Genomic DNA, 70,556 nt, shown 5'->3' with positions numbered 1-70,556 from the left:
AAAGTCTTTAGCCCAGTGCCTGGCAGGCAGCAAGAAGTCAATAAATGCTAAGCTCTCATTATGACACATTCTAAAATTCAATCAGAACCTGTGCTTAAAGCGGCTGTCTTGGAATACGTTGAAGAGGTCGGTGTCAGTCAGCTTGCCTCCTGGAAGTCACGTGTTCCGCTCATCTGACGGTGAATGTCATAGTAAACCCTTAGCGGAGGGTGTCGCGACCCCACCACCCGTCTCTTACATTCTGTCTTTTGGGGAGTGGTGCTTGGTCACCGAGGCAGCAGACCTTCTACTCCAGGATCATCTAGAACCCCACAGATGTCACTAAATAGACCTTTGTGGTCATCATAGATCCCCCTTCCGGGGACCACCTTTACAAGGTTTGTCATTCCGGCCTCTTGGTGGACTCCTGTCTGAGGCCATGGCTGCCCCTTATCATCATCACTTTGAAGTGAAGGACCCATTGGTCGTATTCTCTGGCAAAGAAGGTGTGGGTGTGAGGGTTAAGCAGGACTTATGGGCTAACACTGGCTGTGATCTTACCCCAGTGGGTGGCTAGGACCCTCTGGGTGTAGGGTGGGTGACAGCACCCTCCAACGTTAGCCAGGAAGAGTGACAGCATTCCTCCCCTCTGGAAATGGCAGTGAGGGAAAGACAGCTGGACCCACCTGTATAGAGAAACACTCATTTTCCAGGGGTTCCAGTTTGAACATAAAGGGAAATGATGGGGGGCGCCTGGGTGGCTCAGTGGGTTAAGCCGCTGCCTTCGGCTCAGGTCATGATCTCAGGGTCCTGGGATCGAGTCCCGCATCGGGCTCTCTGCTCAGCAGGGAGCCTGCTTCCCTCTCTCTCTCTCTCTGCCTGCCTCTCTGTCTACTTGTGATCTCTCTCTGTCAAATAAATAAATAAAATCTTTAAAAAAAAAAAAGGGAAATGATGGGTAGAGATAAGCACAAGCCAATGACGAGAACCGTGGGGGAAAAAAAAAGGCTATTCTCTACTGAGCCCTTTGTAAGCATTATAAGTACCCTATTCCATTCAGCTCTCACAACAACCCTTTGAGGTGAATACTGTTACTGTTTCCACTGCACAGATGAGAACCAGGATGCTCAGAAAGGTCAGGTAACTTGCCCAAGGACACAGAACAAGGATAGGACAGCGAGGCTATTTGTGGACTCAGGTGTGTCTGCCTCCAGACGTGGGGCTCCTAAACCCGGGCCCCTGCCTGAGCAACAACAGTGGAGGGCAGAGTTGTGGCTTGCCCAGTTTTCTTTCCCAGTGTAACCCTTTGGAACAACAACAAAAAATCTTCTGCAGCCTCCTAGTATCTAATCAGATCGGGGTGGGCCTGCTGTGGTCAAAGAGGATTAGTGGCTTAGGGCCTTGCTCCTCTTCTCAGGGTCCTTAAGGACCTTTGAGCCCCACAGGACACAGACCAAACACCTCTGCTGAGACTGGAGGACGATGGACCTCAGCACTTCTGTTCTTTCTTTGCAATGGGAAACCGTGGATATTGGCCTTACAGAGTCGGGAGGGTCGGACAAGCTGACACCTAGGAAGTACCTACGGTGCTCCTCAGCCGCCATTATTATTATCCTGATATGTTTTATGGGGAAAGGAACATTAATTCAGAGGGGGCTGTCATGGGTTGGATGGTGCCCCACTTCCTGGATCCTACGCCATCTTAATGGCCAAAGATATGATCAAATTAAAGACCTTGAGAAGAGCTTCTCCTGGATTATCTGGGTGAGCCCCAAATGCGGTCACGTACTTCCTTAAAAGAGAGGGGCAGAGGGTGTTTTGAGAGAGCAGGAGGCCGTGAGACTGTGGAGGCAGAGGCTGGAGTGAGGCGGCCACAGGTCAGGCGGCACCTGGAGCCACGGAAGCTAGAAGAGCCAGGGAGAGATTGTCTCCCAGAACCTCCAGAAGGAATGCGGCCCTGCCCAAACCTGGATTTCAGACTTCACTGGCCTCCAGGTCTAAGAGAGCAGACAGTTCTCTTTTAAACCCCGCAGCCTGAGGAAACTAACAGTGGAGCTTGTGGCCCCAGCACAGCCCGGCCAGTCCCCAGTACCCACTGTGTACGTGGGAATCGTTCCACACAAAGACAGAGGAGTAGGGCATGTTAGCAGAGCGACGTGCCTCCTCCTTGGAAGTGGGCAAGCAGGCTTCGTCAGGATCCCTCTTGGCTCTTGGAAGACCCTTCCAGCAGAACCTCCTGGTCACTGGAGGTTCCCGCTCAAATTTCCTTTCCCTCCTGAGCCTCAGCTCCGGCGATCACAACGATGAGTCAGTTATTAGTACTACCTGGATTGTCATTTCGACAACAGGCCTGCATTTATCCGTGGAGTCCAATGATGGCACGGACGGGAGCATTATTTCTGCTGTCACCATCGAGCGTCGTCACCATCCACATCCAGGCCTGGAGGGGGCTCTCAAGGCGAGCAGGAATGCCTCCTGGATCCTGTTCCCACTAGAGCAGCTCCCCAACCCCAACTTCCCTGCAGTGTTAACCGTCAACACGGGCTACCAAGGGGGGGCCTGTATGGTCCATGGCCCAGCATGGGCTTCCATGTTTTCCTGCTGCAAAAATGTCCCTCCCAGAGTGATTCCACAGCAGCCAGCCTGTGGAGACTTCTCCGTGAGCACCACCTGGCATTGCTTTTTCACCGACACCTCCGAGACTTGGCCAGACCCCCTCCCCCGCCCGAGTAGAGAAGCAGCCACTCTTTTTTGGCCACCATACCTGCTGAGGGCTTATCACGTGCTAGTTCTGCACTCACTGGTATAATCTGGGAGAGCTGTGCCAAAAGGAATCCCTGGTCTAGTTAAAATAATATGTTAGTTCGTGACTGGAATAAGGGATTATTGTTGGGTGAGAGGAAACTAGAATTTGAAATCAGAGGAAGCACATCCAAGGCTCAGCCCAACCCTTTCCATCTTTCCAGACATATGACAAAGCTGTGGCCTTCGTTTTGCATTTAAAGGGGGAGAGGAGAGGAGTAATGACCCCTACTAGATGGCTGAGAGGATTCAGTCATACCTATGGGTAAATCAGAAAGCATTTGGCAAGTGCCTGGTGTGTTTTGAGACACGGGGTTGGCCCAGCCTACACATTTTTCCACTACAGGACCACTGTGGAGGCTGGCTTCCTTGCCGTCTATTGAAGCTTCGAGTCCACAGAGACCTCCAGCCAGGCTCCTATCCCGTGTTGCCCCATCTCCCTTGTCATACATTGAATTTCAAAAGACGCTGGCTGGTTTTCTCTTATCTCTAAAAAAGAGCATTATGGTTTGAATCTCTCTTTCTGAAGGAACCAAATGCAGACATCAAAAGGAAAAGAAAAAAGCTAATGCCATCCCCAAGGACTGAGTGCTCACAGATGCCTAGGCTTGATCTGACCCTTTCCTGACCTGCGTGTTGGGAACAGCTGGGCGGAGCTGTACAGGGCCGAGACCTGCTCACCCTGGGAAGGGGTGGTGGGCACCAGGAGGAGAGGAGAAGGTTAAGAGGAAAAGGTTAATGAAATGGATCACTGGTTCCTTGTCTCTGCTCTGAGCAGGACACTCACGTGGCTGAACTGTGGGCTAGGCCCGACTTAGTAGCCCAAAAGAATGAATGGCCTCTTGGAATAGAGGTCCACTGGGCAACAAGAGGAGAGCTGGGAAGGATGACGACAATGTGTCCACTATTCTCCACCTTCAGAGAGGACGCATATCCACAAGTGTGGGAGAGTGCAATGCATTGTGAATATATACACTCAATGTATAATCCTTCCAGGTGTTTCTACCATAGCTTGCTCTCTACCTGTTCCGCTGTAGCAATGTCATTAGAAAAACCCCTAAATGGCAGAGACGATGCCCATCCGAATCCTTTCGTGCTGGACTCAGCATGCCATGTGTCAGCAGGGCCTTAGTGGACCTTGATGAGAATGGAAAGACTGAGTGGATCTCACAGTTTGGGGAACATAAAAACCTCCTGAGAGGTTGTTCATTTGAAATGCTGATTCCTAGACTCCTTTTCTGGACATCCTGACACAGCAGGTTTGGTTTGGGCTTAGGAATTTGTATTTTGGGTTCTTTTTTTAACTTAAATTCAATTAATTAACATATTATTAGTGTATGATTAGTTTCAGGGGTTATGAATCACTAAGTTCCTCAGTTGCATATCACACCCGGAGCTTATATCAAGTGCCCTCCTTAATGCCCATCACCCAGTTACCCCATCCCCTTCCCCCTCCCCTCCGGCAACTCTCAGTTTGTTTCCTATGATTTAGAGTCTCTTAGGGTTTCTCCCTCTCTGGTTTTGTCTTGTTTTATTTTTCCCAAGTTTCTTTCTCTTAGTAACCAGAATCATGTTGTATATATTGTTCTTTGATGTGCTTGCTGGAGATGTTCTCAGCCTAGCACACTCCTTTTATACATTATATACTCCACTAAATTAGTGTCAACTATTTGGGTTGCTTCCTTCTGCTGTTGTAATTATGCCTACTTCTGTGCACAAACTTGAACACGGGGTGGGAATTTAAGGGGAAGAGTGTCAGGTTGAGTCCTTGTTGATCTGAGCTGAAGGCATGTTGACTTGGCATTCAGCAAGTGGCTGGCTGTGCATGCTGACTTGGGAAGGAAGGTGGCTGGACTGTGGATTTGGGACCCACAGGCTGATGGCATCATGTGTGATGGGGATGTGGCTGGTTTTGCTCTTGGTCATGAATTCCTGTAACTTTTGTTTTTCGGGGAAACTCTCTCTCTCTCCTTCTATTCTGAATGAAAGCCTTGCTGGATAGAGTATTCTTGGCTGCAGATTTTTTGTCTTTTAGCACTTTGAATATATCATGCCACTTTCTTCTGGCCTGCAAAATTTCTGCTGAAAAACCCACTGATAACCTCATGGGGTTTCCTTTGTGTGTAACTGCTCTCCTTTCTCTTGCTGCTTTTAAAATTCTCTTTATCACTACTTTTGGCCATCTTATTTACTTTGTGTCTTCGTGCGGACTTTTTGGTTGGTTTTGTTGGGGGCTGTCTGTGCCTCCTTGATCTGGATTTCTCTTTCCTTCCCCAGATTCAGTAAGTTTTCAGCTGTTATTCCTTCAAATAAATCTTCTGCCTCCTTTTCTCTCTCTTCTCCTTCTGGGATCCCTATCATGCAACTCATGCTTGACAGCGTCGCTGAGTTCCCTGGGTCTGTTTTCATTTTGCGTTATATTTTTTCCCTCTCATCTGCTCAGCTTGATTACTTTCCATTACTCTGTCCTCCAGGTTGCTGCTACGTTTTTCTACTTCCTCTTGTTTGCTATTTATTCCACGTGGTCTAGTTTTAATTTCACTTAGTAAGTTCATTTTCTGTAACTGGCTCTTTTTTAGGTCTCCTATCTCTTCATGGAGGGTCTTGTGGAGGTCCTGCCTTCCTTTCTCAATTCTAGCAAGTATCTTTATGAGCATTACTTTAAATTAACTGTCAGACATATTACTCATCTCCATTTTGTTTAGGTCTCTTGCTCTGATTTTGTTCCGCCCTTTCATTTGGGACATATTCCTCTGGCTCCTCATTTTGTCTATTGCTGTGTCTGTTTCTGTGTGTTGGGAAATTCAGCTATGTATCCCACACTTGAAAGTAGTAACTTTGTGAAGAAGAGGTCGTATAGTACCCCACAGTGCAATGTCTCCTTTCATCAGAAAATGGTGCTTCAGGGATGTCTCCTATGTGTGTCGCTACAGGGGTGTCCTACTGTTGTGGCAGAGCTGTGTTTGCCTTTGGTCCAGCCTGCGATGGCTCTCTGCCTGCTGCAGGCAGCGTCTGGTGCCTGCGGTGTTGCGGCTGCCTTGGGCTTGAGCTGCCTTGAACCAGGTGTTTTCCAAAGATGAAGTAGCACCAAACTGCAGGCCACGTTCCCTGTGTTGTCTCCTGAGAAGCTTTTATTGATGGGTGGGGCCTGCAGTCAGACTGGTGTGCGGTTATGTTCCCCTTTCCCTGCAGCAGGACTCACTTGGGAGGGGTGTTGGTCCTATCTGGGCTGCGAGCACACTGCGCGGCCTGTGGCACTGCTTTGATGGGATCTTGCCAAGAACATATGGTTGGGGGTGGATCCACTTTGCTTCAGCCTCTTGTCTCCACCCAGCTGTGGAGAATCTGTGCTGCCAATCTTTGGGTCACTTGCTGGGTTACTATTCTGACGTGGGCTCTCTAGGCGGCCGCGCAAGGTGAGGCCAGGGCCCTCCTACTCTGCCGTCTTCCCAGCAGCCCCTAGGAATTTGTATTTTTAACAAGCTCCCAGGTGTTTCTGATCTAAATGGTTGCCAGGCTACCCTTCGAGGAACACTGATCCAGATCAGCCCTTCTCAAACTTGAACGTGCACATGAATCACCTGAGCATCTTGTTTAAATGCAGGTTCTGACTCAGAGATCTGGGGCCCAATATTTTGCATTTTTTGCATGCTCCCAAATGTTGCTGGTGCCACCTCTTCCCACCCACACTTTGAGTAGCAAGGATCTTCCTTCTGCAATTACTGTGTGCCAGCTCTAGTGGGGCTTTACTCTAGATGGACTGTTCAAACATAAAGTGTCTACATTACTTAATATCTTAGATTATAGTCATGTACCTTTTGTTTTTAATTAAAATAACTGTTTATTTTTAATTGCCATTCAGATAGGTAATTTTTATACTGCAAGCACTTTAAAGAATAACTATCTAGGTACATCTGGTACTTTCTTGCTAATACTTAACACACAACATTTTCTATCGCTAAACTTTAAATGCACATTTGCTCCAACAGCCAGATTCTGATTAGTGTTAATGCATGGCTAGGGGAATTCAAGCCAGCTTGGCAACAAAGACCCCTCTGAATGAAGGCCTTTCATTGTTGGCAGCTTTTTTTTTTTTTTTTTTAAAGCAAGAGTCTCTTCTAGGACTGTTTTCTTCAAATCAAAATGAAGAGTTTAATTCATCAGTTAACACTCCATAGCAACTAGAAGGCTTTTGCTGCCTCCTCCAACTATTATTTCTCAAGACACAGCCAGGCAAGCATCCATTAGCTGCAGCCTGAGAAACAACTACAAGGAACTTGGTTTTCCCACTGGGGTGATAGCAGGGTGAATAGGATGTAAAGTCCGGCAAGCAGAGCTCTATGGAGTCTGGAGAGAGTGTGTGGCGATCTAGGCAGGCAAAGGGGTAAGAGGCCAACATAGCATGGCCTGTGTATCCTGACAGGCATGGGGCAGGTAAGGAGATTCCAACAGTGACTTAAATTAGAAATTCCAAGCAGATAGTCAAGGGAGATGCACCCAGCTAGAGTCTGGCCAGGACTCCGGTTGGACAGAGCCCTGGGCTGGAAGGACTGGACTCTTCTAAGCTCAACGTGGCCATCTCCACCCTCGCAGGAGCTGTGACCAACAGGAGCCTGCCTGGTCCTTGTCTTCACACAAAACCCTGCCCTTGGCCAGCCAAGACCTGTCTGCTCTCTTTCCCTCATCAGGGCCTGTGACCCGTACCTAGTCATCTGTGTCTTTCCTTCCTCATCCAGTGCAGGCAGCAGGCCAGGTTACCTTAAAGCAGCTTCCTGCATACCTCATGTCCAATGAAGTGCTCAGCCCGAGCTTCCTCCTTGATGGAGAAAACCACAGCCACCGTGACCAGACCTCAATGAATTCCTGTCGCCTCCCCTTCACCGGGCATTCCTGCAGCTCGATGGGCCTATCATTCAGCTCCTGTCAAATAGGGTAGAAGAGCTAGAGCTCCCTGGGGGCTTAGGAGGTAGCCTGTGCTGCAGACAGCAGTCATATACTGTGTGTGTGCACGCACGTACACACGTACGCACGTGTATGTGTGCATGCCCGTGCAAAACCTATCGCTGGGTCACAGTTTATGGAGGTCGTCTTGTCTGACCTTGAGGTAGAGCCAATATCATGAACCCTGCTTTCTAGATGAGGAAACCGAATCCTAGAGAATGTAAGCAGCTTCCTTTATTAGACATTATATTAGGAACTAAGAGAATAAAATATAGCCCAGAACTCGGCGGACCTAAGTCTTCTGCACTCAAGGCTACACAGGTAATAATCATAATAATTCATTCTTTCAAAAATATTTATCGAGTTCCCATTGTACATCAGGCACTGAGTGTATATGGGAAAAGACAGACATGCTAATTATTGTTTTTTGAGCACTTGGCCCAGCACTGTATTAACAACTTGACGGGAATTCTCTTAATCCTCTGCACAACCCTGCGGCAGGCATGGCCAGGCTTCGTGACTTGCCCAAGGACACCCACACCACTAGACAATGGCAGAGCAGGGATATGTCCTCAGGTGGTCTGACTTCTGGGTCTTACTCCTCCCCACGGAGCTACACTGCCTCTCAGATGTTCTGTTCTAACCCAGGTCCAGTGCACCTTCTGCGGCCCCTGTGTTGCGGCCACAGAGCCCGCCACTCACTCCCTAGAGAAGATGCTCCCACCATCCTCCCCCAGCCACTCCCAAGGGCCAAGGGACAGGCAGCCCCCGTTCCAGGTCTATGACCCTGAATGCCTGCCCCCATCCTGAGCTCAGCTCCCTGAGACAGTGCTGCCTGCACCCCACCGCTGCCTGTGCCTTGCCCCCGACAGACTCCCTGACCCCTGTCCTGGCTGCCCTGCTGGGATGGCTCTACTCCAGGTGCAGAGTGTGCCTTCCCTGCCCCCTCAGCTAATCCTGTTCCGCCCCCTGCCCCAAGTTGTCCTGACTTCACCCCTGAGGTGGCTCACCCTGCTTGCCCCTTTTACCACAGAAAATGGCCATGGATTAGCTCCTCAGTTGTTATTTTGGCTTCTTCCTGCTTCCTCAAGCTATGACTTCCACACCCTCCTCTCAGCTACGAACCTCACTTCTTCACCTGGGAGCAGACCAAGGTCAAGGTCTCTGGGCACCAGCTGTCCAGTCATTCTCTTCCACCTCACCCTGTCTTCTTACCCACCCTGCCCTCCTCTCCTCTTCTCTTAATTACAGGTGATCTGAGCTTAGATTGCTTGTACTTCAACTCTGTCCTTCCCATCCCCTACACATCTTGCCCAGGTCCCTCCAAATCCATTGCCCTTCTGGGTCTTTTCCCCCTACCCACAGACATGCCCAGGCCCCATAGTGTGGTGAAACTGTCACTTCACTCTGTGTTCCCTGGCCAGGATTCTAGGCCTTTCTGAGCCCTTCTGGTCCCACAGAGCTGCCCATTCATGCTCTGCTGCCCTCAACCTAGCTCCTTTCTCCTAAGGAAACAGCTTCCTTGAAGGTCATGAGTGCCTTCCAAGTTACCAAATCCATTTGCTTGTTCCAGTCCTTGGTCTTTACTTTAAAAAAAAAAAATGTTATTTATTTATTTGAGAGAGAGAGAGAGCATGAGAGGGGAGAGGTCAGAGGGAGAAGAAGACTCCCCTCCAAGCAGGGAGCCCAACGTGGGACTCGATCCCGGGACTCCAGGATTATGACATGAGCTGAAGGCAGTCGCTTAGCCAACAGAGCCACCCAGGCTCCCCAAGCCTTTTGGACTTCTTGAGAGCATTTAGCACTCTTGGCCATGCCTCTCTCTTTAACCCTTTCTTTCTTGATTTCTGTGCCTTCTTGACTCTGCTCTATCTTAGGAGTCACTTGCTTGCAAGGAACAAAAATCTAGTCAAAGTAGTTCAGGGGTTTTTGGAATAATTCAGGGGGACTTCCCATTCTTCTGCACTGTCATTTCAGTCTCTCCTCTGGCCTGTCTTCATGCGCTCAACCACCAGACAATGCTCTTCAGAACGGTGCTATTGTAATGGCACATCCAGCCAGAATCCTCCAACAGCTCCCCATTTTCCACCAGATAAAATCCACAGTCTTAGCTTATGTGCCACATCTTCTGCGATCTTAGCTGCCATGTACTTTCCAGTTCGCCTTCTACTCTTTTCCCTGATTGTCCAGCGCACATCTCTGCGTCATCGAGTCAGTCTACCCTCTATTCTCTAAGCATATGTTTCTGCTTCATAGCTCACACTATTACTTTTGTAAATGCCCGATTCATATATCTTCTATAAAAATCCTGTCCAACGTGCCTTGTTAGCACAGTAGGTAGCACGTCAGTCTCATAAAAATCCTGTACTTCCTTCAGGTTCTGAATCAGGTTCTGTACCTCTCTATCAAGGCTGTACCCCAGGAGAAAGCTTGGGATTGAGGCCGCTCCTTATTTGCCATATTAGACTGGAATTGCAAATTATATCATGGGCCATGCAGAGTGCCCATCCTGGAAACAGAATCCCAGAAGGGTGGAATATAGTCCACCATTGGAGAATGACTGGCTTATCTTTTTCACTCTTGCATTCACAGGTTGCTGGCCTTGCTATTCTGCCTCTAAATTGGCCCACCTCTGTAACCAAAAGAGAGACAGAGACAAAGACTAACATCTTTTTATCTAAAACCTTCTAGGTAGTTATAGCATGAGGAAAGAAAGTTTAACTAGACATCTAAAGTATTTGGGGACCAAGCAGTTAAGTGATTTGCCTGAACCCATGGAAAGTTGATCACAGAGTTGGGCCAGAGCTCACCTTGTGTCCCCCCATCCCCCACACCAGGCTCCTCACTGCCAACCCTCTGTGCCCTCTCGCCTCCTTGCAGCTAGCAATGGAGGAGCGGGCAGGAGGCCAAGAACTGGACCCATTTCCAGAACATAGTGAGTCAGTCACTCTACTTTCTGTGTTTACCTCTTTCTGGGGCTTCTGTAGGGGATTGGAGAGACCTTGAGATAGATCTAGAGGTCACAGGGATTCGACGGTGCCAGAGAATCATTGCCTTTCATCAGTAGGCCCTGGCAAGTCTCTCTCTGGAATGTACAGACCCAGATGAGTGACTGTCTGTCTGGAGACACATCCCTCATCCTTCCTGGCACTCCTCTCCCTGAAAATATGTAGCTCCTGAGACGCTGCTCTCACTAGCTCTGGTGCTAGCTAAAGGCTGTCGACCACAGGCTCCCCGCTCCTGAGGATGGGCACGTGACTCAACCTGAACTAATCAGAGCCCTGTCCCGGGACCTCTCCCATGGGAACTGAGGGAAGAAAGCTTCTGCCATCTGTGCATAAGCTGAGGGGCCAGGCTGAGAATGTTGCCACAGGTCAAGCCTTGTGGAGGAGGATGGTGTGAGAGAAGGAGGCCAATAGAGGAAAAGGAGAGGAGAAATGAAGTCTAGACAGACTTCCGGTCAGAACCCTTGTTCCGGTCACCCTGAGGCCTGGCTGCACTCTTTCGGTTCTAGCAGTTTGACATCTGAGCACTAAACTCCTTAGTTCAGGTGGAGTGTTTGCCACTTGTAACCATAGAATCCTGATTAACGCAGCCTCCATCTGTCACCTGGATCCCTCTTTTAATTATTTATGGGATTCCTGCCTCCCTGTCTTCCTCTTTTCTTGAGATAAACATGCAGTGAGGAATAGAGTCATGGTCATCACAACCATCACCATCAATATCATCACCATCATCATCATCAACAACAACAACAATGGCTGAGCACCTGCCTCTTCCTGGCATTGTCCTAGGTACCGTGTGGGAAAGAACTGCACACCGTAGTCCTCTGCCTTCTGGGTGTTTCCATGCTCATCAAAATATAAGAAATTCCAAGGGCATATAAAGCACATGCTGAGCACAGATCTTTTTTAGAACAAGGTGTAAATCAATCAGTCGGCGTGGAGTTTTTACAGAACACAGACACTCATCATGACAGATTATCCTGACCTTTTGGTGCCAAACATCCCTTTCTTGAAAAACCATCCCCCACTTAGGACAAAAGGTTTTTGTCCTCTATCTTAGAGTTACCTTCTTCTTCTTTGCACTTATTTATGGGGTCTTCTCCGACCTGGATAGCTCCAAATTCAGGATCAAATTAATTTGTTTGTTTTCTGGGATGCCCTTTCCAGATGTACCCAACTTGCTCCTTATAAAATCCGCAATCCCAGAGTTCTTATCATGCCTAGAACCCTCCCACTACCAAAGTCTCCATTCCTTAAAGCTAATATCTGGCCTCTGGATATATCCTCTTCCAGGATACAATCTGTGCATCTCCTGTTTAAATAATTTCCCATATGTTTTCTGGTCCTATTTAACCTCAGTGGCTTTCAAACAATTAAATATGTAAAAAGGGGAAAAGAGCATTACATATTTTCAAAGAAATGATCTGTATTCAAGGTCATACATTCAAAATGGGAAACGGTTAGATTTGGCTAGAAATTAAAGAAGAATGAAAAGGAGAGGTAGAAAAGCAGGGGTGTCCAGAATCCTGTTCTTTCTTAGTACCCTTCCACCCTCAACCGTTGCATAGATCACTGGCTATTCTGAGATCCAAGTATCAGCCCAAGGAAGGCCTGGGGAGACCTGCCTACTGCAAACTGAAATGGCTGACCTAAAGAATCCCACTGATTTATAATACTGTTTCCTACTTGCCAGGGATAAGTTACTCTTCCCCACTTAGGTCTGAAATGATAGGTCATCATTATCTGCTTCCTCTTCCAAAAATTTAGTAGCTGAAAAACAATTTCTTATTTCTCACCATTCTGTGGGTCAGGAATTTGGAACCAGAACCCAGGGCTCTGCTGGGTCATTCTTCTGCCTGACAGGCCATCAGCTGCTGTTACTCACTTGGCTGTATTCAGCTGTAGGCTGGGCTGGGCTGGGCTGGGCTGGGCTGGGCTGGGCTGGACAACCCATGATGTCCCCATGCACGTATCTGGTGTCTAGGTGATCTTCCACATGGTCTCTCCATGGGGCTAGACTGGGCTTTCTCAGAGCATGGTTTTCTCAAGGTAGTCACATTTCTTACATAGTGACCAGCTTTCCCCAGAGACAGGAGGAGCTGGCAGACCTTGTAAAGGCTGGTCCCTGAACTGTCTCAACATCACTTCCATCTGTCATATTCTACAGTAGAGGCAAGTCACAAAGCCAGCCCAGATTCAAGGGGAAGAGAAAGGGATTCCACTTCTTGATGGGTGAAGTAACATGTGCTTACAAAGAAGAAAGAAAATGATGGCAGTCATCTTTGGAGGCTATCTACCACACCCCATTTAACCCTTTCACTCACTTAAAGGGCACATGCATTTGCTCATTTCTTAGCCGTAGGTAAACCCCCATACATGGGACCCTGTTCTCATCCTGGGCAACTCTTCTCAGTCTCTTTTATTCCCCCTGGCACATTATTTTGCCTCACGGTCTCCATCCTAAGAACTGACATCTTCCTTACATTCCACCTATACTCATCCTCAAGTACTGGTTTCAGAAAACTGTATACTCCCAAGTGCGGACCCCAAATTAATTTTTACTAAAACTTATTCTAATTTTGTGTTCTAATAATGATCACTTAGAACATGTAACATACCCACCATAGGAGGCTGATGATCCTTTATTAAAGATTTATTTATTTACTTTAGATAGCATGTGAGAGCATGGGGAGTGAGGGGCAGAGGGAGAGAGAATCCCAAGCAGACTCCATGCTGAGCACAGAGCCTGTCGCGGGGCTCAATCTCACAACCCTCAGGTCACAATCCTGAGATCACAACCTGAGCCAAAACCCAGTCAGACAGTTAACCAACTGCCACCCAGGTGCCCTGAGGCTGACAGATCTTTCAGTCCTTAGAAATCTTTTTCTGCAAAGAGCCAAATGGTAAGTATTATCAACTTTGGAGCCATACAGTCTGTTGTGTAGGAAAAGCAGCCGTAGATAATACATAAATGAATAAACATGTCTGTGTCTCAATAAAACTTTATTTACAAAAATAGGTAGCAGGCCATATTTGGCCCAAAGTCCATAGGTCTGCTGATCCCTGCTTTAGCTTAAGTGACAAGTACGTCTTTCAGTTTATTTTCTCTAATGATTAGCTGTTTGACTTTCAGAAAGTCACTTTTCTCTTAAAGTCACTTTTTTATCTATAAAATAAGGATACTGTGAAAAAAAAAGGGAGTATTGAACAAGAATAAAATAGTTCCTTATGCCCATAGTTGTGAAAATGCCATACATCTTGAAAACTCTTTTAAAGGAAATGCCCAAGATGGCCATAGGATGGGTTGTTTCTCTGTGATGATATCCCAGAGTCCTATTAGTACTTCTCTGACTTTGCCTCCTTCCAAGAGTCTCTCTGTTTGTCTTGGTATGTGTGCGTATCCCCTTTCCACATGCGTCTATCTGGCCATTCTCTTTACCTGTGTTTATGTGTGTGGTTTTCTTTCTGTGCTCGGGGTCCACTGTCCCTCAGTTTTCATTGGTGTGCATTCCTTTGTGTCTCTATCTTGTTTCTTTGTGTCTGGATACATCTGTCTCTTCTTTCTACCCTGCCTCTCTCCCTTGACTGTAATGTTGAATAGCCATCTATTTTTCATTCTTTCCCTTTTTGACTGGAAAAAAAAAAGTTTCCTAGTCTTAATTTTTAAAATAGATATAGCATATTTTATATATTCAAATTTTTAAAATTTCCATTTACCTATGATGAGTTACTTAGCACAATATCTAATATTCAATAGGTACCCAATAATTATGTCCTTTGATCTGGCTTCCCTTTGTGTAACTGCCTAAGTGACCTTTTTTTTCCACATGGGTCAATGATTCTCAGCAGGAAAAAAGGTAGATCCTCTGTATCTATCTATGACACTTTGTTGTTCTCTCTGATCCTCACCCAGGACACCAGCCCTCGGCCTCCTCTTTGTCATGACGCTGTCTGTGCCTGTCTTTCGGGAACTAATGAAGGTGCAGGATCAAAGTTAATTTTTTGCTCAGCCGCCCCGTGTGACCCTGTGCCTTCCACAGGCTCCTTCTCTTTTGTTCACCCTGCAAGTATTTAGTGAGCGCTTGCTATGTACTCAGTCATGGGGAGACAGGCGTGAACAATGCAGACAGTAGTCTGTGCCCTCATGGAGCTTATGATTTGCTGGGAGAAGTGAGCAGAAAATAGGTACCTGAACAAGAGAGGGACAGTGGAGGCAGTGATTGGGATACCAACCAGGGGACGATCTCTCTGAGATACTTTCAAGGCAGGACCTAGAGTGTAAGTAGGAGCCAACCTGGGACAAAGCAGGAGGGAGGTGGAGGGAGAGTGTCCTCATCAGACAGAGCAGCCCTGCAAGAGGGCACGGGGTTGGGGCTGCACCTGCTGGAATGCTGGGAGCTGGAAGGACACCAGTGTGGTTGGAGGAGGTCAGCGAGCTGACAGCAGACTGAGCCAGGCTCCCAGGTCGGTGCAGTAAGGGCTCATTCCAACCTGAGGGGAAGCCTCCGATTGGTTTTGGGCAGGAGAGGGGCTGATCTGGTTTATGTGTTTAAAAGATGACTCTGGCTAGTGTGGGGGGGGCTTAGATTTCAGGAGCTGGTGAGGAAGCCGGCAGAAGGAGACTCTTCAAAGATGGTGACAGTAGGGAAGGAAAGAAGAGAAAGCCTTTGGTAATGTTTTAGGAGGTAGAAATGACAGAATTGGCAGACGAATGAGATGTGAAGACAAGGGGGTGGGAGAACCAAGGCTGGTGCCGGGTTTCGGGCTTCGGTACTCAGGTGCCCATTGCAGGGAGGAGGGGGGCTGAGCAATTATCATCCCATTTTGGGCATGAGAATTGGGCATGGACATTCCATCAGAGATGAGTGTAGAGCGTGCAAGGGGAGACATCAAGCAGGCAGGCAGATATAGGAGTCTATACTCGGGACTGGGGACTTGGGTTGGGGATAGAAATTTGGGAGTTGTCAGTCATGCATGGGAATGGATTATCCCCCGGTGCAAGGGGACAGAGAGAGGAGCAGGGGCCCAGGAACAGGACTGGAGACTCCACCATGAAGAGGGCAGAGCAAGGAGGAAGAACCTACCCAAAGGAAAAGGAGAGGGAATCAGAGAGACGGCCCCAGTGGACAGGATGCATCCTCAAAGCCAAGAGGACAGAGTGTTTTAACAGGGACCCGTGCAGTGGGAGCCCAGATTGCGAGCCAGTGTGCCAGAAACTGCTGGAGGCTGGGGGAGAGTGGGGCAGAAAACCTGTCCCTGGATGTGGCCACCTGAAAGCCCCCTATGGCAGTAACAAGGGTGGCTTTGCTGGAGTTGGGGGGAATGTGGATCGGGGTAGGGTGAATGGGCGGTGAGAGAGTGGAGACAGCCTGGGAAGACAGGTCTTCTAGAAGTCTGGTTATGAAGGGCTTTAAATAAAGAAACATTACCCATAGAGGATGAGAGATCAAGGGTGGGATCTTTGGGATAAGAAATACTAGAGTGTGTTTGGAAACTCTCAGAATGATCACTGGAGAGTGAGAGATTGGGCCTCAGCTGTTGTGTTACTTTTCACAATGATGAGAAGTTATCATTGTGTAACTTCACAGTTTACCAAGTGTCATCACACCCACTGTCTCAGCCTCATGGCCAGGCTATGAGGTATGCGGCAGCCCTGAGTAAAGAGGCTATGAGGTATGCGGCAGCCCTGAGTTAAGAGGCGAGGCACAGCCGGGAAGGGGCAGGGCCAGACCCCTGTGCCCACACTGTGCTCTGGGCCCCTCCCCGTCCACAGCAGTCCTATCCCAGGGGACTGGCGCCAGACTGGGATGATGCTCACACAGCATGGGCTGTACCCTGCCAGTGTCCCTCAGGCCCTGTTTCCTGCTACCATCCAGCCAATCCCTTCTGCCTGCAGGCCCAGCTTTTGATATTAGGAAGCCACAGCTACTATTCAAGAGCACGGGACACTGTCCCAGTCCCTAAGCCCATCTAACTGAGCCTCAACACCTCTTGAACTTCTGGAAGAAACCAGCAATCTCTGGCAGGTGTCAGAGAGAGGAAACGTGACCTTTCACATCCCTCACGTCCAACCCCCCAGGCTTATCCAACCCCCAGGCTTATCAGCATGGGGACTGTCACGCAGAGGGACTGTGATTGGGTTAGTGACTATGGCTAACCTCTGGACCGCAGTTTCCTTTTCTAGAAAATGCCTCATCTACCCTCTTTCTGTGGGGCTCAGGTGAGACAAAGCATCTGATAGTGCTTTCAAGAAGCACAGCCCTCTGGGACCGTGGTGTCTTGTGAGGAACAGCAGGGATGGCAGCAACCAGAAGATCCAGAGGCTGGGAGGACTAGTGCGTGGCACCCAAGGCGATTTCTGTCCCTGGGGGCTGGAGCCAGCTGCTGACGATGCTGGAACCCAAGTGTTCTGTCTCCCCTGCCCAGACACATCCATGGGTCGTGCTGTGCCCTCGACTCGCAGCCCTCAGATGCTGTTCATCAAGGCGTCCAAGGCGCGACCTTCCATTGCCGGGTGCTGACTCAGCTCCCAGTGAGCTCTGTTTCCACCCTCCCTCACACACTGTGGGTGCCAGAAGGCGTCCGGCCAGTTGCTCAGCATTCCCCAAACTTCACGGGCTCTGCATCTCGGTGACAAAGGAGAGGGCCAAGTTGGATCCATTTCAGGAAAGCAAGAAGTGATTTCTCTCAAAGACCTTGGAGAGGTCTTTCCGCCCACCCCATCCCCACCCCCAAAGCGTTCTCAGCCAGGACAGCCAGAGGCCGGCAACTGAACGTCACTCAGGATGTACACGCTTAGGTTAAAACAAAGGCAGGAGGCCAGGACTAATGGATGGACATTGGCCGGGTTCCTTAGGAGAGCCTGGCAAGCCTGTGTTCCCTAGAGGTCGGAGGAGGCCATCAGACATTCACGGCCATACTGCTGGAGGGTGACCTTTGGTACAGCGCTTTCTCTAGGTCAAAAGGCAATGGGAAGAAACCAACAGTGTGACACCTAAGCCCTATGACTCAGACATAGACTCCGAGGTTTCATTCATTCAGTCATTCAACAAGTATTTACTGAGCCCCTAGTGTGTGCCAGGAACTGTTCTAGGCCTCGGGGAACAAAACAGACAAAAAGTTCTGCGCTCGTGGAGCTGATACTCCAGTGGGATCAGACAGAGAAGAGAGAGCTAAACACGAAGACAGAGAGTTGTCAGCTGCTGGTAAAAGCTTTGCGGGGAGAGAGCAGGGATGAGGGATAAGGAGCACGGGGAGAGGGTGGTGCTTGCAGATTTCAGGAATGTGTCCAGGCAGGCCTTGCTGAGAAGCAACAATGGAGCTGGGACCTGAACTTGGTGACAGAGGGAGACAGCCATGTGGGTATCTGGAGGAAATGCATTCTGGGCAGAGGGAACAGCAAGTGCAAAGTCCCTGAGGCAAGGACGTGCCTGGGCTCCAGTGCAGCAAGGAGGCTGTGTGGCTGCGGGAGAATGAGACAGAAGAGATGAGGACAAATGCGCATTTTAATCTTTCACATTGCGTTCCTTCGAGAAGGAGCTCCAGCAGGTCCACCTACAGACTTTAGATGTGTTCGCAATCTCCCATCTGAGATGCTCACTTTACACCATTGTTTAAATGCTGGGACTCTGTCAGGAAAGTCATCTCAAACCTCAGCAAGAAAGCCTCTGCGCCTCCAGGGCTCATTTGCCCAGAAAGAGCCTGGGTCCCAGTCCTAGCACCTGACACCTAACTTGGGGAAGTGCATTCACACTCTCAGCCTCATTTTACCCCAACACAGCTTTTCAGTTACCTCGTCTGCAAAATGGGTTAATAATACAGCCTCCCATGCCTACTCTTCTTGCTTATTAGATTTAAATTAGCGAGATTATAAATAAGAAAGTGTTCTGACATTGAAATGCACAAGGGAGATGTAGGGGGTGGTCGTTTCCTTCTCGAAGCCTATGGCAAGGCTGCCCATCTCCCCACGCCACCCTGCTTTCATATTGTGTCCCACGTGGGCCCAGCTGACTCTTACTTTGAGTGAGTCTGTAGCTGATTCAGGGACACTCACCAAACACCCAGGAACCCCTGAGGCGAGGCTGTCGGGGGGTCCCCCCAGAATGCCCCAAGGCTGAATTGCCCCACACTTGACCTGTCTGGGAGGATTCTAAGCCCCACTGTGGGATGGGAGGACACCAGGTGAGTCCAGCTGCTCCTCAACACCCCCTCCTTGCTCCTCCTCCAGGTACAACGGCCCCAACCTGGTTCTGAAGTATGACCGGACCCAGAAGCGACTGGTGAACATTGCAGTGGATGAGCGCAGCTCCCCCTACTATGCCCTGCGGGACCGGCAGGGGAACGCTATTGGGGTCACGGCCTGCGACATTGACGGGGATGGCCGTGAGGAGATCTACTTCCTCAACACCAATAATGCCTTCTCAGGTAAGGGGCTGGGGCCTCGGGCCCCTTCCTGCTTCCCACACCAGCTGGGGGAGAGGGGAGCCGTCCTCAGGTTATTCTGTCACAGGCTCCCCCAGGCATAGGTAGGACCCTGCTGCCTCCAGGAGCTCACTGCGTCCCAGCAGAGACCCCCGAGAGGATCCCTGGCCTCCCTCAGACTTTCTGCCATCTTCATCTCCCAATCTGAGCAGCCTCCCGGCCCCGGTCTTCCTAACCCCTCCCCCACCCCCAACTGCTCCTGCCATTGCTCTGCCACTCAGCCCTTCTCACTGGACAGACGGCCCCGGAATCGCCCTCCATGCTGCTTCTAGGGGACCTTCCAAAATGCTTTGAAAGAGCCCCCCACCGCTTTTAGCTGAGCTCATTTATTCACTCCACAAATTCCTGCTGAGCACCTACTCCCTTCCAGACTAGAGAAACTAGCTGCTGGGGAAACAACTTGGAAGCAGACAGACCTTGAGGTCCTGGAGCCTTTCCCGGCCTAGGGCGTCTCAGCCGACTTACCTGGGGTCTGGTGTGAATGCGCATTCGGACACAGCAAGTCCGGGCACTGCCCAAGGTCCTGCATTGCTAACACACCCTCACGCTGGAATGCTGTTGCTGGTCCAAGGACCACCCAGGGATGGCTGAGGGACACTGATGCCAGAAGGCTGAGTGACAGTAAGGGTAACGGTAGTGGCTAACTTAGGTATGCCAGGCCTGGATCTGAGCCCTTCACACGAATCGTCCCACGGGAGCCTCACAGCAGCGCACTTAGGCAGGTCCTGGCATCCCGCTTTCCGGCTGAGGAGACTGAGGCACAGAGGTCACATGACTGGCACAAAGCCACACTACTTATAAGTCCCAGGACTCAAACCCAGGGGTCCAACTCGAGATCCACCCTTTAATTAAGATACTCCATGGCCAGAGCACCTGGGTGGCTCAGTCAATTAAGTGTCTGCCTTTGGCTCAGGTTGTGATCCCAGGGTTCTGGGATCGAGTCCCACATTGGGCTCCCTGCTCAGTGGGGAGTCTGCTTGTCCCTTCACCCCTCCCCCCTGCTCATGCTTTCTCTCTCTCTCTCTCAAAAAAATAATACTTAAAAAAAAGAAAAAAAAAAGGATACTCCACGGCCTTACTCAGTCCTGTGTTCTCAGGGCCTAGTGGAGAGCCTGACTCATAGAGGGTGCTCAGTGTTGCACATGTTGGGGGCTGTGTTCTTGGGCTAAAAATCCAGGTCATTCCCAGCCCCTGTCCACATTCCCAAGCCTAAGCTCAGCGCCATAGAACAAAGTCCACTCCCATGGAGCCAGAACATCTGCAAGGAAGTCTCAGGCCACAGTGTCCTCCTAAACCATGCAGAGCCTCATATCCCTGAGGGGCCAGGTGGGACACGCATTGGCCTCTTCCAGATGGTGACAACCTCTTGGGTTGGTCTAGACAATACCCTGCAGTTCAGACCTGTGTATTTTCCATCCTGGTCCCTCCTGATCTCCCAGAGGCAGAGGACTGCCTGGCTCTGGGGATCGCCTTCCCTGCCTCTTTCCCAACACACACCCACACACACACACGCACACACACCCTTTCCCTTAGCCCATAATGTTATACACACACACACACACACACACACACACACACACACACACACACGCTTTCCCTGGGCCCATAATGTTGCCCCTATTGGTTTTTGAGGCCAGGCCAAGATCCACACCCAAGACTGCCCCTGATGTCGAGCCCCGCCAGTGGCATGAATGGCAGGGGAAGAGGTTGGGGCCTGTGCCAGGGGCAGGGGCAGGGGCAGGCGGGGCTGACTGGCTGACAGCCAGCCCTGTGCAGCCAAGAAACAATGAGCCACAGCCCTGAGTGGTGTTTTATGGGTTTTCATCTCATCTTGCCACCAAGTGAGGCCTGAGAGATAGTAATTATCCCTACACAAATATCAGGGCATGATTACCCAGCTGGATTTACTGCCCTCTCTCCAACTAAGCCAAGATTGGATTAGGACACAATTAATTGATGGGCTGATCAACCCTTTAAGTTGATCAAGGTCAGGAGGGGAGCAGCAGCAGGGGACAGCCGTTGAAGGGGTGAGTCTCCAAGAAGAGGCAGTAGGGCAGGGAAGCAGAAATAGGGAGAACTGTGGAAGAGGGGGTGGTGTTGAACATGGGCTTGGCAGGCGGGATGCCAGAGGAAGGGGACAGACTGTCCTCCCCACTCACCAGGCACAGAGCACCTGGGAGGAGAGGGTTCAGTGGCTCTGAGGCCGGAGACCCTCCCACGCTTTTGGAGTGTTCCATTGCGAAGCCGGGAGCAGGGGTGCTCAGCCCGAGCTGCACGTTGGAATCTCCTGGGGAGCTCTTAGCACTCCTAGTCCCAAGGTGCACCCTAGTCCAGTCCAATCCAAACCTCTGGGGTGAAACCCAGCTATCAGACTGTAATGCTTTCCAAGTGATTCCCAGGTGCTGTCGAAGTTGAATGGCGACCTCCCCCCCAACCAGTCATGTCAGCTCCCGGGTCAGCTTTGCCTCACCAAAGTTCCACTCAGTTATGAACCTATTCATTCACTGCACAAATGTTGACTGAGCACCTACTGTGCGCCAGGCACTGTTGAAGGCACTGAGGCTGCCCCCTGAATGAAACTGACAAAAACCCTGCCCTCCTGAAATTTACAGTGTCCCCAGTGCTGCCTTATAGTTCTCTAGGTACCTGATTCTCACCGACTTGAAGCTCCTTGAAGGCACAGTCTCTGTACTGGTGCCCCAGACCCAGGTAGACCTTGAAGGTCCTGAGAGCACGATCTAAACTTGATAAGTAAATCCAGGAAGAACAGACAAGCCATGATCCATCAGGCATGAGAGAAGTTTTGCCAACAAAGGGAGGACGAGGGGAGGCAGATAGCATGGAGCCCCCCCACCTGAAGGTCCTGGGTTTCGGGGCACAAATGTTCCTCTGGGAGAGGCTGGAGCTGGGCCCCCAGTGCTGGGGGTGACCAGTGCCCAGAAGCCTCCGTTCCAGACGTGCACCTCCTGGTGACCTTCTGTGGGTTCGAGGGATGTCTGGGTTTGAGTTAATTTTGCAGTTGAGTGATTCAATTGATTCATCGACAGTGGGCAGGGTGTGGAGCTGGGACATTTGTGCCATCTCAGCACTTCCTGGGGTCCAGCTGGCACAACGCTCAGCCGCTGCCACCTGCCCCCTGTGGGCAATCTGAGATCCCCTCCAGGACCCCTGCCAGCCCATGCCTGCTCATGGCATGTGCCTGGGGGCTCCTTCAGCCTGTGCTGGGGCATTGGAGGGACCTGCGGAAGAATGGCCTTGTCCTCTCCCTCAGCCAGCCTTTGGGATGTTGGAAGAGGGTTGAGACCCTATATCCTGGCAGTGGGAGTTAGTCTGTATGACCCTGAGGTCTGCATCTTACTCACTGGGTGACCTCTCTCAGCCTCAACCCTATCATCTATAGAATATGAAAAATCATATCAATTTCATAAACTCAACTCCCTCCAGCAGCTCCATAGACTATGCCCAGAGTCTCTGCCATGGCCTACCGTACCCCTCCTTGATGTGAGCCCTAATGCCTTTCTGATTCGGTGCCTACACCCTTCCTCTTGCTCACCATGTTCCCACCGGAGGCTTTCATGCTTGCTGTTCCCTCTGTCTGAAATGCCTTTCCCACCACTGTTCTCAGGGCTCACTCCTTCCCTTCATTCAGGCTCATCCTCAGATGGGGTCTCACCTGAACACCTGAAAAGCATAGCCGTATATCCCTCGATGACCTTAATTTGCTCTATTTCCCTTCAGAGCACACAGCCCTATCTGAAAGTAGACTCTATATTTGCTTGTGGTTCATCTCTTCTGCTCTGCTAGTCAGCCTCACAGGGATAAAAACGTAGTCTTGTTTGTCACTGTATCTCCAAGACCACTTAATGTCACTTAATAAACATTTAATACAGACATTTGAATGAATAACTGAGACACTGAACGAAAAGCACTTATAATGGTATCTAGGACTTAATAAGCACTCTCCAAACAGTAGCTGTTATAATCCGGCAACGTGAAGAAAGCCAGAAGTGTCCTGGATGGCGGTGTCAGGCCTCCCTCCTGGCCCATGGGAGAGAGACTCGAGGAGCAGAAACAAAAAAGGACTATCCCGTTAAAAAGATACCACTCAGAAAAGGATACCAGGAGGGCCTGGGTCAAGGACTAAGAATTAGAAAACAAGGAGGAGGGAGGGACCAGAGGAAGACCAACCACGATCCCAAGAAGGCCTGGCCAACGAAACCAGCTTATGGCTTAACTGACATGGAAACTGACCAGCCAGTGTGGTTCAGGCAACACCTGACTTGGTGAAAACCAGATGGGAGAGCACATAGGACGAAGGGGGACAAGAGGCTGGTTCCAGCACCTCTCTCAACATCCAAGAACACAGGACCTCCCGCGGCTCCCTCTCAGAGCCCATCCCTCTAGGGGTCCGGCGCTGGCCCACCACTGAGCTTTGTGGCCCAAGCTCTCCAGCAACTCGAGACCCTGGGGTCATGGTCAGCAGGAACTGCGAGCCCCACCCCTTACAGGACGTTCACTCCCTCCGTTCAACAGAACAGTCACTGATAATCTGCTGCCTTCCATCTACATACAGCTCCCTCCTTCTCTCCACTTACAGTAGCACACTCCGCTCGCACTGCTGCTCCTTGCTTGTTCCCACCGACAGTTTCGGATATGATGTCACAGCCACACGCAGACCGCTTGCTCTTTCTTGGGATGCTGTATTGTACTCCACTGTGTTGATTTGCCCGTCACCGCACTGGTCCTCTGTGGATGAACACGGAGATGACTTACCAAGTGAATAAGCTTATCTGGCACGCCGTGGTCCACCATCACAGGCGTGTCTGTAAGGGGCGTCGGGAGGAGGGGTTGCTGGACCAGAGGACAGTCCTGTGACACTCGCGTCGGCCCTCCTACAAGCGAGCGTCTCCTAACATTCTCATCGGCGCAGCGCGCCATCATTTTTTTTAATATTGCCAATCTGATAGGAAAAAATTGGTATCTAAGTGTAGTCTTAATTTTCATTTTTCTCAAAACGAGTGAGGCTGAGCATATTTTTATATATTCGAATCTCTTGTCTGCTCATTGCCTTTGCCCGGTTTTTCTATTGATTATTGGCCTTTTTCTTATTGATTTATAACATCTTTTTATAAATTAGGGAAATGAGCCCTCCGTCTGTAATGCATGTTGCAAACAGTTGCCCCTGGTTTGTCATTTGTGTTTTGTCTTTGTTCCTCATGGGCTTTGCAATGCAGAAAATTTTGATTTTTATGAACCTGGATTTATCACTCTTTCCTCTGATGGCTTCTGGGCTCCGTGTCACCCTTAGGCTGTCGGCAGGGACTCCTGTACCCTGGTGGAGAGGAAGAGTCAGTCACTGTGCCAAAAACGAAAGGCACTTGGGGACAGGTTGTACTCCCGGCCTCTGCCCCCACCACAGGTGGGCCGTCTGCTCTGGAGAGCACAGCCCTGGTCCAGCGGCTCCCTCGCCAGCCAGGTCCAGCGATGCCCAGGCCTTCTACATCTCGCTACTGGCAGCAGCACTGGCAACAGCTAGAAGCTCTTCAGAATGCGGACTCTCAGGACCCTACTCCAGACCTACTGGACCAGAATTTGCACTTCGCCAGAATGCCCTTGACTTCCTGTGTCTGGGAAAGCCTGAGCCACATGGTGCTGAGTCTCCAGCTTCTTTCCTAGTAGGCTTCCAGGTCCTCCTCGTTCCTCGCCATGCTTTCCTGGGATGCGACGTTCTGGTCTTCAGCTCCCCCAGCCTGGCGCCATTTGGGAAGACAAGCTCATGACCTGCTCAGCTTCCCCGCCCCCATCCCCACGGGGCTCCTTTTGCATGTGGGCCCATAAGAAGTAAGGATGGACGAGGCTGTCAACACACTACCATAAACTGGGACCCCAAAGGCCATTTTCTCAGTCCTAACACAGAACGAGTTTTCTTAGGAGCAGGGGACTAGACTGCCCTCTGCCAGCCCCCACTCCAGCTCTCTGACTTGAAGGGGGGCAGGGGAATGCTTTGCAGTCACACCGCAGTTTGAAGCTCAGCTTAGCCACCAGCTGTGCAGCCTCTGGCGAATGACTTAACCTGCAGAGCCCCAGTCTGTAAAATGACAAACCTGTCTTCCAGACACAACTCCAGAGACATCTAAACGAGCTAATGTGAATGAAGCACCTGGCAGGGGTTGGTCAGGTTTCCGCTTTCACCCAGGGATGGAAGGGGGAAGACTCGGGTCAGAAATTCTATCAGGGTCAGGGGGAGTCTGGCTCCCTTCTTTATTAAAATGCCCTTTGCCTGAACTAGTTCTTTCTTCCCCTGAAGCCATCACTGCTTCGTAGGCTTTCCATTGACTAGGTCTTGTAAAGCATATTACTCTCTGTGTCAGTTTATACAGTTGCTTCCTGGAATGTGGCTCATTGAAGACCTGCGTTCCTGAATGCCCTGTCATTTCCTGGATGATGATGGTGGGGGGTAGTGGCGCTGGTGGTGATGGTGGTCATGATGATGGGGATCGTCGTGATGGGGAAGATGAGGATGGTCATGATGATGTGATGGTGGTCATGATGTTGGGGATGGTGGGGATGGTCATGATGATGTGATGCTGATGAAGATAGTGAGGTTGGTCATGATGTTGGGGATGGTCGTGATGGGGAAGGTGAGGATGGTCATGATGATGTGATGGTGGTCATGATGATGGGGATGGTGGTGATGGGGATGATAAGGATGGTCATGATGGTGAGGAGAGTGATGGTGGTCAATGATGATGGGGATGGTCATGATGGGGATGGTGAGGATAGTCATGATGATGGGAATGGTGGTGATGGGGATGGTGAGATTGGTCATGATGATGTGATGATGATGAGGAGGGTGAAGGTGGTCATGATGATATGATGGTGGTGATGGTGATGATGGTGATGATGATGATGATGATATTGTTTTTATTATTTGTTGAACTTATCTTATGCCAGATATTGTTCTAAGTACTTCACATACATTATAGAATTTAATTCTCACAACAGCCCGATGAATAGGTACCCATTCTCCTGGTCCCATTTCACAAATAAGAAAAGGACAAGTTTGTGGCTTGCCCAAGGTCAGCCTAGGCCAGGGGATATTGCTGGCTCCCTCCTGACCCCGGCTGTTTGGCAGTAGTCTCTTTGCCTTATGAAGGAGTTTGGGGGCAGAGCCCTCTTCCCTACCACACATACTTGCTCACTCTTCTCTTTTTCACCTGTACCAGACCATAAGTCTCGTCATCTCCCCAAGGTGGTGGCAGCCCACGGGGAAAGAGGCACTCGGACCAATGATCCTCAGGAAGAGCCCTCTATGACCCCAGCTCACCCTTCCAGCAGTTACCCCTTGGAGGCAGAGCTTGGTGTGGAAGGGATGACAGGATAGTGAATTGAGGGCCATTTGCTTGTTGGACACTCCTGCCCTCGATGCAGAACCTTCCCCATTTGTCTGATGATTCTTCCATATCTGTCCCTTCTTTTCCTATGCCTGACTGCAACTGCTCCTGGGACATGTTCTTTCCCCTCCGCCCCTACCCCAGACTTGCTGCCCTGTAAAAGCTGCTATCCTTCATGGCCAATGACCTCTTGGATATGTCTTCTCAGCCACTTTGTGACCCTGACAAATGCAAAAGCCAAGCTTCTGCTCTCATGCCTAGCTGGCCGGTGCCCCTGCTTCAGTCGCTATCCCATTCAACCCACTCAGCCCCACTCAACCCCCACCTCCAGCCTTCCTGCACCTGCCTCCTGCATCCCCTGCTTCCTCCCACTCCTACTATCATCACAGAATTGGCCACCTTTTCTCCCTTGCTACCCCATGCCTCACTCCATTGCCAGGTTCATCTTCTGGAGACACCGTCTTCCCCAGATCAGAAACCACCAAGGGCCCTTTCTGCCCTCAGAATTAGTGGAACAGAATTCTGCATGGAATTAGTGGGTCTCTCCTTCCCTGCATGTTTTTCCCCCTCAACCTCCACAAATTCTTCTCTCTGGGCAAACCGTGTGGCCTCTGTCTCTCTGTCTATGCCAAGTTTTAATAGACTGATGTCCCCTGAAAGTCTCCAAGCAAGGGGTAAAAGATGCACAGAGTACGGCTGGGACCCTGGGCAACTGACTAACCTCTCTGCCCCCCCAATTTCTCCGTCTGGGAGAAAGGTGCTGCACCACCTCTCAAGGTGGGTTTAGGGCAGATGGTGTTTATAAAAGAGAAGCTTCATGCAAAGCCTGGCCATACTAAGTGCTCTATACACAGGAGTCTTTGTTACTCGGACCCTTCAAGTCCAGGTTCAGGTGCCTCCTCCATCACGAAGCCCTCCCTTATCACCGTAGCCCCTTCCATCCCAACGTCATGGCATCTCCAGGATGTATCATCCCATCCTGCCCCTCCGAGCTCTGTTAACTGTGGGGACTTAGGCAGGTCCCTTGTCTCTTGCGCCTCGGGTCCTTCATCTATAAATCAAGCAGGCAAATCATTCCCAGCTCGGGGTTGTGGTGAGGGTTAATGAATGGGTGTGAAATGGCTGGCACATGAGGGAATATATGTGAAATGCTGCAGAAATGTTAAGTAGTATCAGTTTCACTGTGGTCCCACGGCATCTCCTCTACCCATCCCTCCTGTTGTTGAATGAACCGTAAGCACCCAGAATCAGCGACTGAGACTCCTCTTTCCTGGTGGCCTCCTACCATACCTGGTACCCACAGGGTGGCAGACTCCTGAGCCTCCCCTACTGGGCCTTTCCCCCGGCCGCCTGGTAGCAACTGGCAGTCCTACTGTCCTCTGAGACCTTCCAGTCTCCTTCAATACCCAGATGCCAAAGTCAGGATGGGAATGGAAGTCCCCAGACATGCGTCTCAGAGGGGCTGTGACCCCTGGAGCACTCTGCCCTGCCCATAAACCCCCTTCTGTTTCTCCCAGGCCTCTGTCCTCTCAGAATCTGCTCCAGGGGGCTCAGTAGAGCCCCTCTCTCCAGCAACTAACAGCCTCTCTTCTTCCTGGTCAGCTGCCCGTTGACTCAGTGCGGGACACCAGGGCGGAGGGCAGCTACAAGGAGCCAGAAGGCAGATTACACACCGACATGAGCCGGGTGCCAGTGCTAGGTGGTTACTGCCGGTGCCATCGACCCACACCGCCCGCTGTTTATCTGTCTTCCTGACACACCTAATTACCCAGGTTGCAGCTGCCAGAGCATTTGCTCTTCCTAAATCATGGGCTCCCGTCTCCCCTTGCCCGGGCCTCCAGGCCTCTGCCTGCAGAGGGCCTGCCATTGATTTTGCCGTTCCCATTTATGATCTACAAGGCTCTGCATCACTGTTGCACATTTTACCTTAATTAGTTTATTCTTCTGGGCGTCCCTAGTCAGCTCAGAAGCCAGGAGGTGGAACAGGGGAAGAGGCTAACAACACGGGACGCCCTGACCCCTCAGGCCACAAAGCCCAGGGCCTGGCCCTAGAGCAGCACCCTACTACAGCAGCTGGCTAAGACTAGGGCTCGTTCCGCAGGGTGCTAATAGGTGAGTTGCACAAAGGGGCTCCGTGGCGAGCTGTGCTCGGGACAGGCTGGATTAAATAAGATTCAGTAGGTAATTTATTGCAGGACTTGTCAAAGTTTTAATAGACTGATGTCCATTGAGATTCTCCAAGCAGGAGGATGGAAGTTGTGGTCATTCCCAAACTCAGATGATCACAGAATCTTCCAGGCAGCTCACAGAGACCAGGGTTCCGTAAAGCACACTCTGGGAAATGTTTATCTTGGGGGAGCAGGGGGAGTTGGAGGTGATGAGGCAACAGAGGAGGACAGAGGCACCCTGGGGCCATACGCTCCTCTGGTCTCACTGAGGCAGGAAATCCGCAGCATGAGGAATTGCTCCCTCTGAACGTGGAGGTGAGTGTCGAGCTCCGCAGAGCCCCAGCTGCTGGCCCACGCGGGGCTAGAAGTTAACCCCAGTATTGCAGGGGGGACTAGCCTAGCTGGAGGGACCATCTAAAGGGGCCCTGGTCTGACAGAGGAGGGCAAGAGTTGCTTGCTGTTGGTGGAGGCTAGAGACCCAGAAGCCTGCAGGGCCATCATCAGAGGTCCCCCAAGCATTGGGAAGTGATGACAAGGTTGCCACTGCCTCGGGAACAGCCTCGAGCACGGCAGTCCAGGCCCACAGCCCCTTCTCCGCAGTCCTCAAATCCAAAACACTCTGAAAGCCTCAGGTGCTTTTCTTTTTTAAGTTTGTGGGAAAATGAATTGCTGGCAAAACCTGTCCTGAGCTGACGCGAGCTATTTATAGGCTTTATTTATCCCACTTAGTGTGAATATTCATCTATTTTACTGCAGAAATATTAATGTGTTTAATTACAAGGTACTGCCCCATCCCTCCCGGGGGTGTTATGTAATAAACGGTGTGTGCACTGTGTTACCTTTCTAAAATGTGAAAGAACAAAATCTAAATTTCTAAGTACGTCTGGCCCCCAGGGATGGCGCTGCGGTCCGCGGACTGGGGTGGCATGGGCCGACCTGGGCAGCTCTGACCCGGGGCTGGGGGCTGCCGTGCATTTTATCCTGTAATTCTCACAGCCACCTCTGAGGGAGGAGGCTCGGCTGGTACCCCGAGGCCCAGATGAGGAAACCGAGGCTGGAGAGGATAAAGGGCCAGCAAGGCCCCGAGCTAAGGGGAGTCGGCACCTGTGCTTCCGTCCAGACCCAGTTCCTCAGTTGCCTCAGTGGGCTTCCCTAGCCAGCCAAGCAGTTCTGTGCCCACCCCAGCTGTACTCCCCAGCCCAAGCCTCCACGCACAAATACCGGCAGGCCTCCCGGATTGGCTTCCAGCTCTGCTCACGAAAGGCCTTCCCTCCCCTGGACAGGCCTCTGCACCTCTGGGAGGGTCAGGCCGGGTAGAAGGGCTCTCTGCTCCGGGGCCAGCTCCCTAGGGTCTGGGGAGCATCTCGGAAGCCACCGCCAGACCCCACAGACCACACAGCAAACCCGTTGGTCCCTGTGGTCTTAGGAGGTTTCCACAGGAGGCCACTTAGAGAGCAAAGCCTTTTGTCCTCTCCTGGACAGAACTCCCTGAGGGATCCTTCATAAGTGCCCTCTCCTAACATGGTCCCACTCCCTCAGTCCTACTCAGCCACTCATTTCGCACACAGATGCTCACCAGGCAGTGTGGAGCCGAGGTCCCTAAAGGATCTTGGAGAGGGCCCCATCCGTAACCTGGGAATGACCACTTCTGGCTAATACCCCCCCACCTCGAGGGGGCGCTGTGCTCGCCTTCTGTGTACATCAACTCCTGTATTCTTCGCAGCAAACTGGATGTAGCTATTACTCTCATCCCATCTGCAAATGGGAAAACTGAAGCTCAGAGATGCTAAGCAACTTGCCCAAAGTCAACAACTAGCCCCTAGAATAGTGGAATCTGGGTAGAACAGAGACGAGGATGGGGGATTGTTTACTCTAAACCCCAAGGTCTTAACTACTGCGCCATATAGCTCCCTTCAGCCTAAGCCATGGCCTCCGCCTTGGGCCAGCCAGAGAGTCAAGTGCAGGGGTCTGTCCCCAGGGCCACTCGTCCCCCAGCTCACGTTCCCAGCTTCCTACAGCTGCCCCTTTGCTGTCTCTCCTGTGTTTCCTATGCCAGCCCTTGAGCGTGGAACATGACCCCTCCCAAAATACAAACGCTCTGGGGCTCATATGAGCAAGAAACCAACTAGGGGTCATGGCAGAGTGGAGCGCTCTAAGTGGTCTTACAAGGGATTGAGCCTCTGGCCACCAGAAGTTCTTTGCCCTTCCCCAAAATAAACCTTGGCCATGAACGAGCTCCGGGAGGCCACAGAGCTCCCACAGTTACATGTGGTATGCCACGCGGTGCCATGCGTGCGACTCCCTGAGCTGGCGGTCCTCGGCCTCCGTCCAGCTCTGAAAGGGGTGGAGACCCTGGCCCCCGAGGGCCTCCCAGGGCTGCTCACCCCTTTCACCCCACCTGGGCACTGACCCTGACCCTGCTGCCATTGGGTTTCCCTGGGGGTGGGCGACAAGTCCATCAGAGCTCCACTTCCAGACCTTTCTGGATCTGGGCTTAGAGCCCCAGCTACCAACCAGCATTGTTTCTTCTCAGACCCAAATGAGGTCCTGTGATCTAGCAGAGAATGCAGGAGGAGGTCCCAGAGAAAGAGACATCCTGGGTGGGATTTGGGTGCTGGAATATCAGCAAGCTCAGATCTCCCGTACAGTTGGCGCAGGAGTAGGGGGCCAGGTGTGAACCCCACTATTGAGGGTCATCTCAGACCCAGGGTAGATCTGTGGCTACTGAGGGCTGGGTTGGCCATTTTCATAAGCCAGTCTCTTCTCTCAACCGAAAACACTCCAGCATCCCCTAGACAGAGAGAGCCTCATCCGCCTGCTGTGGGGAGCGCTCACCTTGCCTCGATGACCTGTCTACCCGTGGCCCCAACCACCTGCGGCAGGTGTCCCGAAACCTACCTGCACACTGGGCCACCATCCACCAGCCTCCCTTCCTCTTCTCTCCAGGGGTGGCCACGTACACGGACAAGTTGTTCAAGTTCCGCAACAACCGCTGGGAAGACATCCTCAGTGACGAGGTCAACGTGGCCCGCGGTGTGGCCAGCCTCTTTGCCGGGCGCTCTGTGGCCTGCGTGGACAGGACGGTGAGCTTAGGGGTGCATGGGGGTCTGGGGAGAAGAGGGGGCCACATGGCAACGTGAGAGCCCACAGGGGACATGGAAGGGAGCCCACAGGCAGACATGGCCCGACAGAGCGGGGCTGTCCAGGGCAGAGCCCAAAGCTGTACCCCCCACAGTGCCTTACATGTAGCAGGTGCTAAATACTGACAAGATTTGCAGGGTGAGTTACTATCTGCTTTCACATCCTTTCTCCCTTGAGGCTCTCCCAGCAACCAGCGAGGAAACTGGTCAGGGGCTGTCCTCACTGCATCCGTTGGGCAGAGGAGGGCACTAAGGCCCAGCTTGGGCACTGACTGGCCTCAGGCCCCCAACAAGATTGGCAGTGTGACTAGGACATGAATCAGACTCTTCCAGCTCTAAACCTTGTGATCATTTAGTCATTCAGCCAATATTTATTAAGCCTTTACTATGTGCCAGGCATTGAGCCATACGGCTCTTGCTGAAAATATTTGTGGAACGATGAAGGAATGACAAAGAGGTTGGTTAGTGGGTGAGTGGAGGGTGGCCTGAATGTCCCAGTCCTCTGGTTAATCAGTAGCTCAGTCACTGCTTTCGTGCCTGCTAGTTCCCCCCCCATGCCAAAGCAGGTAGGGAGGAAAGGCGGAAGGGGAGGGGCAGGAGCAGACAGCCACCTGCCCCAGGGGGTGGCCCCGGCCCAGGCTTGCGTCCCAGCAGCCCCAACCAGAGCCCAGGCTTGCCGTGGAGGCCATTTATCCCTCCTGTCACCTGCTCCCCTGCTGCCCCCTCCTTGGCTTTAGAGACAGACATCCGTAAATCAGGGGCCCAGCTGCTGTCTAGCTTCCATTCCGGGGGCAGGGGCAAGGGGCCAGGGGCCTGGCTCGTTTCAGGATGGAGATGGCACCGAGGGGATTGGGGATTCAGCGTGAATCTTCACAGCAGGGGCCTCCAGGCCTTGGGAGAAGGCAGGTGCCAGGTATAAATATTTATTTCTTAACAAGCTGGTGCTGGGAAAAGAAGCCAAGCTGGGCTGTGAAGCCACATTTAGCCCTGACCTGAATCTTTGCCACCTGGACTCCTGCCTGGTGGGAGGGAAGGAGGAGGCCGTGGCTCTGTGAGCCGCCCCAAAAGAGTGAGAAGGGTCTGGAGGGTGCCAGGCCTGGCCGCTGCGGGGAGCCTCTTACCAGCCTCCTGCTTCCTGCCTCGCTCCTGCGGAACCAAGACTTCCCACACTTGGCCAAGGTGAGAATCATCTCCGAGCTGGGGACAGGGCCTGAAGGTTAATCACAAAGAGATGCACTCTTTGTCCTAACAAGGTCATCTGCACGCCCACACTTTTAACCACAGGACAAAGGCACCATGTGAAATACAAAAAAAAAAAAAAAAAAAAAAAAAAAAAAGCTTTGGCACGCAGGCACTCGGGGAACTAGAAAAAGCCCCTACAGGGTCTGCCACCAGGAGAGGGACTCCTTTCTGGGTCCAGCCACCACTGCCACCCTGGCAATCCCTGGGTCCTGAGAACTGGAGAGGGGTGGGGGGAATGGAGCCAGGTCATGGCCACTCTGGGATGCTGCGCAGTGTAGGAAACACAGAAGCAATCTTAGCAATAATGACAGCTAACCGTAATGAACGAGCAGCACACCAAGCCCTGAGCTCGGGGCTTTATTCACGTTGTTTACTGATTCTTCACAGTAGGCTTACGAGGTACCTGCTGTCATTATCCCCATTTTACAGATCTGGAAACTAAGGCTTCCAGCAATTAAGAAACTTGACCTTGGTCTCGTAGTTAAATGGCAGGCAAAGACAGAAATTGAGAACGAATCAGACGCCTTTCTGTCCCACGGCGACCCTGCCCCTGGGTGAACCAGTGTCAGTCACCAATTTCTAACCACAGGTGCTGTTACAGTGTTCACCTACCCCTTCCTCAGCCCCACAGCACCCCCACCCCCCAGCACCAATGCCTTTTAGTTGACCTGTTCCCAGCATGTGGTCTCCGGACCAGCAGCACCAGCAACATTGTCGGAAATGCAGATTCTCCGGGCCGGATCCGCACTCCCTCCTCCAGACCTACTGCGTCTGAACCCACAGGGCAGAGGAGGTGGGCAGAAGTCTGGGTTTGAGCGAGCCCTGCGGGTGACTCTGGCGCAGGCCGTAGTGGGACAGCCGTCCCCCAGGTAAAGGTCTCAACCCTACCACATGCCCTTCCTGTCCTCTCTCCAGCCGCCCCCATCCCCTCTAGGCCCCAAAGCTGACACCCTCTCCTGCCCTTTGTCTGCAGCCGCCTCATCACTCACCCACCTTTCTGGATCCAGCTAAAAGCCGATCTCTTACAAGAAGCGTTCCCCGATCAATAATGATTATGCCTCATGTTTATATAGCATTTTTATCTTTTGGAGACCTTTCACATGTGTTGTCTCATTTCATCTTCTCAACAACCCTGCCAGGAAGCAGGGGGAATATGATTCCCCTTTAACACACGAGGAGACGCAGCCGAAAGGGGTGAGGAAACTGCCCAAGGACAAAGCCATGGAGGGGCAGAGCCTGGACCGGGACCAGGCTAATATCCCTAGACCGTGGCTCTCCGGGTGTGGTTCCTGACTCAACAGCATTGACTTCACCTGGGAACTTGTTCAAGATGCAAACTCTCGGGCCCCACCCCAGAGCTCCCAAATCAGAAACTTGGGGGATGAGACCCAGCATCTACGGTTGAACAAGAGCTCCACGTGATTCTGATGTAGATTGAAGGGGGAGCCCACTGCCCTGGGGAGCCTCTCCCCGGGCTCACCTCTGCAGCCCCCTCACTGTCCCAGGGTGACTGTATTCAAGGCCACATGGCAAATTTCTGCAGTCCCCTGCCATCGTAACACATCTATGTTTGTCAACTTTTATCATCCCCATAGAGTGAAGAAAGGTACTAGGTATAATGGAATTCTATAAACATCCTAATTTCCAGCCAAGTGCCTTTCAGTTCATTTGGGCTTAATTGCCCATTTGTGGCAGGGATTGCCAACAGCTGGTAGGGTCAGGCATGGGCCCGGGGATGGCACACTTTCCCCTTCGGCCCCATTCATTCAGTCTTCATCCGATCATTCCACACACATTCGCCATACTCCTGCCACCGGCAGGTGCCTCTCAGAGTTCTCCCCTAGTCACGAAGCTGTGCCATGAAGCCCTGCATCTCTAACTTCGGTTTTGCACGGGGATCACATGGGGGTGGTGGGAAAATGCAGATTCTTCGTCATCGGGTCTGGCAGAGGGGACAGGCCACCGAGAGTCTGCAGTTCTAACCTGCTCCCCCATGACACCTGTGCTGCTGAGTGACAAGGCTGGGAGCGCACAGTGTCCAGGCAGCAGGATGGAGCCTCAGATAACCGAAGCAGAGGGGGCATCAGCATCTTTAGGGAATATCTTTTCCTCCTCCTTCTCCAGCTCCAGCCCCCGACACGCCCTTTCTTGCATTTTCTATTCCGGCAACACCGAACAAACCACTTGTGGTTTCCCTACATACATCATTCTCTAGAGTATCATCTGTGCCTGGAAGGTTCTTTCCTGCACACTTCACCTGGTTGAGACACCTCTTAGAAAAACTTTTCTGAACTCTGCTGGTTCAGTGCTCCTTCCTCTGGGACCCCCTCTTCTGTACACCAGCAAATGCTGTACATAGTCTCTCTCTCTCTCTCTTTTAAAAAAAAATTCCAGTCTAGTTCACATTTTTTTTAAATTTTATTTTCGGGATAGTTAACTTACGTGTTCTCTGAATCCTATATGTTCTTGTATTACGGTTGCCGTGTCCGCATCACCTCAGGAGACCATGAGCCCCTTTGTTGGCCTCAGCCACCCCGTCAGTCAGACTCAAGTAGCTCTTCGTCAGCTCCCCCAAAGAAAACATTCCCACGGAAGGGATAAAGCCCACGGAAGGGATAAAGCCAGTGATCGGTTAGGTGGGATGGGGGTTCGGCTTACGAGAAGTTCGGTTGGGGAAGAAATCGAAGTCAGCCACGCGGGCCAAGGGCAGAGAAGAGAGTGGCCTGGAACTCACCTGTTTCTCTCACGTTGTTTCACGTTTCTAGCTTGTGTTTAAACAAGGCGACAAGCAACTGGAGAGCGAAGATGTTGTTTTGGGGACATTTAGAGCAGAATGAGTTGCAGGTAGTTGGAGCTCAAGAAATATCTGCTATCTGATGGGTTGGAGGGAAATGATGAGAAGGATGAGGGGAAAGCTGGAAAACTGTTCGGAGGCAGAAAACAGGCGGCTCTCTGGGGAGAAAGGAGGCATCCATTGAAAAAATGACACGGTTCTAATAACAGGCAGACAAGAAGCGTTTGTCAGTGGGGTTTCAGACCAGAGCAGACAAGGATGGTAGCAAGGAGGAGCTGGCGCCCAGGGCTTCTCCTGGATGCAAAGGCAAAAAATGTTTGAGACAGTGTTACAAAGGCAGAAGCAATACACTGTTTCTTTCTGGTAATGTGGGCAAACAGAGGAACTGGAAGGGGGCCCCCCTGCATATCCAAGCCTCTTAGGCCATCGAAATAGCAGAATGAGGGAATCCAGGGTGGGAGGTGGGGAGGGAGATGACTCTGGAATTTGCTTGTCATCTTGGCTGGGGTGAGCTTGAATGGGAGAGAGAGAGAGACTGAGAATAATGGGAATTGGTAGATCAATCAATCAGCAAATATTTATTGAGCAGCTACCCTGGCTGGCAGCTGGAGAGAGCTCAGCTGGAGAGAGGCACATTAGAAAATTGTCTATAAAAAGGTGGTTGTGGGGGAGAGGGAGGGATGTGTTCTTCTGGAACAGGATAGAAGGAGAAGCAGGGCTGCTTTGTTGTAGGAATCGGCAGAGGGGGGCGGCGGTGTTGTGCAGTCTGCAGCCTCGGGGAAAAGTGATTCTGGAGTTGGGCCCCACATGGCCCGCAAGGCCCTTCACACCAGACCCCAGGGAGAGGAAGCTGAGCCAAGAAAGACCCATGGTCCTACATGAGGAGAGGGAGAGCCCCTTTCTTGGAAATAGACCACGACAAGCCCAGATGGGCCTGCTCACCTACCCTCCTTCCCTTCTTCCCCAGGGCTCTGGACGCTACTCTATCTACATCGCCAATTATGCCTACGGTAACGTGGGCCCTGACGCCCTCATTGAAATGGACCCCGAGGCCAGTGACCTTTCCCAGGGCATTCTGGCGCTCAGAGATGTGGCTGCTGAGGCCGGGGTCAGCAAATACACAGGTAGGCAGAGTGACACCGGGTGGCGGGGTGGCCGGCCGGGGTGCTGTGAGTTGGAAGGGCGGGGGGCCTGGGGCTGGGGGCTGGGCCCGGCAAGGCTGAGTCTAGTTCATCAGCGACCATGGGAGAAGAGGGGTTTGTGTCCCTGGGAGGGAGGATGAAGGCTTTTTTCCCAACCCACCCCCAACAGGCGGCTCCTCCAACACTGCCTCTCTAAGGGTTGGTGAGCTATCTGGCAGGTGTGGGCTTTGGGGGACCCCGTGGGGGCCGTGAGACATGGGATGAGAACACTGTAACATCCTATCCCCAGAACCTCTTGCCCCATCCCCCGCTGTAACCCAAATGATGGGCGAACACGTTCTGGAGGAGAAAACTGACAAATCACAAAGGCCGAGGTTTAAAGCATTCTTTATTGCCAAACAGCAGATGAAATTATTTACTTATACATAAGCAGCCAGGAATTGAGTGCTAAATCCCTAAGCTTCAGCTTCAGCTGGGTCCCGTCTCAGATAACTGAGCTCAAAGAATTGTGTTCTTGTTCCAAAACCTCTCCGGCCCCTTTACTTGAAGCCATGCCCCCCTCCCCACATACACACACCTCTCTGGATGGGGGACCTATTGTCAGAGTCTCTGACAGGGAGATCTTTCTAGGGAAGGCTGTTTTTCTAATTCGAGCACGGCTGCTGACTAAACTCTGATAAACTGCCAATAGACTGCTGATTGCAGAGCAATCCGGTTCCTGCTCCGGGTGCCAGAAACCAGGAAGCCAGAGCTGTGCACAGCCACGTCTCACGTGAACTTCGGCTTCCCTTGTCCTGGTCCTGTCATTTGGACGTAGAGATCCCCTTGCTGGTTGACCTTCCTGATCTCTCCGTCCCAGCTTGCCCTACAGACTTCCAAAGGGCCAGCCCACCCCAATCCAAATCCTGGGCCCAGAAGGATGCTTGGTTGGTGGGGGGTAGGGGTGGGGTCATTTGGGCCATCCCCCTGCCTCCATACACCTGGGTGGGTAGCCAACTCTCAAAGCCCTACCTAGAAAGGGTTGTCACAGCCTCTCCTGAGTTTATAATGCCTTTCTCTAGCCAACTTTCCACTTCGCTGAGACGGGGAGATTGATGTTGACCTGTCTGACGAAGTTTGTGGGAACAAACGGCTAGACAGTAAAATAGTTTGCCCAGCTCCAGTCCCATGCCAGCGCGCGCGAGCTCCGCACGTGAATGTGCAGACTTCCTGGCTGAGTGTCAGTAATAAACCACGCTTTCCTGGGAAAAGGAATAAACATGCAGGAGCTTCAGCCTAGATTTGTACCGTCAATTTTTCTGAATAGTTCCCAGTTCTGTGCATTGGGCTGGCTTGGCAATTAAGTGCCTTGGTCTGCGGGAGAAGGAGAGTGGGCTGGGGAGACGAAGTACTTGAAAATGATGAGCTGGAGGGAGGCGAGGTCTGGGAGAGAGGCTTCTACATGGAATAAAAGAATTCAGGAGGTTGCGGCTGGGATGGAGCATGAAGGGGGCATTGTTCATGCTGGCTGGATTGACGGAGGGGCTGGCAGGAACCGAGGAGGGGGCAGGAGGCGACCAAAAGGAGACAGCTGAGGAGGACGGATGGGGATGGGAGCAGCAGCCAACTGAGCCAGGCTGTACTGAAAGGACCGGGCAGCTCGAGGAAGGGACAGCAGTTTCTGTGGAACACACAGGCAGGCAGGGGCAGCTGGCGTGCCCAGAGGACACGTTAGAGCGGCTCTGCAGACTTCCAAAAGCCATTTGGCTGAGAAGAACCTATTTGGCCCACCAAGTTACTATTGTGTCTGCCCGCCTTCCCCAGCCCACCCTTTCCTTGCCCGCCAAGCCCCTCAACTCTACCCTGCAGACCCCGTTGTCACTTCGTTAATGACACATGGACATCTGGCTGGAAAACTAACCCAAAGCACCCCCCTGAGCCCCAGGGACGGACCCCAAATGTAAGGGCCGCCACTGGAGCCTGGCCTGATTGCTGAGTCTCTGGCACACGGCCAGTGCTCAGCTCCAGGCTCGGGCCCTGAGGCCTGGAGAAGGGGAGGGACACAGGCAGTGACGAGCAGGCCCTGGAGGAAGCCAGCCATAGCCAGATGTGCAGTCCGGGAGCCACAGGTCCCCAGAGCCCAGCCACACAACACCTAGCTGCTGGACAGACCTCAGAGAGCCTCTTGTTTTACAAAAGAGCAAACCGAGGTCCAGAGAAGAGAAGGGACTTGCCCAAGGTCACACAGAGGGTTTGCAGAGAAACTAGCGTCCCGAGCCCCAACCCCCAAAGCTTAACCAGCCATAATCCACTGACCTTTCTGGTGACCTCCAGCTGGAGCCTCCCAGCTCCAGCCCACAATACAGGAGGAAGGTCTTGCACCCACCGGGACGCAGCCCCAGGGATTGGCACACAAGGGCATGATTTTGACCCCCAGTTTTTGTGGCTCGAGCAACTGCTTGGCCTAGGCTGTGCCTGGCAGTAGGGGAGGCCCCGGGCAAGCGGTGGGCAGGCTGGCCAGTGGTGCTGCCTGCCCTGCGCTGTCTGCTCTCCCGCGGGGGAAGGGAGGCCATCTCTCCAGACTTGAGCGAGTTGGCCAGCAGCTGCTGCTCTGCTAGGTCACAGTGCCATCTAGTGGCCAGCATGCCCGCTCTCGGGGGACAGGAGGGCCACTGGCAGACCGAGGGTGCTGAGTTGAGCTGGTGCTGACTTGAGTGGAGGAAAGCCCACTCCCCCATGGTTCCTAGTTCAAGAGGAATCCCAATCCCCGGCTTTCCCAGATGCCTGCGGCCCCTCGGAGCCTGAAGGGTGCAAGGAATCCTGAGAATTAGTTGTCCATGTGGCAGAGGGCCCGGCAGGGAACCCAAGGAGAGGGAAGGTAATGACCAGGACTCTGCACTGGCCTCTGCAGACCTGAGTGACCTTGGGCACCTCCCCCAGCCCCTTTGAGCACCTTGAACTCACTGTCTGAACTACCGTCTCGCAGAGCTGCTGAGAGGACAGGATCTGGTGCCATGGTCTGGTGGCACAGGTGGCACTGGGTCCTGCCTCAACCGCCCGTCCTGTCCAGGCAGCGACTGGCCATTTATTAACCTCGTGGGCCTCAGTTTTCTCACCTGCAGTGGGGGCATGAGAATGAAAGGAGGCATAGGACAGGCCTGGCACAGGCCTGGCTCAGGGGCGGGACCTTCGGAGTACAGCAGACAGCAACACCCTCCTCATCCGAGGTGCCCAGGAGGACAGATGCCAGGGCTCTCTGCTGGGCACTTCCTGGGTGCTGGATGCAGAGAGCGTCATGCCAGGCACAAGGGGCAGCCCAGAGCAAGCCCGCCCACCGCTTCCCTGGAGGTGGTCTCCGTGGGGTCCCCTGCCCACCTTCCAGCCCTGGGTACAGTCACGGGGTTCTTCATGCCCCTCCACTGGAATCCATTGGTCTCCCTCTTCACCCTGCCTCCCCAGCACCCCGGCCTCCACCCCTTCCCCAGGAGCTCTGCATTTTGGCCTCACCTCTTGAGGAAGCATCTGTCTGGGCTGCAAGGTGACAGTTAAGGAATCCTTATAAGAAATTTGGAAAGAAAATGAAGGTGGCTTTAGGATATGGGGTGGGGATTTTTGCTGTTGGCTGGGAGCAGTGTAGAACAAAGCGGAGGGCAGATCTGATTTATAGGAAGTCATTACTGGAGGAGAAGGAGATGCCTAAAGCCCAGCTGAGGCCTCTGGCAGCTCCCCGTCAGCGCACTCCAGAGAGCTGACCATGGGTAACAGGGGGGGCCGCGGAGCCTCCCAGGCTGGCAGGCGGGCACTGCCTCACAGCAGGAGCCCAGCGGATGTGACAGGCAGAACTGGAGGGACAGGCTCCTCGATGGGCCTGGGACCCTCGGGGAGTGCAGCCCCCGGCCTGCCAGGGGGACCCAGTGCCCCAGGACATTGTGGTATCCATGCATTAGATGATTGACAAGAAGGGACATCACTTTTCTTTGAAAACAAACACAAATACTCTTATAATAGAAATGCAATCATGGTGCACTGTTTCTTCTGCTAAAATAAGAGATTTTAAAGAAAGGTCAAGCCTGCGGCTGGTCACTCTGGGCCTTACCAGGAGTCCAGCTCCCTCTTCTGCCGGGAGGAAGCTTGAGTGGAAAGGTTTGGGAGCGCCCTCTGGCGCCAGCCCAGGCTCTGGGGTCACTCAGATGTGCATTTGGACTGAGATCAGCTGCCTGTTGGCTGCCCTCGCACCTCCTTGAGCCTTGGTTTCCTCGCCTGGAAAACGGGAGTGGGATGAGACGCGGATGGTGCCTAGGACAGGGAACTGGAGAACAGGGGCCCAGATGAGCTGGGCTTCTTCAGACCCCTGCCCATTCTCCTGTCCACTGCCCCGGCGGCGTCCTACAGGGAGGGGCTGCTAGGATTGAGGGAGGAGTGGAATGTCCATGTCTAATACCCTCCACCCCATGTACTCGGAACCCTACCAGCTCCTGGGGCGGCTCGCAGGGGGTCGTGGGTGGCAGCACCAGCACTGACACATATTATTCTACGTTTGAATGTTTGGGGGAATTTAGGATTAAAGACCCTGTTACCATCCTGCCCTGACCCTCACTCCCCCTTCTCCCACACACCCGCGTCCACGCACGCACACGCACATACACTGCCCATTCCTCCACCTCTGTGTTTCCCAGCATTGTTGCTACTCTTCTGCGGTTTCTTGGATGCTCTTGGTAGCCTGCAGGCCTTGGCGTCCACAAGAATTGTATTTCTGTTGAGGTCTCAGTAGATTAATCCCACGGGTCCAGATTCTTGGGCCAACGAGTCTCACAAAGCCTCCCTCCACTGGCTTGGGCTCCAGATGGACCTGGTATCTACTCCCAGCCACGCTGGTCCCGAGTTTCAGCCTGGAGAATGCACTGAAGGAGTGGGAAGGAACTTGGAGCTCTCAGTCCCTTCCCCAGTTCATGGGGAGGGAGCCCAGGGCCTGGAGGGCACACAGCTCAAGTTCCTTTAGCCAGAGCAGGCGCGGAGGCCAAGCAAGGACCTAGAGGCTCTTCCTTAGCATGGCAAATACTCCTGCCTCCTCGTGCCTGGGTCCTCCGGCCCCCAGCAGCACACCCGCCCCCCTGCGCTATTCCATGCAGCCTCCCTTTCCCATCGTCACCCCTACTCCCTCCGGCTCTCAGATACAATCCAGCTTGGCAGCTGACCACCCCAGGGCCGCCTAGATGCCATCTGAGAAATGGATCACCTGTACCTAAACCGGACTTGGGTCCACCTCACCAGAGTGCAAGGGTTCGAGGGTTTAGCGGTACAGTTTTTGAGGGTAAATGAGGTTACCCCGTGGGACTCAGGACCACTGGGCGGATAATCAGAGGGGCTGCCAGAATGTGGCAGGGGAAGGCTTTTTCCCCAGTGGCTCCACCTCTCCCACCCAGCTTCATGGGCAGAGTGAGAAGCCTTCAGGCGGGGCTGGGCAGGGAGCTGCGTTTGCACCCAATAGCAGAAAAAGGAGGCCTTAGAAGCCTGCAAGTGCTGGGGAAATGAGATTTTATTCACCTAGCAGGTGGGAAATCGTCCCAGCTAATGACTGTGTGGCACCTGACATTTTCCAAGTACCTTCCGAAAACCAGCTCACTTAATATTTATGACAGTTTATGAGAAGAAGCTGTTGTTACGATCAGCCTCCCATTAGCAGTGAGAAAACCGAGGCCCAGAAAGGTCCACTGATGTGCCCAAGGTCACATGAACACTTTCTGATCCGGTCTTCTTTCCCATCACCAGGGCTGCCCCTCCAGCCCTAGCTGGGGAGCTGCTTGTCCCCAAGAGCATGGGCCACAGCAGATACAGAAGAACGAATTGATGTAAAGTAGAATCTCACTCCCTACTGGGACATCGTCCTCTGAGGCAGTTCCTCACTGCCCCTTGGGTGACCCCAGAAGGTGTGGGCTCAACCTCAGGAGGGAGAGAGTTGGGGGAGGGGAGAACGTCAGGGAGAAGAGACAGAATCGGGAACCTCTGTCATGGACCCTGCAGGGTGGATGGATGTTACTGGTTTGGAGAAGATTTACATGCTCCACCTGGGAATGCACCTCCGCAGCGCAGCGAGGGGCACAGACATCAGGCAGCCCCTGCCTCAGCCCCAAACTGGGCTCTCCATCCTGAGGCTCCTGGGGCCGCTGCCCAAGGGGCTGGCTCCCTGACTGTCGATCACCTGCTCCCCAACTGGGCGGAGAACTTGCCAAGAGGGAGTCGTGGGTAACGTCTCTGTTATGGTCCGGTTGCCATGGCAATAAATTGTCACTAATTAGTAGTGTAGTTACCATGGCAATTTTCTAATAATTACAGGTTACAAATGGTACAAGGCTTCAACCCAACCCAATTAGTTAATTAGAAAGATTTAGAAATTTGTCCAAGAGGGAAATAACCTGCTTTGTAGAAAATGAAGAGAATGTGTCACAGCTTGAGAACCAGAAGCAGAGAGGAAATTGGAGGACACCAGAGTGGGGAGGAAGGATGGAGTTGCATGGTGGCAAGTCCCACAGCCCCACCTGGAATTTCCGGGGGCCCAGGCAAGGCCCGGGGTTCCTCACCGAAGCCTGTCCCTGGTTTGGAATCTGGCAGGATGGGGGCAGGGAACAGCTGTCAGCAACCACTCCAGGGCTCCTCTCTGAATGGGCCTACGTGGGGCCCAGGTTACAGCTCAGCAGCCCTCCCTGCTGGCCTTAGGAAAGGCATCCGGAAGCCTCCCCGCCCCACACTGTGGCTCTCCTAATGAAAACTGCACGCCCCGTCTTAGGTGATGCTGTGGATTGAGTGACTCCGTCTTAGGTGATGACCCAGGATTACTGTGGATTGAGTGACTCCGTTTTCAGGAGGCTTGGGCTCTCCTGGAGAGCTAATTAGATTACCTGTGTTCCTCTGGAGCTCAACCACAAGAGAAAGGGGAGTGGCATTGCCGTTGGACCCATCCCCTCTCCTGGCCCCTGACTCCTGACCTGGGAGACAGGCTGCATTGCACAGGTGAGAAAGGCCCCATGATTTCCTCCAGGGACCTTTCCCAGAAGGCAGGAGGAGTCCGGGAAACCTCTTCCCCAGCCAGAGCCAGGCAGGCAGTTGATGGGGGTGCGGGGTGGGGCGCCCAACATCACTCAGGTCTGCCTGAGCTCCCACTTATTTAACAAATGACAACAGTAAGTTCTTCTGAGTTTTCTGATAACTATTCTTATTGTACTGAACAGCCTGTTAGAGCCACACCTTTCAAACTTTACTGGGCACATAGCCACCCAAGGGTCCTGCTAGAATAGAGGTACTGACTGGCAGGGGGGCCGGGAGGGGCTGGGATTCTGCCTAACAAGCTTGCCCCCGCCCCCCGTGGTGGGCCCACGGACCTCACTCTGAGTAACAGGATGGTAGGGTTCACAAACCCCGTTCATGTGTCTCACCTCATGTGATCCTCATAAAGATCCTAAAATAGAAAAAGCAGGTCATGCTACTCCTGTTTTACAGTTGAGGAAACTGAGGCTCAAAGCATACCATAAATTGCCCAAGGTCACACAGCTTATAAACAGCCGTGCTGGGACTAGAATCCATGTCCTGTCCTGGTCAGACTGTCTTCTGCCCAGTATTCCCAGGGACCGGGGCTGTGGCTTCCGGGGCTTGATTCAAAACCCAGATGTCTTCATATTGGACTCGTTGACACAGGGAGCTCAAATTTGATCTTGGAGACATCAAACCCTAATGTAGAGCTGGCTTGACTTCCTCCTTTTTAAAAAGTATGGAATTATTGGATTTTTCCCTTTCCAACTGCAGAAGCGATTTTGTTACAACAAGCCAAACAACACAAAGACATTCCCAAAAAAGGCTATCTCCTGTCTCTTCTTCCCTCCCTGAATCCCACCCCATCTGGCAGCCTGGGGTTAACAACGCAGGGCGTGGCCTTTCCCACTTCCCCCAAACTCAAGGACAAGCTTGCATGAACACATCCAGAAATATCATGTGTTTTCTTTCTTTTTTTTTTTTTTTTTAAATAAAACTAAGATGACGCAATACCATTACTTGGTGAATTGCTTTTTCACTTAACAGTATGTCATGGGCCCTCCTCCAAGCCAACACATATGGATCTGCACAGTCTTTTCAGCGGCTGCAGAACGGTCCATTCAGCCCATCGTTGTTGGTGGACTTACAGGTTGTTCCCGGTTGCTTACTATACCAAGCAAAGTCAAGAAAGTATCCTGCAGCCTTAGCCAGAACCTAGTCCCCTGTGTTCTTGGGCCAGGAGCACACCTGGTGTCTTGACTGGCATACAGATGACTCGAGGTGGGGGTGGGGGTTGTCAGGAAAATCTGTGACTTGATCAAAATGTGGTGGGTAGGGGCGCCTGGGTGGCTCAGTGGGTTGAGCCTCTCCCTTCGGCTCGGGTCATGATCCCAGGGTCCTGGGATCGAGCCCCACGTGGGGCTCTCTGCTCAGCAGGGAGCCTGCTTCCCTTCCTCTCTCTCTCTGCCTGCCTCTCTGCTTACTTGTGATCTCTGTCTGTCAAATAAATAAATAAAATCTTTTTTAAAAAATGTGGTGGATAGATCTGGGCTGGGGGATCGTTGTGAGTCAGCTTCTGAAGGGAAGGGAGGGATCTGTAGGATGGCCTCTGTGTTCCGTAGGTCATGGGGTCATGACTTGGGCACAAAGTGACACCGTCTTGCCCCTCCCTAGCCTTATCCTTCCTTGCGTCATCCTCTACACATGTTAACAGGACTTTGAGCCCAGATCTGGGCTCAGAGAAGCATTCCCCTGTCCCCAAAGATCTTCAGAGGCCTCGCCACAGCGGCTTCTCAAAGGCCTCTGAGGCCCACCCATCCTCCTCGCAGGCCTGAGGCTCTGCTTCTGCCATTCACTGTGGGTTGCTGTCCTCTCCTAGGGGGCCGCGGTGTCAGCGTGGGTCCTATCCTCAGCAGCAGTGCCTCAGACATCTTCTGTGACAATGAGAATGGGCCCAACTTCCTCTTCCACAACCAGGGTGATGGCACCTTCGTGGATGCTGCTACCAGTGCCGGTGAGTGTGGCCCCTGCCCTGGGTCCCTCACTGCCCCAGACCCTCGGATGCTGGCCTCAGGGAGACCGGGACCAGGAAGCATGCCCACTGTGCAGGGAAACATTGTCACCTTCCATTCTGTATCCCCCAAGGCTCCGGCCACAGGGGATGTGTGCTGCTGGGGAGAGGGGGTGCCTGGAACTCCTGACCATTATCCATTTTCCAGCAACTAGATTTGGCCCGTGTTCCTCTGAGTCCTGCTTGAGTCTTCAGCATTAATTTCCCCTCCAAGCCACCTCTTTCCAGTTCCCCTCCCCACATTCACCTTAATCACTAAATTCAATCCAATAACCATTTATGGAGCACCTGCTAAGTGCCAGGTGGTACTTAGAGCTGGGGATTCTGATCCCAGGAAGGTTGTACCATCCTACCCTACCTGCCACACATATGCACACAGGCACGATGAACAAACAAATAGCTAAGTAAGGGGACTAAAATCCACACAAAATAGTACTTTAGGCTCCCAGCTCTGCTCCCCTTCCTCCTTTTGTGCTTATCCCTCATCTGCCTCAGGGCCTTTGCACCTGCCATTCTCTCTGCTAGAAAGTGCCTTCTCCCTTTTCTCCTTCTGCAGAAATTCTATTTATCATTCAGCACTCAGCTCTATGAAGCCCTTCCTACCTCCCCCTGGGCCGCCTGGCAGAGACTCACACTTCCTCATCTGCATTCACACTGCCCTTACACGCACATCTCGATCAGGTTTCTACGTTGCTAGAATAATCTAGGTCTACAAGGACAGGGCGCTGTACTGTTCATTCTTGACACACCACAGTCACCAAGTAAATCTTGCTGAATGGTGGAAGGGACACTTAATGAAAGTTTGTGGGTGTTAATCAGTCCACCCTTTGACCACTTCTCTCCACCCACTTCCTCCCCACCTTGCCAATGAAAGGGTTGATTTCGCCCCTCTCAGGGCAGCACAGAGGCGAGCGCTACCCTCCAGAAGAAGAGGTGAGCGGGGATTAGACACATAGATCAAAGGTCCTACAAGCTCCAGCTAGTGCCGACAGCGAGCATCAAATCCCTGAGTGTCTGCCAGTCCATCCTCCCTGACTTACAAGATCGTAATCCCCCAGCTCTCTGCTTGAGAGTGCTCACTTCCAGCACCATCCCTCCGCTTAGAGCCTATCCACTTGCCTTGTGTCTTTCCCTCTCCTCCTTCCTGGGCAGAGCTAGAGCTGGAGACAGCTCCCCTGGCCTGTCCTCCCACCTGGCATGCACACGCGCACACACACACACACACACACACACACACAGGGCTATATACTCTGGCAGCAAATTTTCTCATTGCTGAAAAATCATAAAATGAAGGGGAGGTGGTGGTGGAGTAAACCTAGAGGGTTTGATAAGGTGTTAAAGAGATGGGAGCAGAGATGAGTGAGCAAGTTGGAGTGGGAGAAGGTATCTGGCGGGAGGAGAGAGGAAAGGTGCTAGGCCCGTAATTGAAAGTCAGAATGATTGCAGGGGTTTAACAAGACATGTCAAGAGGGCATTCATCACCCAAACAGATGCTGCTGTGAAATGCGGCCTGCCACCAATTATTCCCGTGAAAAGGAACCAGCTCCTTGTCAAGGTGCCTCGTAGATAGGAGAGAAATGGGCCAACACAGAAGGCCACCGACATTTGGGCTGGGGAGTTTTGTAGAGAATTAATGGGGTATTAATCCTAGAGATTAGAGGCTGCCCCCTCCTTGGAAAAGCCTCTTCCTCAAGCCTAGGGCACACTGCCTCTTCTCCCCACATCTCCCACCCATTGTCCAGATCCTTCCCTCCCCCGAGAGGGTACTCAGCATCCAAGGTGCTCAGGGGGCCCCACTCGCACCTTCTGCTGGCTCCCATCCCTGGGAGTTCTGTGGTTGCCGCTGGCAAGAGCTCCCTGGACCCTGGATTCTGTGATTCTCCCCTCCATTATCTTGTCCTATCGCCCACCCCATCTCTGAGGGCCCACTGACCAACGGCAATTTGTCCTCTGAGAGAGTCAGCATGGGTATTGAGAACTAGCACCCAGCACCTCTCAGCTCCACGCTTGGCCTGACGGAACATATCTGCCTCGGGCAGCCGGGAGGTCAAGCCATCCCTCTAGGCAAAGCCAGCCCCTGTCCTCCACCAGGGTCAGCTCAGTGGACACTGGCAGATGCAGGGACAGCAGAAGCCAGCAACACTGGACACACAGGCTTCTCTTCCCCAAGCTCCCAAGGCACGCTGTGGGTTTCTGTGTTATGATGTGGCATTTCCTCTGCTGTCACCAACATCCCCAGAAGCCTTCTGTCAAATTATTTATGTCTCTTCATTCATTCGGCAAGTATTTACTGAAAACTACCGGTCAGATGCTGCGTGAATACAGGTGAACAAGAAGACAGCCCCTGACCTCATGGAGTATAAGGTCTTGTGGGGAAACGGACACTAAGCAGATAAACCACAAAGGAACCCGATGGTCGCTGTGATCAGCACAGTGGAGGGAAAGAATGAGAGGCTGTCAAGACAAATACCAAAGTAGCTGGGAGGAGCTGTTTTCATGGGAGTGGTCAGGGAAGGCTTCCCTGAGGAGGTGACAAAGTAGCTGAGAGCAGAAGAAAAACAAGGAACCAGGTAACCAATAGCCAGGCGAAGAGCATTCCAGGAGCAGCAACACGCTTGAGCAAAGGCCCAGAAGCCAGAAAGGGCAGGGCTCATTTGAGGAATGACAGGAGCACAGGTCGCCAGAGTTTATGAGTAAGGGGGGGGAGGGGAAGGGGTACCAGATCAAGACCAGATAGGGTGGGTGGGGGCCTTGTGCTCCCCAGGCACTTGAACTTGACCCAACAAGACTGGGGAGCTACTGAGAGATTTAAGCCAACGGGTGATGACCAACTTACTATACCCCAGTGGCAGCGTTGGAGTGGCTGGAGGGGCCTTTGGTCCTCCAGACTTTGCATGTCCCCTTCCCCGACCCATGCTACCCCCAAACTGAGTGAAAATTGTGTGCTTGCTGGGCGGATGCCGCTGAAGGCAAGTCTGATTCCCTTTGCAACCACACGGCTGTCCCACCTCCTGCCCCCAGGGAGAAATTCTGAGCTGGCGGCTGGGGCTCCCCGTCTGCCCCCTGGGAGGGCAGGGTCAGCACAAGGATCACCATCCCTGTGTCTCTCCAAGGAGCTCTAGCAAGGCGAGCGTTTTTAGGGCCTGCAGGGGGTGCAGCCCTGAGGGTCCCTGTCGTTCCTCCCCAGGTGTGGACGACCCCCACCAGCATGGGCGAGGTGTCGCCCTAGCCGACTTCAACCGCGATGGCAAAGTGGATATTGTCTACGGCAACTGGAATGGCCCCCACCGGCTCTACCTGCAGATGAGTGCCCATGGGAAGGTCCGCTTTCGGGTAAGAAGGGACCTCGCCCTCCCGCCCCGCCCCCTCCCACCCATCCCCACAGCACTGCGTGCAGCCCTGGCATGTCCTAGGGATGCCACCTTGCCTGTGCCTCCCCCCAGGCTGAGAAGGGGCTTGTGGCTCTGCAGGGCCTGGAGGCAGGACAGCCACAGTGAAGGCAACATCGTAGGGGAAGACGATGGAGTCCAGCCTGGGCTTCATACCCTCTCTAGTGCCCGGGGCAGGGAGAGCCACTGGCAGAGGAGGGAGAGTAACATCCCACAGTGGGCAGGAACAGGGCAATGAAGGCTCTGGGCTTCGTTCCTGGATTGGCAGTAGTTTTCCAGGTGGCTCCTGGAAAACCTGATCTTTTCAAGTTTAAGTTCTGGCTAAGGATGCGGTGGGCAAGAGAGGGACACGCGGAACACTCAGGCTCCGGAGCCCCCATGGCCCCTGAAGACAAATGGCAGGTGGCGGGCACCTCCAGTCCCTGTCTGTGTCCCCTCCCTGAGCTGTCATAGACTGTGATGCCAAGAATTCTTCAAAGGGACTGTTGGGTGCCACCCCCTGGTGAGCTGGAGTTTGGAGCTTTCTCCTGGAGCTCTCATAGGATGGTTGAAACTGATCTCAGTGAGTCTGGAGGGTTCTGGAGGTACCTAGGTCTTGCCAAAGTCCCCTCTGGGAGTGAGAATTTTCCCGATGCTTCATGGTCCCAGGGGAGTCGCTGGGACCCTTCTGTCTGGGTCACCGCCGCAAGCTTCGTCCCTTGTAGCAGCCGCCTGGGGACGCTCAGGCCCAGCGGCTCCCTCCCATGAGACCCGGGCTCTCTGGGTGAGAAGAAGGCCTGCCCTGAACTCAAGCAGTTGATCTCGGGATCCAGGATGATTTTCATCCTTATTTAGCTTTTTGTTATTTTTTAAGATTTATTTATTTTAGAGACAGAGAGAGAGGGCATACACACGCACAAGCTGGGGGAAGGCAGAGGGACAGAATCCTCAAGCAGACTCCCCACTGAGCGCAGAAGCAGACGCAGAGCTCCATGTGGGGCTCGATCCTATGATCCGTGAGATCATGACCTGAGCAAAAACCAAGAGTCAGATGCTCAACTGACTGAGCCACCCAGGCGCAACGCCCCCCCGCCGCCCGCCCCCCGCCAGCTTTTTGTCTTAACTCAGGTTCTCCACCAGGGGTCATTTTCTCCCCTGGACATTTGACATTGTCTGAGGACAGTGTCTGTGACACTTTTTGGTTGTCACAAATGGGAAAGGGGTGTGACTGGCATCTAGTGGGTGGAGGCCAGGGGTACTGCCAAATGTTCTGTAACGCACAGGACAGCCCCCCAGTCAGGAATGATCCAGGCCCAAACATCAGTGTGCTGTGGTTGAGGAACACGGCCCGGCCTCCTGGTGGCCCCTCCCCAGAGCTCACAGGAGCAAAAACAATGATAGTAGACGCCCCATGTATCAGGTGCCTTCCATGTGCCAGGAACTGTGCTAAGCGCTTTACATACATTATCTCAGAAGCCCGGGTGTCCAGGGGGAACCCCAAGGGAGCTATGTAGGTTTCCATTTTTATAGGATCAATAGAATAATAATGACTTAGAGATCCTGAGGTCCCTTTCTCTCCAGCTCATAAGGCCCTGCTCAGCCCACCCTGGCCAAGTGGCCAGGCTCTTAATCAGCCTCATTACCATGCTGATGGGGACAATCTCCCTCCTGGGTTCCCCAGAACAGGCAGCTCGCCAGCTGTCCCAGATGGCTCCTTCCTGCATTGGTTGGAGGGGGGACCTGCAGTGAGCGGCCAAGGAGCAGGGCCAGGCCAGTGGGCAAGAGGGGCACTCCCGGAAACATGAACTGTCCCTTCCCAACCCTTTCCAGGTGGGCCCTGAGAGCCAGACAGGCTGCTAGAATCTTTAAGAGACAAAAGTATCTGTGATGAATATTCTTATAATCAGAAGGTTGCTCTCTACGCCTCTTCTTCTTTTTCAAAAGGAAATCCCACCCCTGGGACCCTTTGCCGGGTCCTCCAAGGCTGTGTCAGCACTTCGAGGTCCAAGCTGGGCTCTCCTGGGCCTGGGGTCTCCCCGTGAACCCCAGACAAGTGTATCTGATACTACAAACCCCTAAAGCAAGGGTCTCAAAAAAATTGAAAGACTTCCAGGAAAAAAACTTAAGATAACAGCAGAAACACAGCTAGAAGCCCTCTCCTGCCTTCCATGGGACTGATGGCACGAGCAAGGCCAGGACTGGTGCCAAGGATCTGGTTCATGCCCAGTGCTTGCCAGGCATTTTTCGCGCAGTGCTCACAGCCTTAGCCACACTATTCCTAGCCCCATGTTACTGACGGAGAGAGTGAGACCTGAGAGGTTAACGACTTGCCTAAGATCACATGGCTGGTCAGGAGAGAAGCCAGGATTCAAGTGCAGAGCACTTTCCAGCATCCCCCACCCCCCAGCCCCCTCTTCTGACTCTCCTGCAGAGGAGGAAGGGACATAGCATCTTGGGTCAGAAGCCCCGGCTACCGCCCCATCATTAGCCATGACCATGGGTGATTCCCCTCCCTCCCCCAGGACACCATCACCTTGCCTGTAAAATGGGAATGCTGATATCTACCCCACCTCAATGGGAGGGCTTCGTGTGACCCTGACCAGGGAACAGCCAGGTGCTCTGCTGGTGGGAACTGGGACTGTTCCTCTCACCTCCTTGTCCTACAAGCAGCCCAGGGTCTTTGTGGTCCTGGGTGCTACCACCACAGGTCCCTTCCAGGGGAGGTGAGAGAGGAGGTGTTAGGTGGGCTGTCTCTTCTCTTGGATTGCGCACGCACGCACACACACACACACACACACACACACACACACACACACCTCTGTCTGCTGACCTGCACCCTCTCCTCCGTCAGGACATCGCCTCGCCCAAATTTTCCATGCCATCCCCGGTCCGTACCGTCATCGCCGCTGACTTTGACAATGACCAGGAGCTGGAGATCTTCTTCAACAACTTTGCCCACCGCAGCTCCTCAGCCAACCGTCTCTTCCGGTAGGCACTGCAGCCTGGCAGTGACTTCTCGATCTCGGGGGCTGGGAGTCGGGAGCAAGGTATAGGATTCAGAGGGGAGTTCCTAGGGCCGATTCCCGATGGTCCCCTGATGAAGGAACAGAGAGGAGGGAAGGAGAGACTGAGCAAGAGGCTGTGGAATGAAGGGCAGATCGGGGGCAGGAAGCCAGCCTCCTGCTGTTGTGGGGGAACAGGCAGAGGGACATGGCCCAATGTGTGCCCAGAACCCAAGCTCTACGGGAGAGAAATCCACGTCACCACAAAAAGGAGTTACAGAGTCAAGTTTGTTTGGGTGCGCCTGGGGTTAGCAAAGACAGGCAGATTTACTGGCTGCAGGACTTCTCAGACCCTTTAACACGAGCATGAGTGTTTTTAATTTCTGAAAGGGAGATGGAGTATTCCAAACAGATTTGACCACAGGACACCTCTTTCGAAGATTTTATTCTTGGGACTGGTACTCCACAAAAATCCCTTGGGAAATGCTGGATGAGACGATCAATGGTAGACCAGGAAAAGGGATTGACAGGTGGAAGGAATCTGCAAGCACCTACATCTGGGGAGGAAAGGTTGGAAGTTCGAAGGCAATACTTCTCTAAGAGGGGCCCAGAGACCATTGCATCAGAATCACCCAAAGTGCTTATTTAAAGTACAGCATTCTGGGGTCCGCACAGATCTCCTGAATCAGAATCTCCAGGGTGAGGCCCAGAAACCTCTGTTTTTAACAAGTGCACTGGGCATCAGGTGACTCTTAATGACACCAAAAGCTTGAGAACTGCTGTTGGGGAACCTCAGGCCCCATGTGGTCTGAGACAACCCTGTTCCTGGTTGTGGGGCTCAGGAGCCGGTGGGGAGAGGAGGCAGGGGAGCAAGGGGCCTTGGATTCAGGAAATGGGCCCGGTCACCTGGCTCAGCTCTGCAGAGCCCCCCATCCTCTACCCCAGGAGGGGGCCCAACTATTAATAAAAGGCAAGAGCTGTGACTAAGCATGTTTTAAAATATGATTATTAACAAAGCATCAATCCTGACTGGAAGTAATCACCCCCCAAAGGCACCAGGTTTACTAATTAGGCGCCTTGGAAAAAGCTTATTCACAACTTCCAGATTAATTGCGGAAGATCAATTGCTCGTTAACAGAGATACTACTTTCCTTCTCTGGCTAATAAAGTGTCACTCGCCAGGGCCGCTGAGCACAAGGGAGTCTAGTGATCTCATCACTGTGGCCTGGGTCCCTCCCCCGTCGGCCTGCCCACCTGGCTCTGTCACACTACCCAGCCTCCCTCTGGCCACCCGGAGGGCAGGCTGGCCCGGGGCTGCCATGGACGAGGACAGGGTCATCCTATAGTGGTCCCATGGGTTAGTGTCTTGGCCTCCACGCAGCCGTAGCGTGAGCCCTTCCCAGGCACACGACTGTGCTCCAAGTCCCAGTGCCAGATGGGTCCCGAGCCCACGGCCCGGAGTGCGAGGGGCTACAGTCCCAGCCGTTGCTCCGGTGGCCACCCTGCAGGTTTGGCCCCACCTATCTCTGTCACTGAATGGAACACGGCAGGTTCCTCGTGGGAGATGCTGGGGACTCAAAGCCTCCGTGTGCTTGAGCCTGCGATCTTGCAATGAGGAGTGAGGTAACCAAGGATTTCATCACCAAACCAGATGCTTAGTTAGCATAAGGGGTCCTGTTGATAATGGCGGGCCGGAGGGCCAACACGGACTCTCCCAGGCCAGCTGGGATTCGACGGTCACACCGCTGACCTTGACACCAGCCTCTGCTCCGTTCTCCTCTCTTCACCCCTATGCCGCTCCCTAGCTCCTGTCTCTGGCTCTGAAGGGGATTCCTACACAAGCCTTCAGCAAGGTGTTTGAAAATGCAAATCTGGCTACACCCCTTTTCCACTTGAAACCTTTGGAAGCCCCCCACTGCCTTCTCTTAGACTCATCCCACACCCCCGCTTTGTCCCCCACCTGGTCACACTCCATTTCTCCGTTTACAGCTGAGCTTCTGACACCGTCCCTCTCTTCAGTTCTGGGCTGTACCCGGCATGGACCCTCAGGCAGGCCGCCCCCTCTGCCCCTTGCTCCTCCCTCTTCCTCTGAGTGACCACACTCATCCTCCGGGCTCAGCTTAGTCGGCCCTTCCTCCAGGAAGCCCGAAGCCCGAGTGGGCTTGCCCAGCTCTCCATCCCCTCAGCCTCTCTCTCCCTGTTGGCGTTCGGAGCTCTGCCTGAGACTCCCTGCGGTCATGGACCCTGAGCTCCGTCCTCCCTGACACACACCACAGCCGCAGCCCCCCACATGCTAGACAGCACACAGAAGTCACTGCCGAAGAATTTGATGGGCAAATACGTCGATGCAGTGGAACTGCTGGGCTTTGTCCTTAGGAACCCTTAACTGCACTGTCACCTGAACCTGAACCCAGCTGTGGCAGAGCCTGCAGTACACAGGAGGTCAAAGGGACTGTGGTTGTTGGCAGGCCAAGGCACACGTAGCTCACATGCCGGAGTGCACCCAGGCACACGGCCCTCCGCCCGGTCCACACCCGTGGGTGAGCTCAGCACAGATGCCTGGGGCCGACAGACGGCTCTCCCAGGGCTGCTGCTCGCCACGGCAGACCCCCTGCACCCTGCCCTCTGGCCACCACAGGCTCTAGCTCAGGGGACCCCTGCCTCCCCACCCGAAGTCAATGGCCACAGCTCAGCCTGCTGGTGACTCTGTGACTTGGGCAGACAAGAGCCATCGGCAGTGTCACGGGGGTAGAAATCAGATCCCTCCTAGCCCCCTGGCTCCCCCAGTATTGCTCCACTTGGCCAGAGCAGCCAAGGCTGTAAGAATCTAACGAGTGAGAAAAATCGGGGGAAGCTCGCCACCGTCATCAGCATTGAGCTCGGTGCGGAGACAGAGCAAGACGCTCACAGTGGGCTTTTCTGAAGCAAGTATTGCCGTGATTCAGAGCTTAAAATAGAGCCCCTGCAGCCCAAAGGGACCCGTTTCTGCCCTCTTTGCTGCTGGACTTCATCTTCGCCTCCTGCAGACATGCGCGCAGAGCTTCCTAGGGGGGCCACGCGCTGTGCCAGGTGCCCGAGAAAATGCGAGACACGTGGTCCCAGCCTGTGAAGAGCTCCCATCCAACTGGAGAGAGAAGAGGCACTCGCTCAGAGCTTTACCACAAGGCAGGAAGTGACAAAGGCCGAGCAGGAAGGCCCTGCTTCCCACAGGATCGTCAGGGAGGGCTTGGAGGAGGTGGCATCTGAGCGGTTTGAATCCTGGTTACACCCAGAACTCAGAAGCCCAGGGCCACTTGAAGGAAGGGGAAGGTCAGTTGAAGGTAGCTGCGTCCCTGCCCCTTCTCCATCTATCAACTGCCCTTCCCCAGGCTGTCTATAACTCATCCATTAGAGAAAGAAAAATCAATATTTACCAACGTAAATTAAAACCCAGGAAGGGAACAGGCAGTGTGTAGGCAAGCTCTGTGAGCAGATGGTGGCTCAGTAGGTGTCCACGTGGGGCCCCGGGGCTGCTCAGGGGACAGAGACGGGAGCAAGTGGACCTCTGGGTTCAGGGGGCCCGCGGGTGCCATGCCGGGATGCTAGTCATCCGGGAACAACCTGTCTCCTCTCCTGCAGGGTCATTCGCAGGGAACACGGCGACCCCCTCATCGAGGAGCTCAATCCCGGTGATGCCTTAGAGCCTGAGGGTCGGGGCACAGGTGAGGGTACCTGGGGGCTCCAGCCTTCCCTCCTCTGTCTCTGCTCTGCCCAGGCACGGGATGAGGGCAAGAGAGCTAGGGCTGCCAGCTCCCTAGGGCGCAGGACCCCACCTTCCCTGCCATGCTGAAGGCTGATACCCAAGGGTTGGGTGAGCCCCTGGGAGCCTTGGGCTGGAAGCAGGGAAACCAACGATCCGTGTGGGGTTCTGGAAATCCATGGACGGTAGGTTCTCTGGTGCCAGGTAGGGATAGAAAGGAGAGGCTGCGGGTCCTGCAGTCTGACCCTTCCCCTCCTGGTATTCAGCCTGGTGTCAGAGAAAGAGCACTGGAACAGGAGTCCCAAGCCTCGGTCCTGCCACTGCCTCACTTGTGGTCTTGGAAGAGGTGCTTCACCTTGTGGGTCCTACCCTGCACATGCATGGAAGGGATAATGCCATCTGCCCTCCTTACCTCTGTGTGTGGTAGTGAGGACCCACAAGAGCCCATGAATGTGCAGACATGACATATGGACAACAGCTACAAAGGCAAAGGGCGTGTGTGATAGATGAGGAAGAAGTCCTCATGGTCTGAGCGGTTGGCACCCACTGTCTCCATGCAAAGTTCAGGGAAAGGAAAGGGAGCCCCTTTCATGATCTCTTGTCATGAGCCGGCTGTGAGAAATCCGAGGACAGAGGCTCCCCCCTCCCCCCAACTCCTGCCCCAATGCTGTGCTCTCAGCTTCCCCCTACCCCCCAGGGGGGCACGTGCACGACTGGGCAGTGGTCGGGAGCCCCTCTCCCTCTTGGGTCTCCTGGCCGATGGCCAGAGTGAAATCTGCCTTGTTGCAGGGGGTGTGGTGACAGACTTCGATGGAGACGGGATGCTGGACCTCATCTTGTCCCATGGGGAGTCCATGGCTCAGCCGCTGTCTGTCTTCCGGGGGAACCAGGTGCGCATGCGCCCCGGGGCCCGTGGAGTGCAACCCCATGTGCTCCTCTGGGTCTAAGGTGGACGAGGGCAGAGGCCCTGGGGATACTTGCTTGCCCAGCATGGTGGGAAATAGAAACCCAGGAAATAAATCGCAGCCACACACAGTAAGACTCCAAGAAGGGGTCCCTCATGGGAGAAGCTCTTGGCCCCTCCGCTGTCCACCAGCACTTCTCCAAAAACTGCTTTTCCTGAGCCTCTTGGCTTTCCCCTCATTTTTCCAGTTCCTCTCTTTCCAAACTTCAGCCCACCTGTGTGCCTCGTTCACCTTCCTTCTCTCTTCCGTCTGCCCCCCCTTCCTTCCCTCCCCTTCCTTCCTCCCTGCCCCCCACCCCCTGATACTCACCTGCCTTCCTCCCTCCCTGCAGGGCTTCAGCAACAACTGGCTGCGAGTGGTACCTCGGACCCGATTCGGGGCCTTCGCCCGGGGAGCTAAGGTCGTGCTCTACACCAAGAAGAGCGGGGCCCACCTGAGGATTATCGACGGGGGTTCGGGCTACCTGTGTGAGATGGAGCCCGTGGCGCACTTTGGCTTAGGTGAGTCAGGGCGGGGGACGGGGCAGGCAATGGGCTGTCGCGCCCAGATGGTGGTGGGCTCCTGAAAGTGTGTCCTGAAGCATGCTTGGGAACGGAGGACTGCCAGTGTATGGTACATCCAGGTCCGGCGAGGCTGCAGCGGACACCAGCCATGCAGGCAACCCTGCTCCGAAATGAACCTGAACTCCAGAGGGAGGTTTCCATGCCCTGCCCTTTGCATGGACCCCCACTGCAGTCCTCTGTTGAATTCGTTCACCTTCGGGTCAGAGTATTTAATCATCCCTGAGTCCAAGACTGGGGCCTTGTTGGAACATTGCCCTGCAGACTCGTCCACACCAGCTGTGGTCTTGGCCTCTTGGGGCCAGCTTGGTGATTAAAGCCTCCCCAAACCACTGGTGCCTTCCCTTAGCTGGAATTGGTTCCTGTCTGGAGAAGGGAAGCAAGCAAATCGTACTCTGTGTTTATAGGCTTAAGATAGACAGCACGTGAACAGTGATCCCGTACACCTGTCATATGCATGAGCCATCACCACACACCTATCAGAACAGCTACCAAAAATAGCGATAACACCACATGCCCGTGAGGGTGCGAAGAAATGCACTCGCCGGTGCATTTCTGGTGGGAAAGCAACACGGTACAGCCACTCTGCAAAACAGTTTGGCGGTTTCTTTAAAAAGAAAAAACCAAACCCACAACTACTATAAGACCCAGCCATTGCACTCTGGGGTATTTATCCCAGATGAACAGAAACTTCTGTCACATAAAATCTATGCAAGATTGTTCCAGTAACTTTGTCGGCAGCCGCCCAGACTGAAAGCACCCGGAGGGCGCCCCCGTAATAGGTTACGGTTCAACAAACCGGTGTCCATCCGCACCAGGAATGTTACTCAGCAATAAGGAGGAGGAACTGCTGATACACACAGCAGCTTGACTAGCTCTCCGGGGCATCACAAGGAGGTGGGGGGGGTGGGGAGGCCCATCTCATAAAGTAGGCCCATACTGTTGATTCCATTTATATAATATTCTCAAAATGATGAAATTACAGAGACAAAGGGGCGCCTGGAAGGCTCAGTTGGTTAAACGCCTGCCTTCAGCTCAGGTCACCATCCTGGGCGGTTCCCAGAGTCCGGGATCGAGCCCCGCTTCGGGCTCTCTGCTCAGTGGAGAGTCTGCTTCTCCCTCTCCCTCTGATCCTCCCCATTCTCATGCTCTCTCTCTCCCTCTCAAATAAATAAATAAAGTCTTATTTTTTTTTTTTTAATTAGAGACAGAAAATAGAACAGTGGTTGCCAGGGGTGGGTAAGGCCACATAAAGGGACAGCCTGAGGGAGGTTTCTGGGGTGATAGAGCAGTCCTGTGTCTTGATTTTGGTGATGGTTGTTAGACAAATCCACGCATGTGATAAAATGACATAAAACTACACACGGTACCAATGTCGATTTCCCAGTTTTGGTATCACGCTACAGGGGCACAGCTCTAACCTTTGAGGGCAACTGGGTGAAAGGCACACAGGGCCTTTCTGTACTATCTTTGCAACTTCCCGAGAATCTAGAATTATTTCAACATCAAACGTTTTTAAAGAAATGCATTGGGGAGGGAATAGTGTGAGAGGGTAGGAATGTCTAACGAGCCTTCTTGGGAGGAGGGGCAATCCTGGAAAAAGTGTGGAGGAGCCAAGAGTCACTTTATTAAAACACAACGGTTAAGAAAGCATCTGACTCGAATATACCTGGGCTCCAAGTCAGACATTCTGCCCCATGTGTTAGCAGCTCATGGGGAGATCGAATATTAACATTGGAAGAGTAGACAACATGGTCTGAAGTTAATATACATGTATATATTAATATTATACACAATATTATATTATACATCATACAGACAATGGAAAAAGCAGGAAGTAGGAACGTGATTCTGAGTGGCTGGACTAACTTAGTAACTCTCAGTCGTTCTGGGAGGCACTTTGCTCTTATGTCCTTTCATGATCGCAACCCCGTGAGAGACGGGCATTACTTATCCCCATTTTACAGATGGGAAAACTGAAGATCACAGCAGTTAAGAAACCTGCCAAGGTCACATGATCGATGGGTGACAGAACTGACGTTCAAATTCAGACCCACCCAACAGTGTGATTTTTATTTCCTTCCGTATGTTTTGTGCGTGTGTTCCAACTTTTATAGAAACACATAATATTTATGCAGTCTGGAAAAGAAGCATAAAGTTTTAGGGGACCCAGGGCCTGGTTCTATGAGCATGTTTTTGGGCTGTTTCGCCCTGGATGGGTCAGCTCCCTATTGAAGCATTTGTCACTTTTACGGTAGCCATTTGCTACATTGGCGAAGTACAGACTTGAATACATAGTCCTCTCTCACCGAACACCGTAGCTGACTGTCCTTGAGCACTGTGTGCCAGGCTCTGGGCTAATGGACTCCACACAAGAAACTTCATGCAGTTCTTACCACAATGTGATAAATCATAACCCCTTTACACAGGTCAGAAAACTGAGGCTCAGGCTAAGTAACCAGCCCCAAATCCCATCTCCAGAAAGTAGAGAGGGCTGGATTTGGATCACGACTCCTTGGTCACCACTGACCACCATAAGTTAAGGGCTTGACCTTCCAGAGCTGCTCTGCATGGACCCAGCCAAGGTCCTCCTGCTTTGCCTCTTTCTTCCTGGACATCCATGTCCCCTCAGTTACCAAGCGACCCATGCAAGGCCATCCAATCACCAGGGTAACAGCCGCGGTATCCTTGGTGGGATGTTCACCCAGTATCCAGCTGGACAGCAGCTCCCACCCCATTGTATACACAAGGAAATTGAGGTTCCACATAGCAGTGTCAGGACAAATTAGAGATGCTGCCCCTGGTTGGGAGCCCCTCCAGACTGCCAATCCTCGATATCTTGCAAGGCCGGGGGATTTGTTCTGGCTCTGAACTCCAGCTCAAACTGCTCCATGAGTCCCCCTGTAAGCTCCTATCCGTTGCCAGGATCCACTCCCAGAGAGTCACAGAAGGAAGGCTGCTCTCAGGGACTGGTCCCTATGGGTCAGCCCTGGGCCTGGGAGTGAGACTCCCGGAGGCGGCTGAGCTGGCAGCAGGACCAAGAGGAGGGACACAGCCAGGAGCAGGTGGGCTCCATCCCCACAGCTCCAAGGTCCCCAACCCAGGAGCGTCTCCTTCATGGATCCAGCATAGGGCAAGCCTTCCTGATTGATGAAGGGGCCGCCAATGGGGTGGGAAGAGAGGGAGCCACAAGGAAAGGCCAGCCAAAAGGAAAGGTTGAGGAAAGAGAGAGGATGGGGCACACAGGCAGACAGGGGACTAGTGAAACCATGAGATGCAGAGAGATGTGGGAAAGAGACAAATGGGACAAAGAAGAGATACTCCCTGCCCTCCAGGCTCACAGTCTGAAAAAGGCAGATGGACACAGAAATTCTGGGGCAAGGCAGATCTGGACGCACCATCACATTGGCCCAGGGGCTGCGTGAGGACAAACACGGGAGAAATAGTCCTGCTTTCCCAAGGACATGGGCTTAGTATGGGGTCTAGCTGGATGGTAGGGATTTAGAAGGCACAGAGGGTGGCAGAAGAGAGCATCCCAGGGGCTAGCCTGGCTTGAACAAAGGCCCAGAGATGGGAGTGTGTTCAGGTACCCACATAACCAAATGGTCTGGTAGAAACGGAACCTAGAGAGGGAAGCCAAAGCCGAGCTGGGGGTAGTGGGGGTAGCCAAGAGCCAGGCTGGAGGGGACAAGCAGATCAGAGGGGGTTGTTCAGCCCTGCAGGGCAAGCCGAAGCCAGGCTATGCTGGGCTCAGGTAGGGCCACCAGGGGCCTTCCAGGGAGACCAGTGCTTGCAAATGTTCTTAGAAGGATTTAATGGTTTTCCTGATTGTAGGAATAACACATATTGATTATAGGACAATTAGAAATTATAACATCATTACAAAGAAAGGAAAAAGAACCCCTAATATCACCATTATCTTTTGAATATTAAGTGAAAAGTAAATGTTTCTCCCTTCACCCTCTCCCAGTACCATTTGATTCATTTAATCAACATGCATTTACTGAGCATGTGCTATGTGCCGAACCCTAATGAGACACAGATCCTTGCCATGATTGATCTTACCTTCTAATGGAACTAGTGGAAACATACACTATGTAATAAACATAATGACTACATAAATATATAAAAGGTTATAAGATGTTAAGCGCTATTGAAAAGGAAATGCAGAACAGGGTAAGGGGGTCAGGAGTGTGGAGGGCGGGGGGTGGGGGGGTGGCCTGCTCCCACGCCCATGCTCCGTGATATAACTTTATTACATGTAAGATGCATGGGAGCACAGTTACAGGTAAGTACGCCTCGGGGATTTGTTTCCAACGAAAATGATTATGTTCTTCCCATTATTTCCAAACTTGCTTCCCGCCCCCCTCAACAATATAACCGAGATGCCGTTCTGCACACAGGCACCCCTCCTTTGTTTCCCTCTGGTGCTGCCTGGTAGTTCACTGTGTGGCACGCTCGTCATTCATTGAGCAAGTCTCCCGACGGACAGTTTGATGGTTTTTGGTCCTGACCAGTTTGTTTCGTGGCACTCGGGGTGACATGCTCGGGGCATGTCCAGCCCACGAATACAAGAAAGGCCTGCCTAGTCGTTCCAAATGACTGAGCCACAGCTGTGGGGCACACGGCTGTGTGAGGAGCCGGGGGTCTCTGGAGGGAAGACAGCCGCCCTTCCAGCCCTCACGATGCTCCCGCTCACCCCAGCTGACCCTGCTCCCTTCCTCCCTTTGCGACTCATCCCCTGCCTCCCCGCTGGCTTCGCGGCAATGGGTGGCGAGAGAACTGTACACAGACACGTGGGCGGCTGTGCACGGGTGCCCCTCGGCAACCTGTGTCCTGGGCATGTGCGTGTCCTGCTTATCTCCGCACTGAGCCCAGGTCAGAGGACTAGCTTCTCCGCCCCTCATGTGCTCTCCTCACTCCCAAGGGTCTGGGCTGCCTTGTACCTACAGTAAAAACTCAGGGACTTCACTGGGCAGATGTTTCATTCTCTGGGGTTCCCAGAGGGCCCACTCGGCCGTGCAGAATGCCCTCATCTTCACCCATACAAGCGGCGTTGACCACCACCCTCCCCACCCCTGCTCCACGATGCTCCCGGCCTTGTCCCACTCCTGCTCTGGCCTACCCTGGCCTTTGCCGGCTCCTTCTGGTGCAGATGGGCAGCCGGGCTCATAAAAAAGCATTTCTGCTCACGGCCTCTGTGGGGTCCCCACTGCACGCTGGTTGCTCTGAACCGGCATCCTAGCTTCCCCACCATGCCCCGTGCCTCCATCCTACGTATCCCACACCCTGGCTCTCCATTTCCCGCTTTGCAGAGGGCTGAGGTCACTCAGCCAAACCCAGAGAGTGAAAACAAGCACCACCACCGACTTGCTTACCCCTGCCAGCCCCACAGGGGGCTCCTCGCCGGCCAGCTCACCCCAAGCAGTGATGGCCCCCCTGCCCCCCCACCACATACTACAGCACCTTCCTTTAATTGTTTGCAAGTGACTCAGAGCAGCCTCCAAGCCTGCTGGTGCTCATTTATGGAAGGAAAATTCAGTGGCCCACATAAAAATTGCTTTATTAAAGTGCAAAAATATTCCACCAACTGTATTCCCACCATCTGTTTTGCTGGTACTTCTGAAAAGCGCAATTCTCTGTGCCTCTTTGGCCTTTGTCCTTTAAAAGCTGCTGGAGGTGACTCCCTGCTGCCCTTGGCCTCCCAGCTGCGCTGGTGAATGGGGCCTCCTCCACTCCCTGACTCACAGCCCCAGCAGACAGACAGCTTCCACACTGCCCTTGTGCGGTGCCTGGAAAGACCCGAGACGTCTGGAGACTTGAGAAGGAACAGCCAAGCCTAGAGACAGGAACCTGGGCTCCAGGCCTCACTTAGACACCTGCAAGTCACTTCTTGCCAATGTCTACACCTGGAGAATGCGGCTAGAGCGCCCACCTCTCAGGGCAGTCAGGAGGATTCAGATAAGCCTCACACGTGAAGGCACAGAAGTCCGTCCCTGTCTCCTCCCTCCTCCCCCCAACCCCTGCCTAATACACACTCGCATGCTCTGCTTCCCCACTTTGAACTTCTCCCTGATCTTCAAATACACATGACCTTTTCATACCTCTGTATCATGCCGGACCCTTTGCCTGACCGGCTCCTTCCTTCCCTTCTCTGCCTCACAGACTCGTACTCCTCCTGCAACACCCAAATGAAGCGACTTTTAACACCTGCCTCTCTGACCAAGTGGCACCAACGCTATGGCTTCGTGCTCCCAGTTTAACATAATCACTAGGTTCCTTGCCCCCATGGGATGCAGCTCCTTCAGGCGGGGGCCTGGCTTCACCTCCATCCTGCTAAATCCCAGATCCTGGATGCTAGGTCTGTTGGGGGCGTGAGGGTGAAGTGAGCAGAACAAGGGCAAAACAGATACGGGCTTTGGGGTCAGATGTCCGTAGCTGGGGAACTATGGGCCATTTACATCACCTCCCCAGGTCTGAGCCCCTTTGTCGCTGAAATGGAAATGAGAGATCTAGTACCTTCCGCATGGTGCTGCCAAGAGGATCTGGTGCTAACACTGAGATCAGTGGGTACAGTTTGGGGGACACATTCTCCAGTATTATTGCCAGTCAATGAGGGTGCTTTGGGAACTACAGGGTGACTCCATGTCTAAGAGATGATGGTGTTGGGGGTGCTAAGGGGACAGTCAGCCAGGTAGGGGCTCACATTGTGAAGAAGAAGGACTGTCCTCCCCAGGAGTGCTAGAGCTCTCGGCTGCCTGCCCATTTTACAGATAAAGAAACTGAGGCCCCAGAGAGGGTGCCCGGGTCAGCAGAACACTTGGCAGTGGAGGAGGGAGTCCTACAGAGACACCTCCTCCTTGGCTTACTTATCTCATAGTCCCAGCCCCTCCCTGGGTTTGGAGGAAGGGAGGCAGCAGGACTCCGAAGGACGTGCTGTAAACACAGAATGTAAATTTGCAATTGTCTATGAATATTCGGTGACTCTTCTGAGTTATTTTGGCACTTCAGTCAGTCTGGAAAATGTATTCGTGTAGCTGTTCTCTTGGCTTAGGTGAGAAACATTTGCTATTCTTTGTCTCCTTTTTTTAATGGAAACATGTTTACTTTTTATATATGCCACTTAATTTGGGCACTGTTCAACCTGAAAACGCCAGGTGCCTTTAACTTCAAGCAACTATTTCAAAACAGGAAAAAAAAACCTATAGGTGATACCACTTAATCCCATGTCCACCCCCTCCTCCAAAAGGAATTATAGAAGGAGGGAGCAGAGGAAAAGAGGGTTAGGAGAAATTGTTTCTGGGTCTGCTCCAGGAGTCTCTCCCAGGAGCCACTGCCCCAAGTGCCCTCGGAGGCAGGGGCTGCCCACCCCCTGACACCTTCTAGTGTGGGAGCAGGTCGCCACCCTCATTAACACACAACACAGCAGCAGCAGCGAGGCAAAGGGGAGGCCAGTGCAGGGAGAACCCAGACACTGGGTGATGTGGCCCGGAAGGGGCAGCTTCCTCTGGAAGCCCCAGAGTGGCGTGCTAGGACTCCGGGCAGAAGGGGCCTCTGGGAGCCTCCGCGCCAGGCCTTCCCGGCCTCCCATCCCAAGGGGACACCTCTACACAGAGAAGTCTACACGCACATTCCCCTTAAAGTCTAGCTGTGGCTGCCAACATTTTCTAAAATGCAGGAATTCCTTTTATACATGAAAATGTGTCACAGACTACCCTCCGCCCCCATAGTAGCTATCCTGGTAAAATCCACTGGTGGACAATAAGGGCCCGGAGCTGCTAGAAATTCAGCAGCACTTTCTGGTTCCCCTTGTTTTTCTAAGAGTATCTGCATACATTACGGGAAAAGTAGCACAAACACGTGGGTGACGTATTGTTGATTCAGCCCAAAGCTGATTGGGTTTGTGGACCCCTGAGCATCAGGCCCACATCTGGTCATCCCTGGTGGGTGACAACGAGGGGGCCGCACCCTCTCTCCAACCTGGGCTGAGCACTGCCCTTTTTCCCAGGGACCGATTAGGTGAAGAGCTTCTCCCCACAGGTGAGGCCCAGTCCCCTCCTCCCACCCACCCCAGTTCATGACCATTAGCCTGACTTTGCCGCAGTGACAGCCCCAATGCCTTAAGCAAGGGCCTGCAGCCAGCTCGGACATGGCCTAAACACCGGACAGATCTGCCCAGGCTACTTTCTACCACCAAGGTAGCACATCGCTTTAAGGGTGTGTGCAGGAGGATTCTCCGTGAATGTTCTCTGAGCTTCGCCATTAGCTGCTGTAAACATCTCAGCTCTGCAGATTGGGGCTTCCCCTGGGCCTTCCACCATCCCGTTCTTTATCACCTCGGCTTTCATTTGGAGCTCAGCTCAAGGGCCTGCTCCCTGAGATCACCCTTGATCACCCTGGACTAGAAAACGCTCCCAGCCAACCCCCAGTTCCTCTTTATTCTCTTGTTCTACTTTTGTTTTCTTCACAGAACTTCTCAGTATCTGATGTTATTATGTTCTTTTTGCCGGTCTATCCCCACCATTGTGGACGCTCCCTGGAAGCAGGCCCATTCCCAATGGCAGAAGAAAGTGTGGCCCCTAGCAGGCTATAATTATAAATAATATATAAATATAGCGACATGCCCAAGATTATATAACAAGTCAGCGGCAGAGCTGGAATTTGGCCCCAGGTCCCCCAGATGCCCAGCCCTCACCACATTCTTTCCAATGGAGCAGGAAAGTGGTACAATCAAGATTTGAACACACGAGGGTGCCTGGGTGGCTCAGTGGGTTAAACCACTGCCTTCGGCTCAGGTCATGATCTCAGTGTCCTGGGATCAAGTCCCGCATCAGGCTCTCTGCTCAGCGGGGAGCCTGTTTCCCTCTCTCTACCTGCCTCTCTGCCTGCTTGTGATCTCTCTCTCTGTAAAATAAATAAATAAAATCTTAAAAAAAAAAAAAAGATTTGAACACACGACTGCAAAGTCAACCTGCTTACACCAGGCTTTACCACCCCCGCACCCCGCAAAAGAGCTTCATGCTGATTGGCCTGTCCACTGGAATGTAAGTGCTAGAGCTGCATCGTCCCGTATGGTAGCCGCTAGCCATGTGTGGCTATGGAAATGTAAATTAGTTAACATGAAATAGAATGTAAAATTCAGTTCTGTCTTCGGTCCGGCAGGGAAGGATGAAGCCAGCAGTGTGGAGGTGACATGGCCGGATGGCGAGATGACAAGCCGGAATGTGGCCAGTGAGGAGATGAACTCCGTGCTGGAGATCCCCTACCCCCGGGATGAGGACAGACCTCAGGACCCAGCCCCACTGGAGGTGAGCAAAGGCGTCTGGACCTCAGAGCCAGAAAAGCAGCACCCCACTTCCACCCCGCCCCGCCCTGTAGCTCTATGGGTAGCAGCTTGACTCCCCTAAATTTACAGACTTTGCCCCTAGGATGGTGGAAATCTTCTCAGCAAAGGGCAGGCTCCATGGTGATCCCTCTGTATGCAGTTTGGGCAAGGACTGGTCATTGAAGAGGGACAGTTCTGTTAGGCGTCCCGGCTCAGACACATGCACCCCACAGGAGTGAAATGAGCAGGAGTCTGAACAGAATGTGCTCTCGGCCATCCCCCAGCCTCCTATTTTCAGTGCAAGGGAAGGGGTCCTGGCAGGGAGGGGCTGCCCCCAGGCCCAGAGCTACGAGCACCCCTCGTTCTAGGGTCCAGGTGACGGCCGCTCTGCGGCTGTGATGAGGAGGGAAACTGAGGTGGGCTCTTCTTCACTCACTTGTGTCTCTGCTTCTGCCCACACTGCAGTGCGGCCAAGGATTCTCCCAGCAGGAAAACGGCCATTGCCTGGGTGAGTTGCCTGCAGGCACCAGGGCGCGGGGCAGAGGCCAGAATCTCCTCGGGGAATGCCAGCCTGAGCCCTGGCCAAGCTCAGACTGCAGACCAGAGGAGACAGGTGGGGCAGGAAAGGCATTGTTTGCCCCAGGAGCTCCAGAAGCCAAGATGACTCCCCAGAGGGCAGTGATGTTCGCTGCCGGCAGGCAGAATCACTGCAGTTCTGGGAACTGTGAGTGCTTCCTGCCCTGAGCTCGGGGAAAAAAGTTGGGCCCAGGGAGGGGACCCATAAGCACCTACTGTGCATGTGCTCCCAAGTCCCAGGCCAGCGGGTTTGCTACTGAGACCTAAAAATCAACAAGACAGACACAGTCCCTGCTCCCCCTGGAGCTTAGAGCCTGTGGGAGAGGCACAGGGGTGAACAGGGATGACCCCGCAGTGTGAGTGGGGCAGGGTGGGGGAGGGGAGGGTGTGGGCGCCCAGAGGCGGGGCCCTGCACCAGCTAGAGAGGGTCAGAGAAGGTGCCCCAGAGGAAACAAGGTCTAAGCTGAGAACTGGCTGCTGGGGTGGGGGGCGGTTGCCAGGCAGGGAGAGGGGAGAAAGTGTTCAGGTGGAAAGCGCCAGTGGGCAAAGGACCACAGGTGAGAAAGTGGAGGAGGACAGCTCTAAGGGTGGCCTGGGAGGAAATATGTCCCCTCCACTCTCCGTGTCCCCGCCCCAACGGCTCTAAACAGATGGTGCATGGACACAGAAATTCCAGCGTCTGGCGTGAGCACCGGCAGGACCCTGTGAGGTCACCCTTCGGGCCACCTCTTCCTTCTTGTCACCCAGCAGACGTTTATGTGCCCATGCACGGTGCTGGGGATGCAGGCCTTAAGCTCCTGCCCTGCGGAGACATTTATTCTAGTGAGGGGAACCGCAAACCTGTGACCGGGCAGCCGGAGGAGATGGGCTAAGAACCCTTTAAAAAGTGTCTCTGGGTACTGTTCTAGACAGAGTGGTCAGGGAGAAGACCTTTGAGTTGAGACCCGAAGGAGGAAAAGGTCCAGCCCCAGAAAGAGCTGAGCTTGAGCCCGAGCAAAGCGCCCGAGGCAGGAATGAGGCCTGGTGCATGAAAGGAATGGGAAGGAGCCAAGTGCTAAGTCAGGGAGGGTGGCGAGGTGTCCAGATTTTGTTCCTAGGGCCCTTTGCAGTTAAGCAGGAGAGTGGCATGGGGTCATTCACATTTTCAGAAGATGGACTGCAGATTGGATTGGAGGGAAATGCGGCAGCCAGGGCGCCTGTCCGGAGGTGGCTGCGGACCTCCGGGCAGCGGGCGGTACGGGCTGGGGATAGACTGCAGCAGAGGAGGAGCTGGACTGACAGACAGGTACTAAGGGGGCAGAATGGCGGGATCGGTTATGAAATTGCCTACAGAGGTAAGGGAAGAGGAGGAACTAGGAATCACTCCTATCCGCGCTCAAGCAGCAGAGTGGGTGACAGGGCTGTGACTGCCTTAGGCGAGATGGGGTCGTGGACAGGAGAAGTTTGAAGGCTGTGGGACCTAGAGTTCCATTTTGGACTTACTGAGTATGAGAAGAACATAAGATTCACGAGTCTGGAGCCCCAGAGATGGGTTAGGGGCTGGAGACAGGAATCTGGGATCATCCATGTATGAAGGCACCACCCACAGAAAGTGTGGTGGATAGAAGATCTGGGATGAAGCCTGACACCCCCAACATGTAGAGGTCAGGTAGAGAACAAGTCAGCCAAAAGGACTAAAGTGAGGATGTTGAGGCCTAGAGAGAAGGACATGCCCAAGGTCACAGGGTAGGTGGGGGCGACAGAGGCTGAGCAAGGTCCCACTGCCCCACACCTCCCCAGTGAGCCACTCCCCTCACTTCCTAGACACCAATGAATGCATCCAGTTCCCATTCGTGTGCCCTCGAGACAAGCCCGTGTGTGTGAACACGTATGGAAGTTACAGGTGCCGGACCAACAAGAGGTGCAGTCGGGGCTACGAGCCCAACGAGGACGGCACAGCCTGTGTGGGTGAGTGAGGCCCTGCCACAGCCCGGTGTGACATGAGCAAGTGGCCTTCCTCTGGGGAGGCGCCAGATCAAGGTCCCCAGCCCTGACTTCTCCTGGCTGGCTGGAGTCTCCTTAGACCCCCACTGGGTCTCCAGGGAAGACCACAGCAGAGGTTTGGAGAAGGCCCACCGCCACCACTCCCACCATCCGAAGGGTCCCTGGGGCGCTGCACCCTGCCCAGAAGTAGTTGCTCTTGTTCCTCCCCTTCTCACGTTCCCTGAAACAAATGTTTGTACCATAAGGCCAGCCCATCTTCTCCTACCAGGGATAGAAACAAGCTCTTGCTACTCATCTTTGTCTGAATTTCTGAACTGGTGTTTGTCTTCTTCCTCCCAAATGCTTCCCCCCACCCCCATCCCACCCCAACCCCCTTTCTCTTTTTCCCATTTTCTCTCTTTCTCTCTCCCATCCTTTTCGCAGCTCAAGTGGCCTTTTTAGGTGGGTATCCTTCTGCTGCCTTTAGAATCTCTGAGCCTCTCTCTCGGGCCTCGTATCTCTCTCTAGGCCTTGGACTTTGCCTTCAGTTATATGCACTTTAAATCCCATCAATAAAGGAAAAAAACAAAAAACAAAAAACAACAAAAAAAAACAACCTTTGTGGAAAACTAAATCTCTCCTGCTGCCTGTCTCTCTCTCCACGCCCAGCAGATTCTGTTGCGCGTTCCCTCCGAACGAACCCAGGGGCGGCCATCTTTGAAAAGGGAAGCTTGGGAGCTACTGATATTTATGTAATCTTAGTTATTTGTGAAGGCTTTCTTTGCATGTTTTCTGAGGAAAACAGAAAAGGAAAGTCTCCCCTCCTACCCCATCTACCCTCCTTCACTTCTTCAGAAGAATCATGGTAGTCCTGTCTTTTCTGTATTCTCCAGTGTCA

The 70,556-nt window shown here is 53.0% G+C and overlaps 1 protein-coding gene across 1 annotated transcript; it reads left to right on the top strand.

Annotated features, from left to right (window-relative positions):
- Positions 1-31,714: 31,714 nt before the first annotated feature.
- Positions 31,715-70,244, top strand: LOC111145146 (cartilage acidic protein 1). The gene is made up of 12 exons (XM_022499834.1): positions 31,715-31,853; positions 36,914-37,070; positions 45,970-46,104; positions 49,349-49,494; positions 52,381-52,517; positions 56,150-56,232; positions 57,060-57,160; positions 57,567-57,735; positions 66,958-67,103; positions 67,586-67,628; positions 69,500-69,643; positions 70,103-70,244. The coding sequence occupies exons 2-12, from the start codon at positions 36,986-36,988 to the stop codon at positions 70,219-70,221; spliced, it is 1,308 nt and encodes a 435-aa protein (XP_022355542.1). The 5' UTR covers positions 31,715-31,853; positions 36,914-36,985; the 3' UTR covers positions 70,222-70,244.
- Positions 70,245-70,556: the final 312 nt, after the last annotated feature.

Source organism: Enhydra lutris, unplaced genomic scaffold (assembly GCF_002288905.1).
Source record: "Enhydra lutris kenyoni isolate GAN:26980312 unplaced genomic scaffold, ASM228890v2 scaffoldscaffold12, whole genome shotgun sequence".
NCBI lineage: Eukaryota > Metazoa > Chordata > Mammalia > Carnivora > Mustelidae > Enhydra > Enhydra lutris.
Note: the sequence above shows the minus strand (reverse complement) of the source record. Positions and strands in the feature narration are given on the sequence as shown.

Bases quoted from the DNA above. Each gene is read 5' to 3' on its own strand.
- LOC111145146 (XM_022499834.1), top strand. From the start codon at position 36,986: ATGGACCCCGAGGCCAGTGACCTTTCCCAGGGCATTCTGGCGCTCAGA. The intron at 67,104-67,585 runs GTGAGCAAAGGC...CCCACACTGCAG, and splicing joins AGGACCCAGCCCCACTGGAG to TGCGGCCAAGGATTCTCCCA. The intron at 67,629-69,499 runs GTGAGTTGCCTG...CTCACTTCCTAG, and splicing joins GGAAAACGGCCATTGCCTGG to ACACCAATGAATGCATCCAG.